Source organism: Lolium perenne, chromosome 3 (genome assembly GCF_019359855.2).
Source record: "Lolium perenne isolate Kyuss_39 chromosome 3, Kyuss_2.0, whole genome shotgun sequence".
NCBI lineage: Eukaryota > Viridiplantae > Streptophyta > Magnoliopsida > Poales > Poaceae > Lolium > Lolium perenne.
Genome location: NC_067246.2, coordinates 13,682,410 through 13,753,802, shown reverse-complemented (window position 1 = coordinate 13,753,802; position 71,393 = coordinate 13,682,410). Strand labels below are relative to the sequence as shown.

Below are 71,393 nucleotides of genomic sequence, written 5' to 3'. Positions count from 1 at the left end.
TGCGAAGGGGGAACACATCGGCTGTGTTATGTTTGCAGAGTATAGAATTGCTAGCTTATGCGCTCTCTCATCTTCTCTGATTAGACGGATGTTGTAGCGTGTCTCTATTGGTTATAGTTTTGCTGCCGCTAAACCTACCATATAGCCCCAGGCGATATATATTTATACTCGCCCGGCGAGCATAGCCATTTCTAGTCTCGCTAAGTACGTGCCGGAGTTCGTTCCTTGGTACTTACTCTCGCCTTTTCTTTTTCTCTTCTGTTCCCTCCCTTTTGTCGGCAACCGATGGCCCGATTTCGACAGGTACAAGATGACGACGTTAGCAAGGTTACCCTTCCTGCTTGGCCTGGGCAGGGTTATGGACGCCACTGGTTATCTTCAGGACTCTTAGTCCAATTTGTATCTTGTCCGTACTCGGACGTATTTGATCTTCTGTATGATTTGGATCTTTGTATGTATCTATTTGTATCTTGACTCGTTGGAGTCGTTGTTGTAATATCTGTTTCTTGTGGGCTCTATTGTAATCCTGTTGTAATGTTACCGCTCGTATTAATTCCTCTGGCATCACGTGTGTGATTCGTCGCGCACGTCGTGTCGGAGGGCGTCTCTGAATCGATATCGTGCGGATTTCGGCGGGATCGCTGGAATCCTCATGGTACCGGTTCGGGGGCGTCACACCTACCTCATTTAAATCATTTTCCCAAATGATGATGATAAATGGTTGACTTAGATCACCATTATTTTATGTATGATTGTTTGAGGAAATTAAATCTTAAGAAGATTCAATGAGAGGAAATTATTTCTCTAAACACTAAATAAGAAAACCCTAGATTTATTTTAGGTAGCCATATTAAGTGTTGATGTTAGATCTTTTGGAGTGAGCCATTAAGGCTAATTAAGGCTACTTAAGTGTTGTTTGGTGATTGTATCCTCGTGTTCGTGTATAGACGCTAGTACCGGAGAATACCAGGAAGAGGAAGGATTCTACCCAGAAGAAGAGGAGAACTTTGATCATCTCAACCATCAAGGCAAGCTAACACCAATGCAAGCTCTATTGTTGCAAGCTAATATTCTTGCAAGTGCAAGGCTCTCTTGAGCAAGGCACCCCTCCACTTTACCTTATGAGGATTGATCCCATCCCAAGTTTTATTCTTGCAAAGTTTTTACTTTATTTGTTTAAGCTTACTTTTATAGTTAACTTTGGTCTAAGTATAGAATAGTACAAGAGTGTCAAACTTAGCCTAAGAAGCTTAAGAGTTAAGTAGCACTCCTCAAGACTAGTTGCTAGTGCCAACAAATAAAGTTGACTACTCTAGTGGGGAACATGTGACTTGTTTTTGAATTTAAAACCTTGGAATGATGAGTCATTCCATTGAATGATTTTTGAAGGTGAATATGACCAAGAGAAGATGGTGATTTTTTTTGATAAAACTGATATTGGTTTGGATGCGATACCTTTCCAATTTTTGAGTACCCCCACAATACCTGATTATGGGTAGGGCTTAACTGGAAACTTATACGTCTTAGTATGGGTTCCCTCTGAACAAGCATCATAGGGGTTATGCCGAGGCTGCCTCCGTTGTTGAGAAATGATGTGAATTGAGGTGAATTATACGGCCAAGCCCTGTGCAGTTCCCAGGTTGACAGTTGGTCTTCACTGGGAGGCCAAGCTCATGGGGAGAGGTGCCTATACTAGGGTATGTAAGTGAAAGGTTATGGTTGATGATCCGCGTACTGAGTTACGATGATTCAGGGTTATCCTTGACGGATGTAATCAAATGTTGTGGCACAAGTGTGCAACCTCTGCAGAGTGTAAACCTATTCGAATAGCCGTGTCCACGGTTACGGACGGTTGGAAAGGCCATACAGTTCCCGGTATCAGATTCTTGAAAAATGTGGGTAAAGTAAATGGTGAACGGTGACTTGTTGTTGAATCACAATTGAGTTGTGGGAATGACACTAATGTTCCCACTTGGGTTAGTTAGCACTTGAATAAGTCTTCTCTCAAATACTTGTGAACTAAAATTGGCTTCTGCAAAATAAACTAGAGCTTAGCACCCCCTTACTAGACTTGATAGTACTTGTATTAACCTTAGTTTGCGAGTACTTTAAAGTACTCACGGCTGTGTCCCTGGCTATTCAAATGGCCAGACTATGAAGAGGAGCACTACTACCAGGAAGATGGACAGCAGGACGTCTATGATAACTAGGACTACTCCTGACGTCAACAGTTGCCTGTGGAGCAGATGGACCTCTACTACGTACTTCCGCTATTGTGTTATGTATTTGATCCTTAGATCAATGGTTGTAATGAGACTGGATCATGTGATCCTTTTGTTGTAAGATAATTATGAGTTGTGATGAATGATGTTCTGTGATATCAATCTATTATGTCTCGCACAAACAATATTCCTGGGATTGCGAGGTATGGCATAATAGGCATCTGGACTTAAAAATCCGGGTGTTGACATGTGTGCCATGGACCTTCTTCGTGTATGCCCTTGTTATGATCGCTTCGGCCGTAACCACGGAGCATCTTCATCATTTAACTTGATGCTTGGGTCAATGTTCACTGAGAAGGGCGGAATTTCATCAAACTTATTATAATCTTCTGACATGTCTGTCTTGTCCTCCACTCCCACGATGTTTCTTTTTCCAGAAAGAACTATGTGGCGCTTTGGCTCATCGTATGATGTATTTGTTTCCTTATTTTTCCTTTTTTCTTGGTTTGGTAGACATGTCCTTCACATAGAAAACCTGGGCCACATCCTTGGCTAGGACGAATGGTTCGTCTCTATACCGAAGATTGTTGAGATGCACTGTTGTCATTCCATACAACTTGTCTACCTGAACCCCGCCTCCTGTTATCTTGACCCATTTGCACCTAAACAAAGGGACCTTAAAAGAAGGTCCATAGTCAAGTTCCCATATCTCCTCTATGTAACCATAATAGGTGTCCTTTTGGCATTTGTTGTTTGTTGCATCAAAGCGGACACCACTGTTTTGGTTTGTGCTCTTTTTATCTTGGGCGAACGTGTAAAATGTATTCCCATTTATCTCGTACCCTTGAAAAGTCGATATAGTCGAAGATGGTTGCTTGGCCAACAAGTATAGCTGTTCTTCATCAGTGACATTCATGAGACGTGTTTGCAACCAACCGCCGAAAGTCTTCATGTTTTCTCCATCAATCCAATCTTCACGTTGCTCCGGGTATTCAGAGCGTAAGATATTCTTGTGTTCCACTATGTACGGAGCCACCAAGCTGGAATTATGTAGAACTGTGTAGTGTGCTTGAGTGAAAGAATGTCCGTCCATACACGTTGTTGCTTTCTTTCCTAGCGTGCCTTTTCCACGCAGTCTCCCCTCATAGCGCGATTCAGGAACACCGATCGGCTTAAGGTCAGGAATAAAGTCAACACAAAACTCAATGACCTACTCTGTTCCATAGCCCTTGGAGATGCTTCCTTCTGGCCTAGCACGGTTATGAACATATTTATTTAAGACTCCCATGAACCTCTCAAAGGGTAACATATTGTGTAGAAACACAGGACCGAGAATGAAAATCTCATCGACCAGGTGAACGAGGAGATGCGTCATAATATTGAAGAAGGATGGTGGGAACACCAGCTCAAAACTAACAAGACATTGGACCACATCATTCTGCAACCTCTGTAGACTTTCTGGATTGATTACCTTCTGAGAAATTGCATTGAGGAATGCACATAGCTTCACAATGGGCACTCGAACATTTTTCGGTAGAAGCCCCCTCAATGCAATCGGAAGCAACTGCGTCATTGTCAAGTGCCAGTCATGAGACTTCAGGTTCTGGAATTTTTTCTCTGCCATATTTATTATTCCGTTTATATTGGAGGAGAAGCCAGACGGGACCTTGATACTGTTCAGGCATTCAAAAAAGATTTCCTTCTCTACTTTTGTAAGAGCGTAGCTGGAGTAATGACGTCCTTTATCTGTCTCATGCAGTTTTTTTGGGTCTTTCATACGTTGCTGGTCCTCCCGTGCTTCCGGTGTATCTTTTGTCTTCCTGTACACGCCCAGGAAGCCTAGAAGGTTCACGCAAAGATTCTTCGTCACGTGCATCACATCGATTGAAGAGCGGACCTCTAGGACTTTCCAATAGGGTAGCTCCCAAAATATAAATTTCTTCTTCCACATGGCCGTGTGTCCGGCAGCGTCATTCGGAACAGACTGTCCACCAGGACCCTTTCCAAATATGCACCTGACGTCTCATCTAAACAGTGCGTGCATGCATTGTATCCCTTGTTTGACTGTCCTGAAATGTTACCAAGAGCAGGCCAATCATTGATGGTTACGAAAAGCAACGCTCGTAGGTCAAATTCCTCCTGCTTGTGCTCGTCCCATATACGTACACCTGTTATGGCCCACAGCTATAGAAGTTCTTCAACTAATGGCTTCAGGTACACATCAATGTTGTTGCCGGGTTGCTTCGGGCCTTGGATGAGCACTGGCATCATAATGAACTTTCGCTTCATGCACAACCAAGGAGGAAGGTTATAGATACAAAGACTCACAGGCCAGGTGCTATGACTGCAGCTCTGCTCTCCAAAAGGATTCATGCCATCTGTATTTAGACCAAACCTTAAGTTCCTTGCATCCTCTGCAAAGTACGGGAACTTTCTATCGATTTTTCTCCACTGGGACCCATCAGCGGGGTGTCTAATCATCTCGTCTTTCTTACGGTCTGCTTTGTGCCATCGCAACAACCTGGCGTGCTCTTTATTTCTGAACAAACGTTTCAGCCGTGGTATTATAGGAGCATACCACATAACCTTGGCAGGAACCCTCTTCCCGGGGCGCTCACCCTCAACATCACCCGGGTCATCTTGTCTAATCTTATACCGCAATGCAGTGCACATCGGGCATGCATCCAAATTCTCGTACTCACCGCGGTAGAGGATGCAGTCATTAATGCATGCATTTATCTTCTGCACATCTAATCCTAGAGGGCAGACAACCTTCTTCGCTTCGTACGTACTGGCGGGCAATTCGTTACCCCTTGGAGGCTGCTTCTTAATTGTTTTCATCAACTTTTCAAACCCCGAGTCAGTCACACCGTTCTCTGCCTTCCATTGCAACAATTCCAGTGTGCTACCTAGCTTTTTCTGGCCATCTTCGCAAGTTGGGTACAACAATTTGTTGTGATCCTCTAATATCTTGTCGAAGTACAACCTTTCCTTTTCAGTTCCACATTCTCTCCTTGCATCAGCAATGGCCCGACCAAGATCATCAGCAGGCTCATCTGATGCCTCTTGATCTTCTGCTTCATTGTCTTCATTATTGTCTTCTGATGGAAAACAATCCCCCTTTGCAGTATCACTGTATTCAGCGAACATGGGATAGTTGTCATCGTCCTCTTCTTCTTCGTTGTCTTCCATGATAACCCCTTTTTCTCCGTGCTTGGTCCAACAATTGTAGTGGGGCATGAAACCGGACCGCAGCAGGTGGGTGTGAATGGTCCACGAGGAAGAGTAATTTATGACATTCTGACAGTTAACACATGGACAATACATAAAACCACCCCGTTTGTTTTCCTCAGCCACATTGATAAAATTTTGCTGGCCCGAAGTGAACTCGTGAAGGCGTCGGTCACCGTACATCCATTGCCGATTCATCTGCATGATATAATTAAGCTATTAAAAAACTATTACAGAACATCATGATTATTGAAGCGATGTATATATATACACATGCATTTTATCAATGACAGATGAAATGATAAATTAAGTTGTTAACCTCGATGGAGAAGGAAAAAGACAGTTAAATGTGGCTTGTTTTGTGTGAACTCAAGTAGCAAAAGCTCTTAGGCATTTCATCAAACACCTCTTATGCATATGAAGAGGGCAAAGCAACATACACCTCTCTTGTGCTAAGAAGTGGAAAATGCTAAGTGTGGCTCAAACTTGGGCAGGGCAAGGGTATATATAGACAGATGGGCACTTGGTCCCGGTTGGTAAGAAAAACCGGGACCAAAGGGTAGACCTTTGGTCCCAGTTGGTGATACCAACCGGGACTAAAAGGGGTCGGGGCCTGGCACGGCCTGCAGCGCCCTGCTGCAACCCCTTTAGTCCCGGTTTGTATTACAAACCGGGACTAAAGGCCTCAAATGAACCGGGACCAGAGGGTGGTGTCGCGCCGCGCCAAACGAACCGGGACCAATGCCTCCCACTGGTCCCGGTTTGCTTTAAAACCGGGACTAAAGCTCCCAGGGGCTTTGGACGAAAGGCATGTTTTCTACTAGTGTGTGCCATGCTGGAAGCTTTGGGGTGTCGTATTCAACCTTATCTCGCACATAGGTAGCGTAACCGCCATGACCGCCGACGTTGGCGCCAGCAAGGTGGTATTTCCGAGCGGGATCGTGGTAGGCCTTGTGCCCGGCTTTCTCGACCGCGGCAGCTTGCGGCTCGTTGTGGTAGGCCGCCGGCGGCGCCCCTCTTCGCCCACGGTGGCGGGGCTCCTTGCGTGCAGGGCGCCGCTCGCCGCCGTAGTCTTCACGTCTGCCGCCGCCAAAGCAACCGAACTCGAAGCACATTCTTGGGGGTGATTGTGCGCTAGGCTATCTATGGGCTAGTTCTTTCTCCTTTTGTCTCCGCACTAGACTAGACAGACAATCTGGATAGGCGGAGCCCTGAGGAGGGTTAACTAGCGGCGTTGTGGATGGCCGTGCACGCAGACTTTGTCGTGCGCCCAAATACTTTGCTGTGCGCACCAGCTTTGCCGTGCGCCGCTGGCTTTGCCGTGCGCCCGCACTGTGTCGTGAGTGCAGGCTTTGCCGTGCGTCCTGCCCCCGAAGCGCACGGCAAAGGAACCTCCAGGCACGCCCACTGGCTTCCCAGGAGCACAGGCTTGCACCACGTGGCGCCTTTGCCGTGTGTATGCACACGGCAAAGTGACCAAATGTCCTTTACCGTGTGCATACACACGGCAAAGGCCCTGAGCTATTTTCAGTAATTGCTGTTTTTGATTATTCCCTGCATTTCAAAATAGAGCATATACATATATATTCATTTACAATCCATATAACATCACCAACACCACAAACACATCAACAACACCACAAATACATCAAAAACACATAGTCCATACATAAGGTCCATACATAGAGTCCACATAACAAGTGAAAGTAGCAATTCATGCCATATAATGGCTAAAGTTCACATAGTCCATACATAACAAGTGAAATGCATCTCATGGCATGCATCTCATGCCATCAACCTTATCCTCCTCCATTGCTTCCCATGGCACCTTCTCCATTGCTTTGTCCTTCTCCTACAAGGTGAAAAGGAAAAGCATGACATGAGATGCATTTTCAACAAGTATTAGCATGGCATGGCTACATTTTCAAGTCTAATGGCATGAAAAGAAAAGTCATGATTTTGGTACAATTTCTACAAGTCTAATGGCATGGCTACATTTTGAACAAGTGATGGCTAAAATTTGCATATTGACATGGAATTAAACATGGTGGCATGGAATGGCTAAATTTTCAAGTTGAAAGTTTACAAGTGGCATGACATGGCTAAAAATAAAGTTTGGGCACAAGTGTCATGGCATTCTACAACCTAGAAGCGCGTTGGGCACAAGTGTAGGACAACTCACCTGGGATCAGGTTCCGGATGATGTTCGTGTTGTTGACGGTGAAAGGTGTCACCGGGCTCTGAGTGGGCGGTGCCTGGATGAGCGGCATGTTCGGCATCATCTGCGAAGGCCCCTGCATCTGATGTCGTGATTAGTCAATAAGACAAGAGAAAATAAGATGGAGATATGGAGTTAACCACTTACCCACGAGAAGGCGAAAGGAGGAGTAGGAAGCTGACTCCCCTGTGGAGATAGAGCGGCTTGGCTCATCATCCAGCTCATCGTCTGCTGCTGCTACATCATCTGCTGTTGCTGCTGCTGGTAGTCCCTAAGCCGCTGCTCCAGCTGCGCCTGCCGCTCCTGGGCCTCCTATTCCCTTGCTGCCATCTCCACCTACGTTGTGTTGCTGCGATGTCGTTAACATTGCAATGGAAAGCATGTAAAGAAACATAGAGGACCGAGGAAGAACATACCCGTAACCGCTCGACAGCTAGATCCGAAGCCCGTGGCCAGGTCTCTGCCTGAGGCTGGCCGCTCTGACGACCACGACGGATCTGGCGGAGAGTTGGAACAGTCATTGGGTCGACGCACCCGTCACCAAGCCATAGGCGGCCATGCTTCATGCCTTCTCCCGCAAGCACCGGAACCTCAACGTCAAAGTCCTCGGCCTCTGGCTGGGAGGTCTCGCCGTGCTTCTGCTTGTACTTTGAGACATACGCCGTACAGTGGGTCTCGCATTGCTCGTTAACCCACATGGACCCCGTCTGAGGATGCGGCGTCTTCCTGGTCTTCATCTTTCGAATGAAGCTAAATACGTTCGGCTTCACTCCTGTCTTGGTTTCCTGCAAAAGAGAACATGTAATTAAGTGAAGTGGGACACCCCTGCGGAGTTAACAATATATAACGTGAAATCAAAGAATGAAGGAACCATTTGCTCATCTCGGCCTGCATGTGAAGAGAGAGGGGGATGCTGCCTAGGATATGTGATCCACCTCACATCTCTGCCCGCTTGCGCTTACCGTCCTCGTGCTTCTTGAGGTACTGGGGGCATGTCCACCACATGACCATCGCCAGAAAGCACTCGCTGTCGTTACCGACGTACTGAGGAGGGTTCTACATACACAAGATAGACCCATTATGGTAAAATAAACTACATGGCGATAAAGAAATCAATAACACAAATGCAAATACCTGCAGGTACTGCCACGGTGCCATGAGCGTGTCCCGAGCGTCCTCCTTAGACATCCAAACTTTGCGGTCGGCGTGCCAGTTGCGGACGCACTGAACACGTGCCTCGTAGTGCATGCCAGTCACCCTCCTCCTGCACATCTTGTGGACGATACAATCGCACACAAGTTCCTTACCCTCAGCCCTCGTGAAGTATTGCTGCAACCATGCACATAGGTAAAACAAGGGGCATTAGTGCAACTATTGTCAACCAAGGAGTGTTTAAATGCTAAGAAGTCAAAAGTCACGTACCTAGAATTTGTGTAGAACCACCTCCTGCATGTTGGCGTACTTCCCATGAGGATCTGGCGCGAGCATGTAGTGCGCCCATGTCCAAGCTACGTCGCGGCCACCAGTAGGGAGATTGTCAATCCCAGGGAAATACTTTCTAAGTAGGCCTCCAAGGATGTTCGCGTAGCCACGTGCCGGCTTCCTCGACAGGTCTTCATACGTGAACGAACTGCACAATGAAACGACAACATCAGTATGTATATGATAAAAATTTCTATAATGATAAAATTGTGATAACGAAATGTCAAAATTAGCATGTACCTCTTTCCAGCGGGCACTAGAACAACATCCCTGTAGGGCCACGTTCTTAGCTTGGGGAGCTGTGTTTTCCCACGCTGATACGGCTTCCTATCACGTGGCTGCAACCTCTCCTCAGCTGCAACGTACTGCTCCTCCACCGGCGATTCCCAAGCTAGGTTTTGGTCAGGCTCATACGGTAAGCCCCCCAACCCCTCATCCTCCGAGAGGTCCTCGTCCTCCTCGTCCGCCCCCCCCACCCTCCTCCTCCTCGTGCTCCTCGTCCTTCCCACCGCCGTGCTGCTTGTCCTACCCACCCCCGTGCTCCTCGTCCTCATCATCCTTGGCTGCGGGAGGGCTAGGAGGGGGGCTAGGAGTGAGTACCCGCGTCGCATTCTTCCTACGTCCACGCCTCGGGGGGCTAGGAGGGGGGATAGGAGCTCGGGGTGCCCGCCTCGAAGAACTCCCACGTACAACCTCAGTCAAGTCCGCGAGCTTCTTTCGAAGACCTCCCTTTTTTTGGCGGCATGTTTCAATCACCTGCAAACGCAATGAAGAGAGTGGTTTATTAGTACGCAATGTAAAAATATGAACATTACTGAAAGCAACAAAGAGATAAGTAGATGAATATTACTGAAAGCAACAATAATATGCAAATAGATGAACATTAGTGAAAGCAACAAAGAGATAAGTAGATGACTATTACTGAAAGCAACAATAATATGCAAATAGATGAACATTAGTGAAGGCAACAAATAGAGTTCTCACAAACATAGCACGGAGTTCTTACAAATAAACTAGCTCGACAATCACTATTACACAGAGTTATTACAAATAGGCTAGCCTCGGAATTACTACTACATAGATCAGTAGCCTGTGTCGCCATCCGTAATTGGACCACATGTTTCGTCATCGCCATCAGACTCGGCGAACCAATAATCATCAATGAAACCTGGAGGTGGTCCATCTGCATCGACGTCCATGCCTGCTTTGAACGCCTCGAGCAAACTCAGGTCTTCCGGGGCACAAACATCCTCAGCTTCATCTTCTGCATTGTCTTCATCCATGCCCGCATCTTCTTGTTCATCGTCTACGACCATGTTATCGACAGCCGGCAAGCCGATAGTGAAATGGCCGGAGAGCCCTTCTTCCTAATAAAACTCGACATTCTTTGTTGAGGGGTCTACGCGGCGGTAATCGTCCTTGTTTGGCGGGGGCGTCCTATTGCGTGAAGGTACCGTCATCACAACATCCCATCGATGTAGACGTTTTGCCGGGTTTTTGCACGCGTACGAGAGATAGAATACTTGAAAGGCCTGGCTAGCCAAAATGTACACATCCTCTCCCTTATAAACAGAGCTTCTTTCAACTTTCACCCCGCTATTTATTGTCTTCGCGTTGGGTCGGCTTATTGTGTATTTATGGGTCTGGAAGCGATACCCGTCCACGTCATAAGAGTTGAACGTGTCGACGGAATGGCTGAAGCCCCTAGCAATTTTTCTTAGCTCTGGCTTCATCTCTTTGTCAGTTCTTGCCTACAACTTTAGCACGAGAAGTTTAGAACGAGAAATGACCGATAAATGTCGGAAGTGCAAGCAAATTTGGATAGAATATTACCAAACCACAGAACCAGCTACTGAAACCAAAACCGCCGCCCTTCTCGAAAATTTCCTTGGATACTTCCAGCGTAGGCTCCCTGTGGGTATTCTTCCAATGTATAGCCATGAATTGTCTATACCGATGAAAAGAGGAAGAGTTAGCCACGAACATACGAGTGGTCAAGGCCGTGAATGTTTGCGAATAACTAAATGGTTAGCACTTACTTGATGTACGGCTTCACTTCCACCATGGTGTTCAAGACATACGAGTGGATCAAGGTCCGCTCATGTAGGTTCGTTCTGTACGGCTTCGAGCCACTTGACTTGCCACCAAGCCCTATGAAGATGCTAAGCTTGGGTACTTCTTCATTGTTGGCGGCATTGTAACGGAGGACCGGGTTGTGCTTTGTGGGAATGTTGGGATCATAGTGCTTCGTGGCGAAGTTTGCCACCTCCAGGTTAAGGACTACCTTGGCTATGGATGCTTCGATCTTGCATTTATTGCCTGTCATTTGACGAAGCTTTTGTATTTCTCTCTCGGACGGAAACTGCCAACGGCCCCAATTCGGCCCCCTTTTAAGCATTCGTCCGCGAGGTGCAAGATCATATGTTGCATCGGATTAAAGAACCCTGGAGGAAAGATCCTCTCTAGATCGCAAAGCAACACGGGTGCCTCTTTATCCAGCTTCTCAACCACTTTAGTGTCTAACTCCCTAGCACAAATCTGGCGGAAGAAAAAGCTCAACCTCGACAGCACTCGCCAAGTCTGCTCAGGGACATATCCTCGAATCATCATCGGCATTATCCGCTCAAGCCATATGTGGTGGTCATGACTCTTGAGTCCTTGTACTCGCAACGTTTCCACGTTCACATTCCTCATCCAGTTGGCTGCGAACCCATCAGGGAAAAACAAACAGTCCTTCATCCATTGGAAAACCTCCCTTTTATGGGCCTTTGTCAGGCAGAACGGAGCTTGTCGCTTAGTCCATGTTTTTTTGGCACCATGAGGTAGCTGCATGTTCAACTCTGGCCTATCGCACCACCTTTCTTGATCAATTCGAGCCTTTATGTTATCCTTCGTCTTTCTCAGTGTCCACAATGGTGCTTCAAATGGCTTCACTGATATTCTTCTTGGTGCGCATTACATCAATGTTATGCGGGAGCTCGAGAAACTCAAAGTAAGGGAGCTTCCATAAGCACGGCTTGTGAGTCCATTGGTGTGTCTCCCCATATCCCAAGAAACCATTCCCATCAGGGCTAGGCTGAAGAGCATCTAACTCGGCCTTGATTTCCGTTCCGGTCTTCAGAATTGGCTTCGGGTCATGGACAACACGGCCTTTCTTGAAACTCTTTACATCACTCCCGTTGACAAGGGATTAACTTGTCAATGCCTAGGGATTGTAGGCTAGGGTTTAGTTGGAAGTAGAGGGTAAGTAGATCTCGAAGGTTTCAGCCGAAAAGTACTCGACGATTATGAAAACTAGGGTTTGTAAACAATGATTCGATACTTTCTTTGTCCCTCGACTCCCCCTTATATAGGAGGTGGAGCCGAGGGATTCGTGTTGTACAAGTTACAGAATCCGGGACGGTTTCTAATTCATCCCGTAAGATTACAAATAACCCTTTCTATTACAACTCTAGCTTTCCTTAATAACACCTTGGGCTTCCGAATCTTCTTATTCCTCGGGTAGTGGGCCTTCAGTAAACCCCGGGTACTATCTTTGGCAGGCCCATTTGGGATGCCTATGTCAGTAGCCCCCGAGATTTTGCTTGAATCGTAGAGTCAGGGAAAATCTCCACTGTTTATGTTGACCCAACATCTTAAACCTTTCTATATTTCTTCATATAAATTTCTATATTGTACAGGGATAATGGTAGTTGGGGCTAGTTCATCTGACGGATCAGGTACTAGTTAACTGCTCTAGTGGCAATCCGCAAAAACCTACTTCAAAATCACGTCCCTGGACATGATCTCGGGATACTGGTGTAAACTTCGACAGGTGCCGCTTAAGGTCTTACCATTCTGTCGAGTCCCAGTCAAATTTATCGAGTACCTAACGCGTCCGTTAGGATTTTTCTTCGTATCTGTTGATACGGATAAAAGTAGCAGAGCGCAGTCTTCGGCGATGCCACGCCCAGCAGAACGTATCTGGGGTCTTACCTTCGCAAATTTGCGGCATTCAGAAATTGATCGCAACTTTGGCGTTCTGAGAATATATTGTCGAGTGCTTTTCCGGCTGTTGGAATGGCACATTTTATCGAGTCAAATATGACTTATATCACTCTCCCGATGGGAGTATATGTAGAGTTAATTATAACTCGAAATATACTCTCTTGCTTTTCTATCTTTTCTCTTTTTTAATTTCATCGGGCACGCGAACAGCGTTCCCGATGGGAGTAGCCCCCGAGGCTACAGCCAAGAACTTGTGCTTGGTTGTAGGCTCAACATTTTAGTCCATCTTGTCGCTATATTGTCATTATCTCCTGGTATAATCTTCTTTTTCCTCTCTCGGGTGCGCGAACAGCGCTCCCGATGGGAGTAGCCCCCGAGGCTATGAACAGATATTTGTATTTGATCATAGACTCACGCCATTTCTATTTTGTCTTTCCGGGCCTTTTTTCTTTTTTCCAAAGTAGCCCCCGAGCATTTGATCAGAAACTTGTATTTGATCAAAGGCTCAACATTATTTTTCCGTGTCGCCGTTTATGAAGCTTTTTAGTCGAATTTTTCCTTCCGCCAAGGTGACGTTATTGCTGACGATAGCCACGATTGCTAATCAGAATTTTGCGACAAGTCTGTTCTCGCTGCCATGCGGGCCCAATTGATCCACTTTCTTGACACGTCATGCAGGTGGGGGCACACGTCCTCCGCTTTTTCGGGCACACGCACCGTAACTTCCTCCATGTTAAGTTACTTTTTTTTTTTTTTTTTTTTTTTTTTTTTTTTTTTTTCTTTGCTGCTACGTGGCTATCATCTGTCACACACATTCTTTATCCAACGGTTCGTCGATTCGCCGCACCCTTATATAAGATCATCGTCTTCCTCCCTGAGCACTTCCGCTCGCGCCGTCCTCCTTTTCTCATTTGCAAATTTCCTCCTGCGATCCACAATCTCCTAAGCTCCTCGCTTCCAAGCTGCAAACCCTGCGCCATTCTTGATGCCACCGCGTCGATTGACAAGGCACAGCACGCCGGAATCCTCCATGGCCGCCGTGGATCTTGGAGCGGCGGAGTGGGAAAGATCCAAAATTTCCACTCAAGACGTCAATATGCTGAAGAAGCTGGGGATCAGCAAGAAACCCAAGGCGTTGTGCTTCCCTAGTGAGGAGAGCTACCCAACCCCTCCAATGGGGTACCGGGTAAGTTTTGTCGACCACCTCATCCGCGGTCTTTCCGCCCCTATTCATCCTTTTCTCCGCGGACTGCTCTTTGTCTATGGTTTGCAACTCCACCACCTCACGCCAAATTCAATCTTCCACATCTCCATTTTCATCACTTTATGCGAGGCCTTCCTTGGCGTCCAGCCTAACTGGGCGCTATGGAAGCGCATTTTCTTCTGCCGCCGTAATGGCTCGCCCAATGTCGCCTATAACATAGGCGGCGTTGTAATTTCTGTTCGGCCCACTGTCGACTACTTCGACGTCAAGCTTCCTGACTCAGTTCAAGGATGGCGCAAGAAGTGGTTGTACATTCAGGAGGAGAACCATGGATGTGCGGAGGACAACATCCCTCCTTTTGATGGTGCCGAGAAAATCTTTCGCCGCCGCTCATGGGACGCGGAGGCCACCGAAGAAGAAAAGGCGTCGACTGAAACCTTGATGGCTCGTATCCACGAGTTGCAAAATACTCGTGGTAAAGAATTATCGGGTATTCAAATCATTGCATACTTCCTTAGGACTAGGGTGCAACCGCTTCAGGCTCGCAAACATCCTCTCTGGAAATATGCCGGCGACAAGGACGTAGATCGGCTGTCGGAAAATTTGGAGGTCAAAGATTTAGAAAAACTTGTCCGAAAAATTTCATCTCTCAGCAAAAAAGATGCTGTCCCTTCTTCTTGTCGAGTGACGCCTTTCAGCGCCGCCAATCCACTTCCCGAGGTAATCTTTGTCTATTGTCTCGTTATTGCTTTGCTATCTTTTTTGTAACTGTATTTCTGATATTGCTGCCTGTTTTATTTTGCACAGAATCATCCAGACCTCGTCTCGCTTCCTCCTCTCCCTGAAGGTGGAGAAGTCGAAGAAAGGGCCATTGTCACTGATGACAATCAGGAAGCTCCATCTTCTGTGAATGATCCCGTGGATTCTCGAAAATCTGCGGGTTCTTCCGAAGGTACTGCGTCGGCACAATCTCCTCCTCCCGCTGTCTCTCCGAAAGGCAAAAGGAAGAGGAATGATGTCGAAGACTCCGGCACTTCCAAAGCCGAAGAAGCTGCTCCTTCACCGCGAAAAACAGCTTATGATCCTTATCTTGAATCTCTCGTCAGCTCGTAAGTTCCTTGCCTCTTTTTATTTTTCTATTCGAAGAATTTTATTTGCCTTGCTTTTTATGCTGCCACCCTTGTGTCACAGTGATGACGATGAAAAAACACCAACTTTAGATGTGGCTGCTCGAACGAGTACGTCACATACTCAAGTTATTTCGGAGCCGCCAGTTGAAGGAGAAGAATCCTCGCCTCCTCAACAAAACGCCGGCGCGTCTACTCCTCCTTCGAGCCCCCTTGTCCCTTCGCCAAAAAGGGCAAGGACTGATGCAATTCCGGAGCCGACTCTCCAATTGAGTAGTTCTACTAACCCTCTCTTGGATGATGTAAGTTTGCAATACTCTTGTCACTGTCTGTACTTCCTCTTGTTTTGCTTCTGAATGCCATTATATTTTTCTCATGCCGAAATTTTCTTGCTTTGTCCCCCTTTTTTTTTTTTTTTTTCTTGACAGCCCATGATTAAAGACCTTATCCGCATCGGTGCTCAATTCATTGGGTATCGTGAATATGCCAACAAAACTGAAGGTAATGCCTTGCTTCTTTCTTTTTGTACCATTACTCTGTTACTCCGTTGTTGTCGATATTTTAACGAAATTTTGTCTTGCATGGCAGAAAAATTGACGGCTATCAACGAACGTGCCAATGCACTTGCTCAAAAATTAGAGCAGAGTGAAGAGGCTCGTAAGAAGGCCGAATTAGACGCTGTTCAAGCTAGAGCAGAGGCCGACAAGGCCAAGGCTGAAGCTGCTAGTGTCGAAGATCTTAGAAAGAGGCTTCACACTGCCGAGACTTCGCTGAGCGAGCAGATAGCTGCACAATCTGCTCGCGAGGAAGCGATCCTTAAACGTATAAGGGCGCAAAGTCGCCGCTTCCTCAGTAAGTATCTGAACCACTGCATATCCTTTGTATTTTCTTCTCTGCATTCGTTTGTTGCTCAATAAGTTTCTTCTTTGACAGGTAGAACAGGTCAAGAGTTTGAACTCGAAGATCCTGACAATGACGATCTTCTTGACGCCCTTTCAGTCCTCGAGTTTCATGGGTCAGAGGCACGCGAAGGCATTGATCATGCCACGACAGGACTGTCGCGGCTCTTTCCCTATTTCTTCCCAAAGAAAGAGGAACCCGCAACTTTCCTTAACCTGGCCAAGTGCTTTAATCCACCAGAAGATCTTGGGCTGAAGGTGCGTCACGAGAATATGAAGGTCGCCGTTGAAAACACTGTTGCCTTGGTTGCTGATAGCCAGCAAACTGTCGACTGGGCGAAAGTTGGCGACACTGAGCAGATAGAACAATCAAGGTGGAAGTCGCTGATCAAGGCAGCTAAGCCCAACTCGAAGAAAATCCTGGCCTATCTCGGAATCAAGCCGTCTTCGACTCCTAGCTCATCAAGGCCGGAGGTCTAGTTGAATGCCTCTTTCTTTTTAGCATACCTCTTTCTTTTGGCATTGTCGCCGTAGTGTTCTTGGCGATAATTGCTTCAGTAGATCTGTAGAAGGTCCTTTTTTTGTAATAGACATGTATATACTATGGGAATGAATGGAAATCTATCTTTATTCAGTGATTGATGTCGAAATATTTCTTTGTTCCAGTTAATTTTTGACAATTATACGCCAGCTCCTGGTCCTGCCAATATTTCGCCTTCTCCTCGCTCAAGGAGAGATCTTGCTGATACTACATCTGTCGAAGATTCCTTGCCGCAAGAATTGGATGAACTTCGGCAGCAGCTTCAGTATGCGAAGAGACAGACACTTGTGATGTTGGGAAAATCTCATAAGTCATCTGAAGCCGAAAAAATTGCACTTCAACAAGCTCACGAGGCCACGGCTGCTAAGGAAATTGCTGTTTCCGAGGCTGAAAAGGCGACTACTCGAGAAAATTTCATGCTCGAATTAATGAATGAAGCCAGTGCAGATATGTCGGGTATGCTTGTTTCATCCTCAATATCTTCTGTCCATGCTGTGTCTCTTGAAGTTTGATGTTTCTTCATTTTCATAGGCTCCTTTACTGATGCTGTTGCCGAAGATGAGAGGGTAAATACCAGGACAAACCTTCTTGTTAACCTTTCCCTTGATCATGGTTCTCTATTTTGGGCCACCCCAGAGAGGACCCGCCAGATTGTCAGATTTCAGGATCGTGCCATTCAAACTCGCGACTTCCTTGACTTCTGTACCAAGACCCTGTCTATGGTTTATAACTCCATGTTCCCTCGGAACGTTCAACCAAAGACTCTTCCCGAGTTAATGGAGAGATTTAAGGATGCTCATAGAATCCATGACTTTGTCAAAGCTCAACTGGTGGCTGGCGCCAGATTTGCCCTTATCATGCTACAGATTTGCCACTCAAAGCTTGACCTGACCCAAGTTGTTGCGAAAGTTCACGCGAAGGTACGGCGCCGAAGAGTTGGTGTCGATCGTATAAACACGAATGTTTCGCCTATAGCTGAAGAGATGATCGAAGACCTTCTTCGGATGGACGCCGATTTTTTTGCGGATGGTCATTATGCTGATTTTCTTGGTGCTGCTCCTGAAGAAAACAGGGTTACCCTTGATGATATATTGAATCATGACTAATTGTTTTCCTTTGGTAGATAATTTTTCCTTGTAAATCATGGGTATGATTATATTGTGAAGCAAACATCATGTTTCTATGTTTATCTAGCCCCCGAGTGTTCTCGGTGACTATTCACTGTATTTGTATAATGCGAGGTTTTGAACCAAAGCAGTTATTCGATATGTAGTTTTGGCGAATATCAGCCCCCGAGCTTCTTCATTGAGTACTATTTTGCATTTTAACTGACCTGCGAGGTAGTTTTAGTACCAAGGCAAGGCTTTTGCTTTTTTCGAAGGAACTATACTGAAATTCGTCGGGTTGAGGGTTTTGAGCATGTCGATGGAGAAAAATTATATTGACACTATCTTTATTATATTGCAGCACCGCGAGCCCGCCTCATTAAAAACCTTTCCCGGCCCCACTCGGTGCCCCGAAAAAGGAAAAGAGTGCGTCTGAAAACTCGCGGGCGTTTCAGTACATTGAAGTTTTACAAGGACTATATTTTAGCTCTAGGCGTAGAACCGCCTGAGTTGCGCCACGTTCCAGGGGTTTTGCTCCTCTACCCCTGTCTTCTTGTCCTTTATCCTGTATGCTCCTCCTCCGATTACTTCCGTGACAATGTAAGGGCCGAGCCATGGTGACTCGAGTTTTTCATGACTTTTTTGCGTGAGCCGAAGAACTAGGTCTCCCACCTGAAAGGATCTTGGTCGCAAATGTCGACTGTGGTAATTCTTCAAGTCCTGTTGGTATTTGGTTACTCTTGATAATACTTCGTCTCGAGCTTCGTCGAGTGCGTCTACGTCGTCTTCCAATGCTATCTTGGAAGTTTCTTCATTATACTCTGTGACTCTAGGGGAGTCGTGCTCTATTTCTATTGGCAGTACTGCTTCTGCTCCATGGACAAGAAAAAACGGCGTCTCCTGTGTCGCTGTATTTGGTGTTGTTCGGATACTCCATAACACACTTGGTAGTTCTTCTGGCCAAGTATGTCGAGCTTTTTCCAGTGGTCCTAATAGGCGTTTCTTGATGCCATTGCAGATGATGCCATTGGCTTTCTCGACTTGACCATTGGTTTGAGGGTGTGCAACTGACGCGAACTGCAACTTGATGCCTACCTCTGCACAATATGCCTTGAACTCCTTTGACGTAAAGTTACTGCCATTGTCTGTGACAATGCTGTGAGGTACTCCAAATCGAAAAACGATGCCCTTTACGAATTTTATTGCAGATGCTGCATCTGGCGAATTTATCGGCTTTGCTTCTATCCATTTGGTGAATTTGTCGACAGCAACTAGCAAGTACTCATATCCTCCTGGCGAAGCTTTGTGCAACTTGCCCACCATATCAAGTCCCCATTGGGCAAAGGGCCATGACAATGGTATTGGTGTTAACTCCGCCGCTGGAGAATGCGGTTTGGCGGCGAATCTTTGACACGCGTCGCAAGTTCTTACTATTTCCTTGGCATCCTCAATTGCTGTCAACCAATAGAATCCTGCCCGAAAAACTTTGGCTGCAATAGCTCGACTGCTTGCATGATGACCACATATTCCTTCGTGCACATCCTTCAAGATTATCCTTCCTTCTTCAGGTGTGACGCACCTTTGTAGCACACCCGAAATACTTCGTTTGTATAACTCCCCTTTGACCACAGTAAAAGCTTTAGAACGCCTGATAACTCGCCTCGCCTCAACTGGATCATCTGGTATTTGTTTTCTTAGGATGTATGATATGAACGCTTGCATCCATGGAATTTGCACCATCATTACTAGGTCCTGTTCCTCTTCTTCTTCTTCTGGTGCTTCTTTTGCAGCCCCCGAGGGTTTCTTGTCCTTCTCCTTCTTTTTTGGTTTCTTCGACTTTGTAGATCTCTCGGTTATTTCCTCCCAGAATACGCCTGGTGGAACCGCAAGACATTGCGACCCGATATTTGCAAGAACGTCGGCTTCATCATTGCTCAGCCTGCTGATATGATTTACTTCGCATCCATCGAACAGCTTCTCTAGCTCGTTGTATACTTCTTTATATGCTATCATACTATCATTGACTGCATCACATTGATTCATGACTTGCTGAGCCACTAATTGCGAGTCACCGAATATTTTTAGTCGCGTTGCGCCACAAGCCTTTGCCATCTTCATCCCGTGTATGAGGGCTTCGTACTCTGCCTCATTGTTAGATGCGTTCGGGAACGTCATCCTCAAGATATACTTTAGCTTGTCGCCCTCGGGTGATATTAGTATCACGCCTGCTCCAGCTCCTTCTAATCTCTTGGACCCGTCGAAGTTCATGGTCCAAGTTCTCGATAAATCCGGTGGTCCTGTATTTTGTAACTCCATCCACTCTGCAATGAAATCTGGTAGAATTTGTGACTTTATTGCTTTTCTTTTTTCATACGTGATGTCCCGAGGGGAAAGCTCTATTCCCCAAAGGGAGACACGACCCGTAGCCTCTGGGTTGTTTAGTATATTTGACAAGGGCGCCTCGTTGACCACTATTATTGGGTGTGCCGAAAAATAGTGCCGCAATTTTCTTGCGGTTGTGAATACTCCATATGCTAGCTTTTGGTACTGAGGATACCGCTGTTTTGAAGGTGATAAAACTTCGCTGATGAAGTACACTGGCCTCTGTACTCCATGAATTTTGCCTTCTTCCTCTCTTTCGACAACAAGTGCTGTGCTTACCACCTGAGGTGTGGCCGCGATGTACAACAGCAAAGGTTCCTTTTCCTTAGGCGCCACCAAGATTGGCGGTGTCGAAATTGTGCGCTTGAGGTCCTCGAAAGCTCTGTCTGCCTCTTCGTTCCATTGGAACTTTTCTCCCTGCTTTATCAAGGCGTAGAACGGCAATGCTTTTTCTCCTAACCTGGCGACGAATCTGCTCAGAGCGGCGACTCGCCCAGTTAGTTGCTGTATTTCTTTTAGCTTTGTTGGCTTCCTCATTGTTATTATAGCTTGTATTTTTTCTGGATTAGCTTCAATCCCTCTTGCTGAAACTAGGAACCCGAGAAGTTCTCCTGCAGAGACGCCGAAAGAACACTTCGTCGGGTTCAGCTTGAGACAAAATTTGTCGAGGTTGTCAAAAGTTTCCTTGAGGTCCTCGATCAATGTTGCTCCCTTTTTTGATGTTATGACGACATCGTCGATGTAGACTTGCACGTTTTTCCCAATCTGTGTCGCCAAACACTTCTGCATCATCCTCTGATATGTTGCTCCCGCATTTTTTAGACCAAAGGGCATTGTTTTGTAGCAAAACACGCCGTAAGGTGTAATGAACGCTGTCTTTACTTCATCTTCTTCTTTCAATCTGATCTGGTTATAACCAGAATATGCGTCCAGGAAGGAGAGACGTTCACATCCAGCCGTGGAGTCGATAATTTGATCGATCCTCGGGAGGGGAAAGTGATCCTTTGGACAGTGTTTATTGAGACACGTAAAGTCGACGCACATGCGAAGGACTTTAGTGTTTTTCTTCGGCACCAACACTGGGTTAGCTACCCACGTGGCTTCTGTATGTAATTCTTTGATGAATCCAGCTTCTCTAAGTCGATCAATTTCTGACAACATAGCTTTGCGATTTGGTTCCGAGAAACGCCGCAAAGGTTGTCTGATTGGTCTCGCAATTGGATCCACATTTAGGTGGTGCTCGGCAAGTTCCCTGGGTACTCCTGGCATGTCAGCTGGACACCATGCGAAGATTTTCCAGTGCTCACGGAGGAACTCGACGAGCGCGCTTTCCTATGCGAGGTCCATGTTAGTGGCAATGGACGTTGTTTTCTTTGGATCTGTCGGGTGAATCTGCACCTCCTTGGAATCTTTGGTAGTGTTAAAGGTTGGCTCCCTGAGAGGTCTCCCTACATCTGGCAATACATCATAATCAGTCATGAGCCTTGACGCCATGTATTCAGCTTGCATCCCGAAAGTTTCTGATAGTCGATGAAAATCTTTGTCGCATTTATCAGCTAACGCGAAACTACCCTTGACCGTAATTGGTCCATTAGGTCCAGGCAACCTCCATAATAAGTACGTGTAATGTGGTACCGCCATAAACCTGGCATATGCCGGTCGTCCCAACAAGGCGTGGTATTGTGACGGGAAATCCACGACTTCGAACTCCAATTTTTCTATTCTGTAATTTTCTCGGGTCCCAAACTGAACGTCAAGATTTATTTTTCCCAGCGGATAACTCGGCTTCTCTGGCGTGATACCGTGGAACCTTGTGTCTGTTGGTTTCAAGTTTGCTAAGGATATGTTCATCTTCCTTAATGTATCTGCATACATAAGGTTTAAGCTGCTGCCGCCGTCTATGAATACTCGAGAAACATCAAATCCCGCGATAACTGCTGGTAAGATTAGTGCTGATTGTCCTGGTCGAGGAACTTGCTGCGGATGATCTGCTATGGTGAAGCCAATATCTTGCCCTGACCAATTAAGATACTCGACTGTTGGTGGGGGCATCTTTTCTGCCATAAACACCTGTCGTGAGATTACTTTCTGAGCTCTATTGGATGGCCTTCCTTTCTGAATCATCGACACCGCTCCGTTGGAGTTAGGATCAACATAAGGTGGTGGTGGAGGTGCTGCCGCTATTCTGAGCTGATGTCGATTGTCGTCTGTAATCGCGGGAGGGGGTGGTAAGTGAATCTCGCTCCTGGGTTCCCGAGGATTTCTCTGTGCTGCTTGAGCATTGGCTTGCCCTGCGAACCTTAACATTGCTTGAAAATTTCGACAGTCCTTCTGCAGGTGTCCCGACTGCCTTTTCCCATTATTGTCGAGATAGAAATGCATCTGACATGGTCCGTTCATCATATCCTCGGGAGATATATAAGGTCGCTGGAACCTTGGTCCACTATTTTGCTTGTTATATCGGGAATCATCTCTATTGTCGCCTCGTTGCTCATTGCTTCTTTGATGATCATCTCTATTGCTTCCTCCATTGTTTCCTCGAAAGCCAGCCGATATTTGGCCAGGAGCGTCGTAACTCGAGTACTGTCGAGGAAAGCGTCGTCTATTTTGAAAATTTCGACCACGGTCCTCCTCTGGTGACCTGTGTCGTTTATTGTGGACAGCATCTTCTCCATCTGCCCATTTGTTTGCTATTTCCATTAATGCGGATACTGTCTTTGGGTTGGTCCTTCCCAAGTCCTCGACGAAATCTCCGCGCCTGACTCCTGCGACAAACGCATCTATCGCTCTCTCGTCAGATATATTTTCTGCCGAGTTTTTGATGATGTTCCACCTTTGGATATATTTTCTCATTGATTCGTCATGTTTTTGTCGACACGACCTCAGCTCCTCCAGTGATGCAGGCTTCTTGCAGGTGGACCTGAAGTTCTTGATGAACACGTCCTCGAAGCTTTCCCAGCTGTCGATAGATCCTGGAGTAAGTTTCTTTATCCAAGATCGTGCGGCTCCACTCAAATGCACTTGGATGCTTTGCATAGCTGTTGCCCTGGTTCCTCCTGTAAGCTTCACTGTCTCGAGATAATCAACTAGCCAATCCTCTGGATCTTGAAGGCCGTCGAATTTCTTGAAGTTGTCAGGTAACTTAAATCCTGAAGGGACTCGAGTTTTTCGGACTCTCCTCGTGAAGCACGGCAAACCACACATATCCTCGTCGTTAAGCTCCGGGGATTGCCGATGTTCCCTTCTGCTTTGCCGCGCTCTATCGACCCTTGCTTGTGCTGCCGTGTCTCTTGCTCCACTTGGTCCTTCAGGGGCTGCCGCTGTTGCTGCTGCAGGTCGTGGACTATTTTGCCTTGCTGCTCCTTCGGGAGGCGTGGATGCAAATGCTGCTCCCATAGCTCCAACTCCTGCCATAGCCATATTGTACAATGCCTCTCTTGGATCTCCGGCAGGTGGTTTGGACGCGAGGATAAAAGCTTGCGTCGCCATATACCCCGCTTCTGGTGTCTTAGGAATAATGTTCCCCCTTGTGTCTATCGACATAAAGGACATGTCGAGGTTTTGGACCAAATGCTCCCTCTCAGCTTCGGGTATGTTGTTTAAACGAGATCTTGCCCTGTTGCGAGCTCCTCTTTGATTGCTTTCCGAAGTTCCTGATTGTCGACTCTGTTCCGCTCTTCGCCTACTTGACGCTGATGCTGCTTCTTGCCTCCTGTCTAGCGCGATCTTCTGTTTTTCAAGTTCTCGCCTAGTACGCGCGAGCCTATATTGATATGCCTGTAGTTCCTCTGGCGTCGCTGTTACGGTCATCGGCTCTGTGCCATTAATAGCTCTCTCCACTCGATCCCACACTGCCTGCGGAAATCGCACCATCTCTCGTGTTGTCGTGCCGATATATTTTGTCCCTAGGCCTCGCGTGAGATCCGCGGGGTCGACGAACGGATTTCCCGCCTCGTCGAAGTTTTCTGATGTCTCTTCTTGAGGACGACTTGTTTCTCCGATCACGTAGATCTGATGATATTTTGTTTTTTCTATTTTGTCGAGATTGGTGACGCCGTCGCGTAGACTGGCGAAGACCTTTCCCATAGCAATGGATTTGTCGATGAAATCGAGACTGTCGACACTGTCAGAATCGCTGCTTATATTGGAGTCCGCAGACGATTCGAAGGACATGTCGCTAAAGATCTTGGCGAGTTTCTCTCTTGCCTTAGTGCTGATGTAGCGTGTCGACGAAGTTTCTTCTTCTCCTGATTCGGTTGACGATGTATAGCTTGACAAATCAGAACCGACCGCCGACGATTCCGACGAAATCGGAATTTCGACACGATACGATCCTTCCTTCTCGACGCGAAAGCGAAATCTTCCGAACGTCATCTCCATAGGCTCCGCCAGATACGCATATGCATCCAAACGGGAGGGTGGGTGAGGAATAAAATCGACAGGACCAGCAGCGATCTGTTTACCTCGATCCATCGTGTTGCTTGCAGTTGATGATGCCGAAGATCTTGAACGTGCCATCGAAATCAGATCCTTACGCCTCTAATTCCCACAGACGGCGCCAATTGACAAGGGATTAACTTGTCAATGCCTAGGGATTGTAGGCTAGGGTTTAGTTGGAAGTAGAGGGTAAGTAGATCTCGAAGGTTTCAGCCGAAAAGTACTCGACGATTATGAAAACTAGGGTTTGTAAACAATGATTCGATACTTTCTTTGTCCCTCGACTCCCCCTTATATAGGAGGTGGAGCCGAGGGATTCGTGTTGTACAAGTTACAGAATCCGGGACGGTTTCTAATTCATCCCGTAAGATTACAAATAACCCTTTCTATTACAACTCTAGCTTTCCTTAATAACACCTTGGGCTTCCGAATCTTCTTATTCCTCGGGTAGTGGGCCTTCAGTAAACCCCGGGTACTATCTTTGGCAGGCCCATTTGGGATGCCTATGTCACCCGTATTCATGACTCTGCTCAAGGAACTGTCGAGCTTCATCCAAGCAGGAATACTTGCCTCCCTTGTTTAGCCAGAAGAAAGTCACGGCCTGCCTGCACTGTGGGCAAGGCCACTTCCCATGTGTACACCAACCGCAGAACAAAGCACGTGCTGGCAGGTCATGCAGTTACATGTGGTACCAGACATACATATCGAAGTACTCCTTCTTTGATGCGTCATATGTTCGGATCGCGCGACCTTCCCAGCCACGAACCAAGTCATCCACCAGCGGTTCCAGGTACACATTCATGTTCCTACCCGGGTATCTCGGCCTTGGGATTATCATCGACACAAACATGTTCTCTGATCTCATGCAGACGCCAGGGGGGAGGTTCATGCGAATAACAAACACTGGCCAACAACTATATACTGCAGCCGACATACCATATGGATTGAACCCATCGGTTGATATCGCAACTGCTACGCTCCTCAGGTCACCAGCTTTCAGTGGAAATTTCTTGACAAAGTTCTTCCATGCACTACCATCCGACGGATGTATCATCTTGTCGGTGTATATGTTTCCTTCTACGGCCCACCTCATCTGCTGGGCAGTATCCTCGGTCATGAAGAGCCGCTGGATCCTCGGTAGGACTGGAAGATAGCGGAGGATATTCTTGGCAATCGTGGTCTGCCTCTTCTGACCATCACCATTGCGGTCTACCTAAAAGTACCTAGAGGATTTGCATCTGATGCAATAATTTGTGCCAGCATGCTCCTCTCTGAATAGCATGCATCCCTTTGGACAAGCGTGTATCTGCTGAGATGACATCTTAAGGTCACTGAGCAATTTGGTCGAATAGTAGAAGTTTTGCGGCAAGAGGTGCCCTTTCGGCAGAATGCTGCCAACGACGACCAGAAGTTCATCGAACCCATCTCTGCACAAGTTCCAGTGGCACTTAAAGGCCATAAGGCGAGCGATGGCATCTAGTTGGGTAACCTCTGTATTTTCATGTAGGGGTTTCTGCGAAGCAAACAGAGCCTCATAATACTCCTTTGTGTTTTCCTCCGGCTCCTCACTTGTCTCCGCATCCTGAGGTGTCTCCGCCTCTACATGAGGGCTTTCAGGCACATTACCATTAGCCAAGTTTTCGAAGCACCTATCAAACCCAGTGTCATATTCTCCCCTAGGTTGAATCTGCCGCACCTCCTTCCTAGCACGTTTCTTTTCCTTTTCTCCATGGAAAGTCCAAGTCTTGTAGGACGGTGTGAACCCAAACTTGAGCAGGTGATTACTCATAGTTTCCTTGTCCAGTGGCTTTTGGTTAGCGCACTTACTACAAGGGCACCAAACTGTTCTAGGTCTGCTAGGGATGTCAAACGCCCTGTCCACAAACTGCTCGGTCTTTTGCCCCCATTCATCAGTATAGTTCCACTGACTGATTCTGCCATCGTACATCCAGCCACGATTATCCATCCTCTAATCAGCACCAAAATAGACAAACATAGCATTTATATCAAATAGGAATTAAATGCATCATATTTTTATTTTTTTTACGCATGCATCAACCTGAATCTCTACTAGGTGGGCTCCTAGCAGCCGCTAGATCCGTAGATTGAGTACGTTCTCCCTGCTCTACCTCGATCCGAGACAGAATTTCGGCAGCACCTCCCCGCTGCTCTCCCGATACACGTCTTGGCAAAAAGCCGAGACGGGTGTGCATCCGGAGAACAACGGGGAGGCGCTACCGAAATCCTGTCTCGGATCGGGGTAGAGCAGGGAGAACGTACCCAACTACGCATCCGCCGGCTATCCCGATAAATGCCGTAAGAGTTACGGTTCATAATATGCGAGAACACTAATGCATATTTATCCACGTAACCCTTACGGTCGGGAAGAGACGCCTTGGTGTCGCGACATACTTGGTGATCTAGACACACAAAAAACCTAGGTACATGTAAAGGTGGGAGGGAGATTTATACCCTAGACGCGTGAGAGAATCGTCGAAGAAGATCCGGGACGCCCCGTCAAACACCCCCGCGAAGCCACCCCTGTGTCCACCATGAAGCATCGCCTGCATAGCGAGAAAATAAATTAGTCATGCAAGTGAACACGACTTTTTTTACAATAGTGGTATAACAATATTACTTCACCATAAATAATTAAAGTGCAAAAAAATAATTTATTTGACCACTTTTACTTAAAATTTCGTGCCCCTGCTGTACGCCCGTCGGCCCGTGTGGCACAACTTGAACTGTGCCCTTGATACGCCACCACTAGGCCACCGATCCGTCACGATTCACACTCCGTGCCGCCATCGCTTTTCTGCTCCCCGTCCATGCCCCACTTCGTCGCCCACATGTAGGTGTCCACTGGAACGCCGCGGGCGCTGCAGCCTGGATGCTCTGGTCGCACTCCATTGACTAGCCGCCACCCTGTGCCTCTCCACGCACTACGCACGCGAACTGTGATGCCCCGACTAAAGTCGTCCTTTCTATTTGATTCTTGCATTGTGTACGAGAGGAAATCAATTGCAATTGTGCTTGTGCTTAATACTTAGTACCTTACCTGCAGGTGGCGGTGGACGGAGCTGAGGCGGGTGGTGGCGGCCGGAGCTGAGGTGGGTGGTGGCGGCCGGGGGCGAGCAGCAGGGGTAGGGGCAGCAGGGGCAGCAGCCCCGGGTGGTGGTGGCTCAGCGGGGCAGCATCAGGGACAGGGGCAGCATCAGGGAACGGGGCAGAAGGGACCAGAGGCAACGGCCCCTAGCTACCGAGCTCGGGCGCGCGGCGGCAGCCCCCTAGTGGTGGAGGTGGGAGGATGGGGCCGGATGCGGCGGGCGCTCGCGAGGGCGGTGGCGTGGGCGGGGCAGCGGACGGCGGAGGCGTGGGCGGTGCTGGAGCTCGCGAGGGCGGAGGCATGGGTGGGGCAGCGGACGGCGGCGGCGACGCTCGTGGGAGGAGGAGAGGTGGGATCGAGCCGTTAGCACCTGGTCGGGTCGAGCCATTAGGGTTGCGTGCGGCTCGTCTTTGCCGTGCGGCAAGACTTTGCCGTGCGCCAAAGGGTTGTTGTCGTGCGGCAAGACTTTGCCGTGCGCCAAAGGCTCTTTGTCGTGCGCTTTACACCTTTGCCGTGCGCAAGTTCACGGCAAAGTTACATTTCTTGTAACTTTTACCATTTTAATTGCCGTGACCATTTAGTTTTATTTCAAAATAAATTAAACCTGTTTTTCGAACATGAGTATTATTTAATAATGTTCTTATCATGCTTTTTAAAAACTATAGGGGTGGAAACTCGATCGCAAAAATCTAGGGGGGTAGACCCGGCGGGTCACACATACCGCCGTTTTCGGGGGGTGCTGGAGCACCGAAATCCCACCAAATCTTGCATGTCATCCCTAACCCTAACCCTAACCCTAAAACTTAACCATAACCCTAAATCCTAACCCTAACCCTAACCCTAAACCTAACCCTAAACCCTAACCCTAACCCTAACCCTAAACCCTAACCCTAACCCTAACCCTAACCCTAACCCTAAATCCTAACCCTAACCCTAACCCTAACCCTAAACCCTAACCCTAACCAGTAGATCAAGGCAGTTCTTCTTGGAATAATGTGCCTAAGTGGTGCCGTCAGCGCATGTGGACTACCTTGTTGAAGACAACGCGATGGATGATATCTGCTTCTCACCGGCATTGGATGGGAACCTTGGTATGCCCACTTTTGAAGATTGTCTTGATGAAGAACAAGTTACCGAGAAGGGTGGCTCATGTGATAATGGCCCTAACCCTAACCCTAAACCCTAGCCCTAACCCTAACCAGTAGATCAAGGCATTTCTTCTTCGAATAATGTGCCTAAGTGGTGCCGTCAGCGCATGTGGACTACCTTGTTGAAGACAACGCGATGGATGATATCTGCTTATCACCAGAATTGGATGGGAACCTTGGTATGCCCACTTTTGAAGATTGTCTTGATGAAGAACAAGTTACCGAGAAGGGTGGCTCATGTGATAATGGCTCTAACCCTAACCCTAAACCCTAACCCTAACCCTAACCAGTAGATCAAGGCATTTCTTCTTCGAATAATGTGCCTAAGTGGTGCCGTCAGCGCATGTGGACTACCTTGTTGAAGACAACGCGATGGATGATATCTGCTTATCACCAGAATTGGATGGGAACCTTGGTATGCCCACTTTTGAAGATTGTCTTCATGAAGAACAAGTTACCGAGAAGGGTGGCTCATGTGATAATGGCCCTAAGCCTAAACCCTAACCCTAACCCTAACCCGCCGGAGCACCGGAATCCCACCAAAACTTGCATGTGGACCTATGATATGTGTGAAAGTGTGGTGGAAGGTGTAATGGTGCAAAAAATAGCTCCCCGGTGTGACCTTCCTCACATTCGGGCGATAACACTTAGCAGATTCTCCGAAGCGCGAATTGCTCCGAAACCCTGATATATGTGGGGGGATGAAGATGGAGAGTACTTTTGTATTGCAAATAGTATGGGTATATACACATTGTCTTAAGTAACACTAATAAATAGTCAACAAAAAGTAAAACTAATTGAAAAAATAAATATAAGTACTAGATGAAATAAAATAGAAAGGAAAAACAAAGGAAAATGCCATATGGCGTCCGGCAAAGGAAAGAACGCACGGCAAAGGCGACGTTGCCGTGCGTCCCAGCTGCGCGCACGGCAAAGGGTGAGGCACGGCAATGCCCAGCGCCTTTGCCGTGCATCGAATCTTTGCCGTGCGCTGTGTTGGTCCATTGCCGTGCTGCTTTTTTTGTCGTGCGCTCTCTTCCGCCGTTGCCGTGAATCGTATCTTTGCCATGCGCCTGTGTCTGTCTTTGCCGTGACCAAGCTCTTTGCCGTGCGTTCTGCTCCGTGCGCACGGCAAAGATTGGCTGCACGGCAGCGCCTATTTTTCCCCTAGTGAATGACAGTGTGGTGGGCAGGGTATATATGCCTAGACGAGCTCGTGCTGGACGCAACGTGTAGCAAGGGGATACAGAGGGTCCGGTTCACACGAGCAAACACATGTCTTCTTCCCCAGCTCCCCTCCCCTTTCTCTAGTGGTAGTTGTTTAGGTCCCGATCGACCAGGTTCGTCCAATTCCTCCAGACGCGCGTGTCCGGGTCGTGCTCTGCCGGGTCAAGTCGAGTGCGGCGCATCGGGGCAGGCGGTGCCGCGGCAGCATCGATTCTCCAGAGGCGAGAGGAAGGATGCGGCAAGGTGCTGGTTCGGAAATGCTTCTTGTTGGGGTCTGTGTCCTAGACCTGTTGCCTTGCGGACAGCAGGACCGACTGTGTGGGATGTCCCTTCCATGTTCATTGATACTCACTGCATGCATAAACACAACTTCTACTTTGTCGAGGCAAAGTAATGAACCGGAATGGATGTTTCTTGCTCGAAATTTTGGCAGCTCAAACTTGGTTGGTTGTGCGTAATTAATCGAGCTAACCCAGGTAATAATAGACCACGTAGAACATTCTCTTCTACCGGATGTTAACTGCTGCAATCATCATATAGCGGACAGCCAGGGCGTCGGCCTGACAGATCCCGGGGAGAAATCGGCACACACTCACAACGTCAGGTCTCATTAAAACTCGAAATCTCGGCTTCCTGCCCTTGCACCATCAAAAACATCGCAATCATTTAACAAAATACTGATGTATCAAAAAGAATACGAGTTTGAGACAGATCCGAGGAAAAGCCAAAACGTGCATGCTACTGAAGGATCAACTGTTGGGGAGGAGGGAGCGATGGCGGAGGTGCAATGAACAAATCTCGGAGGCGCCGAGCGAAAGACATGTTATCCCACGCGGGAGTCAGAGGATAAACCCAATCGATCAAGACCCATGACTGGCCGGATGATCTGTTTCATTTCCTAATCATATTGTATTTTCCATGGGGAGATACAGGGGCAGAGCCAGGAATTGAGAATAGGGGGGGCGAAAATAAATTGCACAATAAATGTAACACTGGTATATCTCAAGTCCTAAGTATGATATTCGTTGGTTGATCAATTGATGATATAGGCTTTGCCTTAGAAAAAACCTACATTCTACTAGTATTAGTTTGTAGCTATAGATCCACGACACCTATGGAAAAATCAAAAATCTCATCAACCGTGAAATCTTTGCTGCTGTTATTCCCAATCTATACAGTATTTTACTACCCAAACTATACAGTATTTTCTTTAGAAAAACAGATAAATTGGACCGTCGATTAAACTTTTGCCTTGTGCACTTTTACATTAGGAGATTGGGGGCAGTATGGAATTTATCATGGATCTACAAAATACAACTAGTAATAATACACGATTTACCTAAGGCATGACGCCTCCGGCGAATGGAGCAGCCGCGCCCCGCGCCATCACACATCACGGTGGCCGAAGTTCGGCGAGGCATCTGATCTTTTTTGAGAGGCGGCTGCTGGCTATGCCCTAACATTGACGTACGACGGCGATTGGAACCAGAATCTCGGTAAGGAAGGCTTACGGCTGTACTGGTTCATCTGTGGCCTCGAGGCCATAGTTTTATTTAGCGAAGCCTCTAGGCCGAAGGCAGCTCTGTACCGAATAATGATCGTAATGGGATGGTGTTGGTCAATTGGGCTTGGCCTCGCGTGGGTACAGGAAGTTACGCATGTATTTCCCACTTATTTCTTTGCGTAATGGCCGAAAATTAATCACAATTAGCTCTTACATACCATACTTAGAGCTGAGATTTGTTGAGGGGGCCGCACGTTGGGGGGGTCTAGCCCCTGCTCGCCCTCCCTGTCTCCGCCCCTGGGCAGATATTTCAGTCGTCGGAATAATATCTTTCAGTCAGTGGTCTAGGTCTCGACTCATGGAGTCCAAAAAATGAACTGTCTACACGGCTACACCTCATTTATTTGAACATGCTTTATATGTAAGAAAGTTTGATCATTGACCTGTGACTAGCTCCCTTTCCTTAATTTACACTATAATAATTAAATTAACCATCACAATCCTTCTCAGAACTTGCATCATTTTAATCTAACCTCATGGGGATAGTGACGTCATTAATCTTCCAGAGAAATTACAATTTTGACGTCATAAACATATTGGTCACTTTGCAGTAGATAGAAAAGAAAGCGCATCCGTTCCAAAGATAAATCTTTACTATTAAACGCCGATCGGTGGTGTCCGTACATCAATAAACCTTGGTACGTCAAAAAAGACCGCTATTCGTTCGATCTGCATCGATCCCACGACTGAAAAAACCAGGAAAACCGGAGTCCAGCGAACGAACCGTTCAGACATGGTCATCCCGCGAGCGCTACCTCTTTTCGTCTTAGCGAGGTGGTACTATTCTGATCGATTAGTGCCTATGGGCTGACACACGTCAAACGACACAAATTGGCCCAGATGTCAACCCAACGGCCCAACCCAGCCCAACGTATTACATACCTTACCGTCTCCTGCTCGAACACAGCTAGTGGTAGTACATAGCTGACCGTCTCCTGATCGAACACAGCCGGCCGTGTTCAACCACGAGCACATCGAATCATCAGCTTCTCCTATATAAACATACAAGCGACCCACCGAGTTTTCAGAGAAGCAACACGCCAACTTCTGCCTACTAGAGACTGTGCTCGACGTTGGTGCCAAATCTGTCCGACATCTGTCCAAAGGTACTGTGACATCTGTTCAGAGCATATATATGACATCTAGGCCAAAACAAAACAAAAATCTTTTCATAGTAAAGTCGTAGCAGTATTCAACACAAAAATTCATATCGTCAAGGAGCAAACTACTTTGCAAACTATTGTGCCAATGCAATCCTGCAAAGAATTCTTTGGTATTAAAGGACCCGGCTAGCCAGCATCCGGTGCTGGTTTGTCCATCCCAGCATCCGGATGCTAATTTGTCCAACCCAGCATCCGGATGCTGGTTTGACCGATTCAGCACCCAACCAAGAAAAGGGAGGTTACACGTAAGGTATAAAACAACACAGTGCAGGGCGTGAGATGTGCTTGGCAAACTACTCCATCTCTTCTTCCTTTCTGCAAGACAAACTACTATTCTAGGTCTTCTTCTTCCTCTAGAACTCCATGGATATCTCGATTTGACTGAAAATTGCGAGTGGATCACAAAAAAACACATGCTCTCTTCCTAAAAGAAAACAACCTAGCATCAATGATAAGGAAACTTCAATATTACCTAGAAAGCAACTTAGCATCAATGTTTAGAAAAGTTAAACATTATTAGAAATCGACTTAACAAGGGAGAAGTAAGTTAATTAAATGGATAATCAACTTACCTTAGCCAGCAACCACGGCAGGCTTCCGCTCGCGCTAGGCATCGTGGGCGCCGCCAGGCGCCATGGCCTCCTCTGCTACCTCGCTCGAGATGGTACTAGGTACGCTGTCCAGGATCCACCACTTCCTGGTACATCTTAGTAATATCACAAGTAAACACCTTAAACATGTTGACAAAGCAACTTAATTAGACCAGTAACCAACTTATGCATGTTGCTCGAAAATGAAAACCAAGATAGATTGTAGATACCCATACAACTTAAGCATACTGAAAATAAAACTTAATTAATTTTCCGTTTCAACTTAAGCATGTTGACAAGGCAACTAACTAAACCAGTGAACAACTTATGCTTGTTGCTCAAAAGGAACACCTACAGAGATTGCGTCAATACCCACAAACTTAAGCATGCTGGAGGAATCAACTTGATTAATTTCAGTATACTCAACTTAAGCATGTTGACAAAGCAAGAAATAAAATCAGTAGACAACTTATGCATGTTGCTCAAAAGGAACACCTAAATAGATTATACCGATACCCAACAACTTGAGCATGCTCTAGGAATCAACTTAATTTATTTCAGTATACTCAACTTGAGCATAGTGATAAAATAACTTAATTAAATCTCTAGACAACTTATGCATGTTGCTTAAAAGAAACAGCTAGATAAATTGTACGGATACCCAACAACTTAAGCATGCTCGAGGAATCAACTTAACTTACTTGAGTACACAACTTAAGCATAGATATAAAACAATTTAATTAAATCGCTAGACAACTTATCCATATAGCTTAAAAGAAATCAAAAGAACTAAAACTACCCCCATAGAAGTATCTGTGTATTGTCCAGTTTGTGTGTTACACTCAGAACTATTAGGTGGTTGTGAGTAATATCCGGAACTGATCCACTCGGTAGTTCATACTCTTGATTCATAAATTCAATGGCTACATTTTTCCATCTCGCAATAGTTGAGAGTTTCATGTATGTGTCTCTCATCCTTAAACACATACATGCTGGCAAGTTTTCGGACGAGGCCATGGAAGGCTCCCTGCTACGCCTCAGCTTCTGGTAAACGCAAGCGAGAAAGCTTGTTCGTCTCTTTTGTCATTTTTGCGTTACCAGATTTCAAGTTTGTTTGCTAGAAAAGCAAGTTTCAAATTAAATTCATTATTAAGCTAAGGAACACCATTGGTTGTTTAACCAAAAATTAAATGCATGGTGGAAATAAAGTTAGTTAGGTTTTGGAAAACAACTTATCTAGTCTAAGAAAGCAACTTAGCCGGATGACTAGAAAGAACTCAATTAAATCGGTATACTACTTACGGGCATGTCAATTAATTCATTATACTACTTGTGGGTTTCTAGTAGTAATTCGAAAGTAAACCAAGTTGAAAAGAACAAAAACAACTCAATGAAACCAATATACAACATAACTATCTTGCTACAAAAGAAGTAGTTGATGTGGGTTGCATTTTGCTAATGTTTGTCAGTACACAACTTAAGCATGATAAGAAAACAACTAACCCATGATCAGTACACAACTTAGATGCAGAAACAAACATCTCCATGGTCATTACTAGAATATTAAAAATAAATTCTAGTGAACTTTCTCATTTTTAAATGTCAGGATTGGATCTCAATGCTCCCTCAACTGAAGATTTTGGCATGAACGGCATGGAGCCGCAGTTTTGCACTCAAGCTGCCGCACAAGAGATGGTTGGCAAATCTCCAAAGCCAAATATACATGACCAAGGAGCAGTGGTTGGTGGTTACGATGAACAGTGGCAGGGGGCACGGCACCATGGGCCACCACACACTACAGTCAACCAAAGCAATCCCAGAACTACATTGCACACAAAATCTACAACATACCCTAACTTGAAAGAAGGAGCTCCTGAGGAAGCTAGCATGAATGAGGAAGTTGCATCCAGTACACATGAATCGTTTGTTGGGATGCAGTTTGACACTGTTAAAAGTGCAAGAGCACATTATAATGCTTATGCTGAAAAAAATGGTTTCTCTATCAAGTCGCATACATCAAAAAGAAAAGCTCATAAAAATGAACTCGAGAAATTGGGAGGGAAGTAAAACAATTTAATAACGGAGAGAAAGCAACAAAATATTCATGACATGGGCAACTCAGTTAACCACAGTATTCAACTACCTACAATGTGAAGCACCAACTCAAAAAAAAACATGACTAACAGGAAAACCAAGTTAATAACTCTCTGTTGTCAACTTGAGCATCTGACAAAACCAACTAACTTAAAAACATGGGCCAACTTTTTTGGTTGGCTGAGGGAAAGAAAATCCTAGATATAATGTAAATCACAACTTTTTTGGGGTAAGAATCAACTTAACTAAATTCAGTACCAACTTAACAGTAATAGTAAAAACAATTTACTTAAAACCTTGAGCAAACTTATGCATGTTGATGACAAAGAAAAAGCGCGAAAAGTTACAGGTGGGTTTATACCTCATAGGAAAAACCACATGGCAACTTCGAAGATACAAATTCTTCGGTCCTTTTCATTCCAACAAAAAGACCATCTCTTATGGTGGCGCCAACACCTTCTTTCAACTATTTTTTGCCAAATCATACCCATGTTAGACAAAAATACGTGGCAACATGCATAATAAAATTTGAATCAAAAATGTGTGGCAACATGTTGGTGTTGTATATTCTTGAGGTAATGACACAACATCTTGTACTCCGCCCCTCTTTCGAGGAGGTAGTCGAATCGCTCTAGCATCATTTCCTGAGTGTTGTTGCAAAGCAGGGATTACGTGTGTGGCTATCTTGTTCGCACCATACCCGATGCTCATCAAGAACTCCAGTATGACGTTCACAAGCTGCACATTCTTTTCCAATGTGCACCACTCAACTAATTCAGCCAGGGGGAAACTGCTAACGCAAGATGAAATCATACACATCATGGGCACCACGAACATTTACACGAGATCTACTTCCCTATGGTTTGAATCGGCGCTAGGGGCCATGGACACACAAAAACGAACGGGGCATAATTACCACCACTAGTGGAAAACGGGGCTATAGGCCCGGTCCATTTGGGCCTTTAGTCCCGGTTTCCAAACCGGGACCAATTAGGCGGGACTAAAGGGTCCCCCCTTTAGTCCCGGTTCAAAGTTGCACCGGGCCTAAAGGCCGCGCCACGTGGTGCGGCCAGGGCGCTCGCGGTGGAAGGCCTTTGGTCCCGGTTCGTGGTACGAACCGGGCCTAGGTTTCTCTGCCGCGGCAGAGAATTGCTATTTCTCTGCCGCGGCACAGGTTTAGGGTGGAGCAGCGTTTCTCTGCCGCGGCAGAGAAACAGGGCGTTTCTCTGCCGCGGCAGAGTTTCAGCAATGCATATATATCATTCAAGAAACCACAAAAAATCGTCATGAATATATATAGACATCGTCAACGGTACATGTAATGTATGCATATTTATAATATAAAGTCGGACCTCTTTACTAAATCTATTCCCACAATAATGCGTGACCACTACGTCGTTCAAGATCTACGAACTGCCGATAGTACTCTCCATTTGGGGCAAGGGCCTCGTTAAGAAAGAATCCCGCGAGTTCCTCTTGAATTGCTCGTATGCGATCCTCCGTTATGAGAGAGTCCCGCAGGCGTATCATCTATATTAAAAAAAAGAAGATCAATATATATGAATGGAACTCAATACAATTGATGGTAATAAGATTAATTGTGAAATATTGTTCACGTACACGAGTGTGGTGTATAGCGTCCTCCGCATCCCTGTGACTTGCCATCTCACGAATGAAGTCGCAGACGTAGTATCCACATAAGTTATTCCCGGATTCCTGCCTCATACACTTTACGAAAAAATAGTTCGATCAAACGAATAATCAAGCATCGTATTGAAAGAAAATATCAAAGAGATTCACGGACATAGCTATATATATAGTACTACTTACAGGGTAATCTTTAAATGTAAGCTCCGGTTTCCATTTACCCGGAACAGTATTGATGAACTGTTTCCAAGCCCTGCCCGGCAAAGAAAAAATGAGTAAATGAGTTATTGATTAGTTGATGATATCGTCGAATTAGAACAGATGAAGATGCCGATACGAAATTGATTGAAATTACCTCTGGAGGATGGCAGCCATGTCCGCCCATTCCGCATGTTCTTTACGTTTCGAGTCCATGACATTTACGACTCCTTTCTTAAGATCAATGATTAGGAGAATAAAGTGGAAGCTGCACAAGCATAGCTCAATGATTACGAGAATAAAGTGGAAGCTGCACAAGCATAATGTATGTTATAACACTCACTTGAAGTTGTAGGGAAAGTATATATCCTCTTTGTTTGCTTGCTTCTGTAAAAACAGTAGCATGTTGTCCTCTGTGTCCTTGGGGTACTGTCGAACCGTGACTTCATGAACTGTGTTTGGGTCAATGAACCCGATGTCATGGAGCTTACCTCTTTTGCATTCGAGCTTCTTCATTCTGCATAATTAATATATAGCGTACACAAAGAATATAGTGAGGATAATTGTTAGTGCAAATGAATGAGCTGAGCTACAGACTTAATTACATAAATAAATCACTTACAGGCAGTAGCAACTGATGACAGCTTTGTCGAGGGCGTCTTGATTGAATAACTGAAACAGTTCTTCTAACTCAAGGTTTATCTCCTCCCGCCCCCGGAAGTAATGCTCATCTCTAAGATACACCGTGAGGTAGCGATCACCTCTTCGACAGGCTTTCAGGTACCATTCATGCAACCTTCGCATCTGAGTCCCTAGACGCGCGAGCTCGCCAGGTTTGACGAGATCATGTCCGTATCTATACTTGTTTACGACTTCAGCCGTTGGATAGTAATCTTCGTACTGAACATCTGCTCCCTGACGTCTAGCCTCCCGTTCGATCATCGATGCCGTCTCTGGATCATCATAGGACTGCACGACGAAGTGGGGTATGGACTGATTTCCCTGTTGTCCAAGCTGGGCGACTTTTTTCGCTTTGCTCGCTCTAGAGGACTGTCCAAGAGAGCGGTCATAATCACTTCTCGGCTCAGCTCTCTTTATTCTCGTCTCGGCAAAGTGCTTCATTGTATGTGGTGCAATAAACGTCTTCTTCGGCGCAAGAAACGCCTTTTGCTCATCAGTCTGCTCATGTGGTAACAACTCTGGAGTCTGTGCCCTCATCGGAGTTGATGATCTCTTCGGAGCTGTAGGAGGTGCCGCGGTTAGCTTCCTCTTTTGCTTAGGTGGAGGCGGCGGAGTCTCCTGAGGAGGAGGAGGAGGAGGCGGCGGAGTATTGTCACGCGGAGGAGACTGCTCATGCACAGGGGAATCATCATCGCGCATAGGAGAATCATCACGCGGAGGAGACTGCGTAGGTGGCGGAGGAGGCGGACGAGGTGGCCTGCTTGGTGGCTTCTCACCTGGAAACACAATGTTCTCCTTCCGCCATTGCACGGTGGTTCTGCGGGCTTCTCCAGCTTCTTTGATTTCCCCATCTTCACCTGCAGGGTGCTCAAGCACCAACTCCTCATAATCTCTCAACACTTCATCCACCATCACAACAGCGAAGTCGTCTTGGACCGGACGGCAATGGTAAGTCCTTGTAGGTAAGAGGATGCCGACCGCCGCCTTGAACGATAGGTTGAAAACTTTAACATGCAGCTCACAAGGACGGCTCTCAGTGAGATCATCCACGGGGGGGTAGCGAGGAGGCTCGACCACCTGGTCATCATCATCATTAACCACCTGCTGAGTGGAAGCCACGCTGCTTTTCCGGTGTTGAGATTGCCGCGGGACGATAGCAGTGAGCAATGCAGGAGCTACAGCCTGCCCCCGAGCCATCCGGGGATGTAAGTACTTGGGTTACTATGGTTAATTGGGCTTTCATGGTGCTCATAGAATCCTCTAAGGACGCTAGGCGGTCTGTTTCCCTTGCCTTTCTCCTCTCATGGCTTTTATCAGGAAATCTCTTCCTTTCCGCAGGAAAGCCATACTTCCACGGAACGGAGCCTTCTGTGCCCCGTGTTCGTCCGCCGTGTTCTTTGTTCCCAAGGGCGCGTGTCAGCTCATCGTTCTCTCTTTCGGGCTGGAACCTCCCCTCCTCCACATCCTTATGTGCTTGTTCCAGGGCTTCAATGGGATGCTTCAGATGAGCTTTCTTATAGATGCACTTCCCTGTTTCTGGATCCAACTTTCCCCCAATCCCGTAGAACCACTCCTTCGACCGTTCGGTCCAACCGTGTGTCCCTAATCTGATCCCTTTCCTGGTCAGTTCCGCCTCAGCTGCCTGCCACTTAGGACGGTTAGCCCTGTATCCACCTGGACCCATAACTTGGTGATATTTCTTCAACGCAGCATTTGCCTTATTTGTTTCCGACCTTTTCTTAAATTCTTCTGACTCCGTGCTGTACTTCACGAATTCATCCCAGTGATTTTTTACCTTCTCACTGTCCGGAGTCTTGTCTTTCTTGATAAGGCCGCGCAATCTTTTCTTGTGGTTCTTGAATAGTTCGGCCATCTTCTTCTTGGCAAAGTCGCGGACTGCCTTCTCCATCTTTGCCTTTTCATCGGCATCCCCCTCTGGAGGTACTATGTTGAAATGTGCCATGAGCTTGGTCAGAATGCTGTCTTTGGCTACATCATCGATATAAAGACCTTGAGCTTCTTCCTCTGCAGACAGCACTAGTCCCTTCGGCTTGTTCCACTCTCGAACGGTGATCGGGACGTGGTCCCTAACAAGCACTCCGCATTGAGCTATAAATGACTTTGCATGGTTCTCGGGAGCAATCGGTTTACCATCCTTAGCGATATGGGTGATGTCGTGCCTAACACCGTCGTCCAACTTTTTGGCCGGGCCTCGCTTCTTCGACTTTACAGAAGAAGTGCTCGATCCGGAGGGCTAAAAAAGAAATAATTCATCGTCAGTACAATTTAATTAGTTAATGCATCTAGTCGATCAGCAGCGGCTTAATTTATATACCTGGGTGATAACTATGGTTCCGGAGCCATCTTCTGTTCGCTCAATATTCTCCGCTCCCTCACCGGAGTCATTCAAAAAAGTTGCGGTGACATCGTCACCGCCATCATCTGGAATAACGCCGTCGTCGCGATCATCCAGAGTACCGTTGGCTATGAGGTCAGCCATGAATTTTTCTGTGGCTTCGTCTCTGTATCCGTCCATGCTTTCTACAACGACTTGCAAGTTATATATAGGAACCATCATATGATCAAATTAAGGATAATGCAGAAAACTGAAAATGGAGTTACATATGTAGTTCTTAACTAAGGATCGATAATATAGTGCTGAAAGCAGATAGTGCAGTTACATGCATACATAGATCGGGTTCATGTTTATTTAACCCTAATACATCAATCACTACGTACTACAACCTCTCAACCGCGTCGACCGGGTCCTATACCGCGCCGACCGGGTCCTGAGCCGCGCTGGGTGAACCCCCAAAGCCACGGAACAACAACGGGAGCATAGCTAACATGAGATCCCTGCATAACCCGCCATCCGGTCCTATACATGGTGTCTAACGCATACATGTAACGGCGAACGTGCTCGTCCTCCGCTGCAATGCGCTGAGCTACCTCCTCCGGCGGGGCCGGCTCCCTCTGAAACGACCGTGTCCCATAAGACCTCCACCACAAAATATCCGGGTCGACGACGGGACCCGGATTCCGCACCAAGGTGCGCGCCCCGGAAGCTAAGACCTCCCAGTGCCACCCCGGCGGAGCCCAATCCCGGACCTCCCCCATCTGCTGCATCTCCTCTAGAATAGTCCGACCACGGCGGGGCGGCTGTCGCGGCATCGTAGCTACGAAAACAAATCATATATATATGTACCAACGTTAACATAAATAAAAAAATAGCTTCACTACTTTTATGTTAGTCGGCGCCGGCACTACATACTCTATTTTGGGGGCGCCGGCAGGGGCGTCGGCACTACCGTATTTTGGGGGCGCCATCGCGAGCGTAGCGGTTAACGGCGCGGCGGCCCTCATAACTATTTTTGTAACACTAACACTAACTAACTAATTTTTCACTAACACTAACTAACTATTTTACTAACTAATTTTACTAACTAATTTTCTAACTATTGTTTTAACTAAATTTCTAACTATTTTACTAACTAATTTTACTAACTAATTTTTCTAACTATTTTCACTAACACTAACTAACTACTATTTTACTAACTAATTTTACTAACTAATTTTCTAACTATTTTTCTAACTAATTTTACTAACTAATTTTTCTAACTATTTTCACTAACACTAACTAACTACTATGTCGCGGCGGCACCGGCAGGGGCGCCGGCACTACCGGAGATGGTGGCGGTCGGCCGGTGGTGGCACTAACATAGGGGTATGGTGGCGGCACTAATTAACATATAGGGGTGCCGGCACTACGGGAGTATGGTGGCGGCACTAACATATGGTGGTGGCGGCACTAACATGCTAACAAAATTATTTACTAATTAACTAGCCTAACTAACAAATTATATATCTAATTATCTAATATAACAAATTATATATCTAATACATACACTATGTATTACAAGGATGTAAAATTGTCAATATTTTTGAATTTCTTGGTAATACATACACTATCTAATACATACACTATGTAAGAATTTCTTGGTTTATCAAATGATGATACATAGTGCAATATGGTTAGAACAGGGTATTTTTGAATTGATCCATAGATAAAATTGTCAATTGATGTCAAATTTGATAATTAAGAAACAAAAAAAATAAAAAAGGGTGGCCGGCCGGGGCTCTCACCTTGCTTGCCGGCGGAGAGGAGGCGCGCGGCGGTGGAGGAGGACGCGGCCGACGCGGGCGGAGAGAGGAGGCGGCGGCGGGCGTGGAGGAAGCGGCCGGCGGTGGAGGAGTCGGCGGCGGCGGGCGGAGCGCGGCGGCGCGGAGACGGCCGGCAGCCGCGCGCCGTCGGAGAGAGGAGAGAGGGCGGCGCACGGCGGCGGCGGTGGCGGCGGTGCGCGAGGCGAGGGCGGTGGCGGTGGTGCGCGGCGGTGGCGATTCGCGGCGGAGGCGGTGGCGGGCGGGGCAGCCTGGCGGCGCTGTGGTCTCCTCCTCGCGCGATTGATTTGCGCGAGGAAGGAGACGAGCAGTTATACTGGCCCCCTTTGGTCCCGGTTTGTATTACAAACCGGGTCCAAAAACCCCTTTGGACCCGGTTTGTAATACATACTGGGACTAAAGGCCTATTTTTGCTCCGATCTTCGCTGCGCGCGCAAAATAGGCCTTTAGTCCCGGTTTGTAATACAAACCGGGACCAAAGGCCAATTTTTTTAAAAAAATTCGTTCCCGCCTTATTTCAAATCAAAAAAATGCCACGTACTGGCCACCGCCGCCGCCGTGCCACCGCCACCGCCATGTACTGGCCACCGCCACCGCCGTGCCACACGTGTCCACCGCCACCACCGCCATGTACTGGCCACCGCCGCCGCCGTGCCACACGTGTCCCTTCCCGTGCCACGTGTCGCCGCCGCTTCACGTGCCTCGCCTGCCGCCGCCAGCGTGCGACGTGTAGATGCCGCTTCCACGTGCCACGCCCCGCCGCTTCCCCGCGCCACCTGTCGCCAAACTTGCCGCGCGTCGCTTCGTGTGCTATAAAGCGCCGCGTGCGCGCGCAACCACACGTCGCCGTCGCCTCCGCTCATTCGTCGCCGGGATGCCGCCGCGCCGTCGAGGCTCGTCCGGCTTCCGTGGCGTCCGAGCGCGTCCGAACGGTAGGTTCTACGCCGAGATGCGCGCCGGTGGCTTCCGGCTCACCCTCGGCACGTACAACACCCCGGAGCTGGCGGCGCGCGCTTACGACGCGGCCGCGTGGCGATTTCGGCGGCCACGGCGCGACATGAACTTCACAGACGTCGAATCGCTAGAGGAGGCGGAGTTCCTCGCGCCGACGCCGTGCCTCGTCGACGACGAGGACCGTCGCCGCCACCGCCAGGTGCAGCGCCGGATCGCCATCGCCGAGCACGACGAGGAGTTGATGCGCCAGTGGAGGGCGCAGTTCCCCAACGACGTCGACAACACCGACGCGTTCTTCGCTGACCTCCGGGCACATCGCAGGTCCAACAGGCGCCACCGTCGGGCCGTCGCCGAGTTCGAGCTCGACAACCCGAATACAACTTGGGCCGACAACGACCCTCGGTGGGACGACATTTGGACCGAGACAACCTCCGACGACGAGTAGATCGACTAGACTAGTTGTTTATCTATTTTAATTGTATTTTCAATAAAGTCGTTGTGGCAGACGCTGATGATGAGAAAAGTTTCCCGCCACGACGGCGCACGTGAGGAAAAGGGCGGGAAACAATGGGCGGGAATAAAAAAATTATTACGATTGAACTGGAATTAAAGTACAGAGCTCAACTGAAAATTAAGATACATGGCCAGATTCGACTGTTCGAGTCATTCAGTCATACTCGTGCCTAGCCCTATAGTAGTCGCCACTATAGTCATCGTAGTCGCCGTCATCATCGTCGCTGGCATCGGGGTCGCGGTAGTCGAACCTCGGCGGGAGAGCACGCGTGGGCTGGGACTGAGGGTAGCGCAGGCGGGGGCCACGGTAGGCCATGACGCCCTGGAGAGTCCGGCCGCGCCACCACAGCCGACGGCCGGCCTCGTTGAAGTTCGAAGGAGGCGGGCCGCCCTCCTCGTGCCTGGCAAGCGCCCTCTCACGCCGATTGATGAAGAAGCTTTCCCAAGTCGGGCTGTAGTCGGGATGCCACTGGGGATTCCTCCGCTGCTCTGGCGTGAGCTCGAAGTAGTAGTGGTTCGTGATGGCCATCTCGCGCGCCACACCTAGAGGGACAGGAGGGACCGGTACGCCTCCGATGCTCAGCAACCAGCCGGTCGGGACGCGGTAGCCCGGCGGGCAGGGGTAGTTCGAGGCGCAAAGCGCCTCCGCCTCCCGGAGGGTTAGAGATACGATGGAAGCCATGGGACAGAGTGATGAGGTTTGCAGATATGAGTCTAGATGTGATATGTAAATGGAGGCCAAGCCTACATATATATAGTGAAAAAATGGCGGGAGGACGGAGGCGGGAAGCAGTGGAAAGCGCGGGAAGAAAAATAGGCGGGAACGCAGTGGCGCCGGAAACTTATCTGGGGGAGGCTTATCTGGTTTCTGCATTATCTGGGGAGGATTAGTCAGGCAAACATTAGTCCCGGCTGGTGGGTACAACCGGGACTAAAGATCCTTTTTTTTGTCATCTAACAAAACTGTCGGTGGGATAAGGACGTGTGGGTAACCTTTAGTCCCGGCTGGTGGGTACAACCGGGACTAAAGATCCTTTTTTTGTCATCTAACAAAACTGTCGGTGGGATAAGGACGTGTGGGTAACCTTTAGTCCCGGCTGGTGGGTGCAACCGGGACTAAAGATGTCGGCAGGATAAGAACGCATGGGTGGACGCACTGCTCGATGAGATAAAGCATGTAGCGCACGACGCCCTGTCGAAGGAACAAGACAAAGTAGAAGCGGTGTCGTGCCTATAAAAGGAGCATCGATATGCCTTGCCAAGCAGATCAACAAGCCAAGCAGAGTTTCATCCCCATGGATGAAGGAAAGGGTTGGGAAATCTCCCGTGGCACAGTTTCTCGAAGATGTCGTTGGTGCACACGCCCTACGGCATCTTCGGAAGCTGCGCCTCGGAATTTTTTCCCTGCAAGCCCGTGAACGACTACATCTCCTCTAACAGTGTTGGGGAAAGGGTTGGGAAATCTCCCGTGGCGCAGCTTCTCGAAGATGTCGTTGGTGCACACGCCCTACGACATCTTCGGAAGCTGCGCCTCGGAATTTTTTCCCTGCAAGCCCGTGAACGACTACATCTCCTCTAACAGTGTTGGGGAAAGGGTTGGGAAATCTCCCGTGGCGCAGCTTCTCGAAGATGTCGTTGGTGCACACGCCCTACGGCATCTTCGGAAGCTGCGCCTCGGAATTTTTTCCCTGCAAGCCCGTGAACGACTACATCTCCTCTATATATATGGTACAAAAAGCCAACCACATCTCCACTTTTAATATCTTACATACAGTTACATGATTACACAAAAATAAATGGGAAATTGATTGCCATGTTGATGATTACATACAGTTACATGATTACATACAGTTACATTCTTCAATTAACTTGATGATGGAGCATCTTCATCATTTAACCTTCTTCGGCCGTAACCATGGAGCATCTTCATCATTTAACTTGATGCTTGGATCAATGTTCACTCTGAAGGGTGGAATTTCATCAAACTTATTATAATCTTCTGACATGTCTGTCTTGTCCTCCACTCCCACGATGTTTCTTTTTCCAGAAAGAACTATGTGGCGCTTTGGCTCATCGTTTGATGTATTCGTTTCCTTATGTTTCCTTTTTCTTGGTTTGGTAGACATATCCTTCACATAGAAAACCTGGGCCACATCCTTGGCTAGGACGAATGGTTCGTCTCTATACCCAAGATTGTTGAGATCCACTGTTGTCATTCCATACAACTTGTCTACCTGAACCCCGCCTCCTGTTTTGTTGACCCATTTGCACCTAAACAAAGGGACCTTAAAAGAAGGTCCATAGTCAAGTTCCCATATATCCTCTATGTAACCATAATATGTGTCATTTGGGCCTTCATTGATTATTGCATCAAATCGGACACCACTGTTTTGGTTGGTGCTCTTTTTATCTTGGGCGATCGTGTAAAATGTATTCCCATTTATCTCGTACCCTTGGAAAGTCACTACAGTCGAAGATGGTGTCTGGGCCAACAAGTACAGCTGATCTTCAATATCGATGTTATTCAGGAGATGTTTTTGCAACCAACCGCCGAAAGTCGACATGTGTTCACGTCTAATCCAATCGTTCGACTGCCCCGGGTTCTGGGAGCGTACAAAGTTCTTGTGGTCACCGATATACGGAGCCACCAAGGTGGAACTTTGTAGAACTGTGTAGTGTGCTTGAGTCAAAGAAATCCCGTCCCTACATATCATTGATTTCCTTCCTAGCGTGCCTTTTCCACTTAGTCTTCCCTCATGCCGCGATTCAGGAACACCAATCGGCTTAAGGCCAGGAATAAAGTCAACACAGAACTCAATGACCTCCTCTGTTCCATAGCCCTTGGAGATGCTTCCTTCTGGCCTAGCACGGTTATGAACATATTTCTTTAAGACTCCCATGAACCTCTCGAAGGGGAACATATTGTGTAGAAACACAGGACCGAGAATGGAAATCTCATCGACCAGGTGAACGAGGAGATGTGTCATAATATTGAAGAAGGATGGTGGGAACACCAGCTCAAAACTAACGAGACATTGGACCACATCATTCTGCAACCTCGGTAGAATTTCTGGATTTATTACCTTCTCGTAAATTGCATTGAGGAATGCACATAGCTTCACAATGGGCAATCGAACATTTTCCGGTAGAAGCCCCTCAATGCAATCGGAAGCAATCGTGTCATTATCACGTGATGTCATGAGACTTCAGGTTCTGGAATGTTTTCTTCTCCATATTTATTATTCCCTTTATATTGGAGGAGAAGCCAGACGGGACCTTGATACTGCTAAGACATTCAAAAAATATTTCCTTCTCTGCTTTTGTAAGAGCGTAGCTGGATAAATGACGTCCTTTAACTCTCTCATGCAGCTTTTTGGGGTCTTTCCAACGTTGCTGGTCCTCCCGTGCTTCTGGTGTATCTTTTGTCTTCCCGTACACACCCAGAAAGCCTAGCAGGTTCACGCAAAGATTCTTCGTCACGTGCATCACATCGATTGAAGAGCGGACCTCTAAGACTTCCCAATAGGGTAGATCCCAAAATATAGATTTCTTCTTCCACATGGGCGCGTGTCCGGCATCGTCATTCGGAACAGACCGTCCGCCAGGACCCTTTCCAAATATTACATCTAGATCCTTGACCATACCAAATATATCAACACCATCACGATGGGGAGGCTTCCTCCGGTGATCAGCCTCACCGTTGTAATGCTTGCCTTTCTTTCTTACGGGATGGGTAATCCTAAGAAATCGACGATGCCCCAGGTACACGACCTTCTGACCTTTTTCCAAATAATCACCTTCGAGCTCATGTAAACAGTGTGTGCATGCATTGTATCCCTTGTTTGACTGTCCTGAAATGTTACCAAGAGCAGGCCAGTCATTGATGGTTACGAAAAGCAGCGCTCGTAGGTCAAATTCCTCCTGCTTGTGCTCGTCCCACACACGTACACCTGCTAGGGTCCACAGCTGTAGAAGTTCTTGGACTAATGGCTTCAGGTACACATCAATGTCGTTCCCGGGTTGCTTCGGGCCTTGTATGAGCACTGGCATCATAATGAACTTCCGCTTCATGCACAACCAAGGAGGAAGATTATATATACAAAGAGTCACAGGCCAGGTGCTATGGCTGCAGCTCTGCTCTCCAAAAGGATTCATGCCATCTGTACTTAGACCAAACCGTAAGTTCCTTGCATCCTGTGCAAAGTTTGGGAACTCTCTATCGATTTTTCTCCATTGGGAGCCATCAGCAGGGTGCCTCAACATCACGTCTTTCTTACGGTCTTCTTTGTGCCATCGCAACAACCTAGCATGCTCTTTATTTCTGAACAAGCGTTTCAGCCGTGGTATTATAGGAGCATACCACATAACCTTGGCAGGAACCCTCTTCCTGGGGCGCTCGCCCTCAACATCACCAGGGTCATCTCGTCTGATCTTATACCGCAATGCAGTGCACACCGGACATGCATCCAAATTCTCGTACTCATCGCGGTAGAGGATGCAGTCATTAATGCATGCATGTATCTTTTGCACATCTAATCCTAGAGGGCAGACAATCTTCTTCGCTTCGTACGTACTGGCGGGCAATTCGTTACCCCTTGGAAGCTTCCTCTTAATTATTGTCAGCAACTTTCCAAATCCTGAGTCAGTGACACCGTTCTTCGCTTCCATTGCAACAATTCCAGCAGTGTCAGCCTAGCTTTTATGGCCATCTTCGCAAGTTGGGTATAACAATTTGTTGTGATCTTCTATCATCTTGTCGAAGGCCAACCTTTCCTTTTCAGTTTCACATTCTCTCCTTGCATCAGCAATGGCCCGGCCAAGATCATCATCAGCAGGCTCATCTGGTGCCTCTTGATCTTCTACTTCATTGTCTTCATTGCCTTCTGCAGTATCATCGTATTCAGGGAAATTGGGATAACCGTCATCATCCTCTTCCTCTTCGTCATTGTCTTCCATCATAACCCCTCTTTCTCCGTGCTTGGTCCAACAATAGTAACTGGGCATGAAACCGGATCGCAGAAGGTGGCTGTGAATGAGACTCGAGTGAGCGTAATTTACGGTATTCTTGCAGTCCACACATGGACAATACATGAAGCCACCATGTTTGTTTGCCTCCGCCACGGCCATAAAATTATCCAGGCCCGCAGTGAACTCGTCAAACCGTCGGTCAATGTACATCCATTGCCGATTCATCTGCATGATATAATTAAGCTGATCAAAACCATTACAGAACATCACGATGTATATATACACATGCATTTTATCAATTGCAGATGAAAAGGATAAAGTTGTTAACCTCGATGAAGAAGAAAAAAGCAAGTTAAGTGTGGCTTGATTTGTGTAAACTCAAGTGGCAAATCCTCTTAAGCATTTCATCGAACACCTCTTGTGCATGTGAAGAAGAGAGGAGAGCAATACACCCCTCTTTTGAAGAAAGTGAAAAAATGGCCAAGTGTTTGGACCCTTGGGCAGGGGCAAGGTTATATAGCCAGAGGGGGGGGCCTTTGGACCCGGTTTGTATTACAAACCGGGACTAAAGGGTTCCCCACGACTGAACCAAGCACTCCTTTCACCGTGGCCCATAAGACCTCCACCACAAAATATCCGGGTCGACGACGGGACCCGGATTCCGCACCAAGGTGCGCGCCCCGGAAGCTAAGACCTCCCAGTGCCACCCCGGCGGAGCCCAATCCCGGACCTCCCCCATCTGCTGCATCTCCTCTAGAATAGTCCGACCACGGCGGGGCGGCTGTCGCGGCATCGTAGCTACGAAAACAAATCATATATATATGTACCAACGTTAACATAAATAAAAAAATAGCTTCACTACTTTTATGTTAGTCGGCGCCGGCACTACATACTCTATTTTGGGGGCGCCGGCAGGGGCGTCGGCACTACCGTATTTTGGGGGCGCCATCGCGAGCGTAGCGGTTAACGGCGCGGCGGCCCTCATAACTATTTTTGTAACACTAACACTAACTAACTAATTTTTCACTAACACTAACTAACTATTTTACTAACTAATTTTACTAACTAATTTTCTAACTATTGTTTTAACTAAATTTCTAACTATTTTACTAACTAATTTTACTAACTAATTTTCTAACTATTTTTTTAACTAATTTTACTAACTAATTTTTCTAACTATTTTCACTAACACTAACTAACTACTATTTTACTAACTAATTTTACTAACTAATTTTCTAACTATTTTTCTAACTAATTTTACTAACTAATTTTTCTAACTATTTTCACTAACACTAACTAACTACTATGTCGCGGCGGCACCGGCAGGGGCGCCGGCACTACCGGAGATGGTGGCGGTCGGCCGGTGGTGGCACTAACATAGGGGTATGGTGGCGGCACTAATTAACATATAGGGGTGCCGGCACTACGGGAGTATGGTGGCGGCACTAACATATGGTGGTGGCGGCACTAACATGCTAACAAAATTATTTACTAATTAACTAGCCTAACTAACAAATTATATATCTAATTATCTAATATAACAAATTATATATCTAATACATACACTATGTATTACAAGGATGTAAAATTGTCAATATTTTTGAATTTCTTGGTAATACATACACTATCTAATACATACACTATGTAAGAATTTCTTGGTTTATCAAATGATGATACATAGTGCAATAAGGTTAGAACAGGGTATTTTTGAATTGATCCATAGATAAAATTGTCAATTGATGTCAAATTTGATAATTAAGAAACAAAAAAAATAAAAAAGGGTGGCCGGCCGGGGCTCTCACCTTGCTTGCCGGCGGAGAGGAGGCGCGCGGCGGTGGAGGAGGACGCGGCCGACGCGGGCGGAGAGAGGAGGCGGCGGCGGGCATGGAGGAAGCGGCCGGCGGTGGAGGAGTCGGGCGGCGGCGGCGAGCGCGGGCGGCGGGCGGAGACGGCCGGCACGCGCGCGCGGCGTCGGGAGAGAGGAGAGAGGGAGCGGCGCACGGCGGCGGCGGTGGCGGTGCGCGAGGCGGAGGGCGGTGGCGGTGGTGCGCGCGGCGGTGGCGATTCGCGGCGGAGGCGGTGGCGGGCGGGGCAGCCTGGCGGCGCTGTGGTCTCCTCCTCGCGCGATTGATTTGCGCGAGGAAGGAGACGAGCAGTTATACTGGCCCCCCCCTTTGGTCCCGGTTTGTATTACAAACCGGGTCCAAAGGCCCCCCTTTGGACCCGGTTTGTAATACAAACCGGGACTAAAGGCCTATTTTGCTGCGATTTTCGCTGCGCGCGCAAAATAGGCCTTTAGTCCCGGTTTGTAATACAAACCGGGACCAAAGGCCAATTTTTTTTAAAAAATTCGTTCCCGCCTTATTTCAAATCAAAAAAAGGCCACGTACTGGCCACCGCCGCCGCCGTGCCACCGCCACCGCCATGTACTGGCCACCGCCACCGCCGTGCCACACGTGTCCACCGCCGCCACCGCCATGTACTGGCCACCGCCGCCGCCGTGCCACACGTGTCCCTTCCCCGTGCCACGTGTCGCCGCCGCTTCACGTGCCTCGCCCTGCCGCCGCCGGCGTGCGACGTGTAGATGCCGCTTCCACGTGCCACGCCCCGCCGCTTCCCCGCGCCACCTGTCGCCAAACTTGCCGCGCGTCGCTTCGTGTGCTATAAAGCGCCGCGTGCGCGCGCAACCACACGTCGCCGTCGCCTCCGCTCATTCGTCGCCGGGATGCCGCCGCGCCGTCGAGGCTCGTCCGGCTTCCGTGGCGTCCGAGCGCGTCCGAACGGTAGGTTCTACGCCGAGATGCGCGCCGGTGGCTTCCGGCTCACCCTCGGCACGTACAACACCCCGGAGCTGGCGGCGCGCGCTTACGACGCGGCCGCGTGGCGATTTCGGCGGCCACGGCGCGACATGAACTTCACAGACGTCGAATCGCTAGAGGAGGCGGAGTTCCTCGCGCCGACGCCGTGCCTCGTCGACGACGAGGACCGTCGCCGCCACCGCCAGGTGCAGCGCCGGATCGCCATCGCCGAGCACGACGAGGAGTTGATGCGCCAGTGGAGGGCGCAGTTCCCCAACGACGTCGACAACACCGACGCGTTCTTCGCTGACCTCCGGGCACATCGCAGGTCCAACAGGCGCCACCGTCGGGCCGTCGCCGAGTTCGAGCTCGACAACCCGAATACAACTTGGGCCGACAACGACCCTCGGTGGGACGACATTTGGACCGAGACAACCTCCGACGACGAGTAGATCGACTAGACTAGTTGTTTATCTATTTTAATTGTATTTTCAATAAAGTCGTTGTGGCAGACGCTGATGATGAGAAAAGTTTCCCGCCACGACGGCGCACGTGAGGAAAAGGGCGGGAAACAATGGGCGGGAATAAAAAAATTATTACGATTGAACTGGAATTAAAGTACAGAGCTCAACTGAAAATTAAGATACATGGCCAGATTCGACTGTTCGAGTCATTCAGTCATACTCGTGCCTAGCCCTATAGTAGTCGCCACTATAGTCATCGTAGTCGCCGTCATCATCGTCGCTGGCATCGGGGTCGCGGTAGTCGAACCTCGGCGGGAGAGCACGCGTGGGCTGGGACTGAGGGTAGCGCAGGCGGGGGCCACGGTAGGCCATGACGCCCTGGAGAGTCCGGCCGCGCCACCACAGCCGACGGCCGGCCTCGTTGAAGTTCGAAGGAGGCGGGCCGCCCTCCTCGTGCCTGGCAAGCGCCCTCTCACGCCGATTGATGAAGAAGCTTTCCCAAGTCGGGCTGTAGTCGGGATGCCACTGGGGATTCCTCCGCTGCTCTGGCGTGAGCTCGAAGTAGTAGTGGTTCGTGATGGCCATCTCGCGCGCCACACCTAGAGGGACAGGAGGGACCGGTACGCCTCCGATGCTCAGCAACCAGCCGGTCGGGACGCGGTAGCCCGGCGGGCAGGGGTAGTTCGAGGCGCAAAGCGCCTCCGCCTCCCGGAGGGTTAGAGATACGATGGAAGCCATGGGACAGAGTGATGAGGTTTGCAGATATGAGTCTAGATGTGATATGTAAATGGAGGCCAAGCCTACATATATATAGTGAAAAAATGGCGGGAGGACGGAGGCGGGAAGCAGTGGAAAGCGCGGGAAGAAAAATAGGCGGGAACGCAGTGGCGCCGGAAACTTATCTGGGGGAGGCTTATCTGGTTTCTGCATTATCTGGGGAGGATTAGTCAGGCAAACATTAGTCCCGGCTGGTGGGTACAACCGGGACTAAAGATCCTTTTTTTTTGTCATCTAACAAAACTGTCGGTGGGATAAGGACGTGTGGGTAACCTTTAGTCCCGGCTGGTGGGTACAACCGGGACTAAAGATCCTTTTTTTTGTCATCTAACAAAACTGTCGGTGGGATAAGGACGTGTGGGTAACCTTTAGTCCCGGCTGGTGGGTGCAACCGGGACTAAAGATGTCGGCAGGATAAGAACGCATGGGTGGACGCACTGCTCGATGAGATAAAGCATGTAGCGCACGACGCCCTGTCGAAGGAACAAGACAAAGTAGAAGCGGTGTCGTGCCTATAAAAGGAGCATCGATATGTCTTGCCAAGCAGATCAACAAGCCAAGCAGAGTTTCATCCCCATGGATGAAGGAAAGGGTTGGGAAATCTCCCGTGGCGCAGTTTCTCGAAGATGTCGTTGGTGCACACGCCCTACGGCATCTTCGGAAGCTGCGCCTCGGAATTTTTTCCCTGCAAGCCCGTGAACGACTACATCTCCTCTAACAGTGTTGGGGAAAGGGTTGGGAAATCTCCCGTGGCGCAGCTTCTCGAAGATGTCGTTGGTGCACACGCCCTACGACATCTTCGGAAGCTGCGCCTCGGAATTTTTTCCCTGCAATCCCGTGAACGACTACATCTCCTCTAACAGTGTTGGGGAAAGGGTTGGGAAATCTCCCGTGGCGCAGCTTCTCGAAGATGTCGTTGGTGCACACGCCCTACGGCATCTTCGGAAGCTGCGCCTCGGAATTTTTTCCCTGCAAGCCCGTGAACGACTACATCTCCTCTATATATATGGTACAAAAAGCCAACCACATCTCCACTTTTAATATCTTACATACAGTTACATGATTACACAAAAATAAATGGGAAATTGATTGCCATGTTGATGATTACATACGATTACATGATTACATACGATTACATTCTTCAATTAACTTGATGATGGAGCATCTTCATCATTTAACCTTCTTCGGCCGTAACCATGGAGCATCTTCATCATTTAACTTGATGCTTGGATCAATGTTCACTCTGAAGGGTGGAATTTCATCAAACTTATTATAATCTTCTGACATGTCTGTCTTGTCCTCCACTCCCACGATGTTTCTTTTTCCCGTAAAGAACTATGTGGCGCTTTGGCTCATCGTTTGATGTATTCGTTTCCTTATGTTTCCTTTTTCTTGGTTTGGTAGACATATCCTTCACATAGAAAACCTGGGCCACATCCTTGGCTAGGACGAATGGTTCGTCTCTATACCCAAGATTGTTGAGATCCACTGTTGTCATTCCATACAACTTGTCTACCTGAACCCCGCCTCCTGTTTTGTTGACCCATTTGCACCTAAACAAAGGGACCTTAAAAGAAGGTCCATAGTCAAGTTCCCATATATCCTCTATGTAACCATAATATGTGTCATTTGGGCCTTCATTGATTATTGCATCAAATCGGACACCACTGTTTTGGTTGGTGCTCTTTTAATCTTGGGCGATCGTGTAAAATGTATTCCCATTTATCTCGTACCCTTGGAAAGTCACTACAGTCGAAGATGGTGTCTGGGCCAACAAGTACAGCTGATCTTCAATATCGATGTTATTCAGGAGATGTTTTTGCAACCAACCGCCGAAAGTCGACATGTGTTCACGTCTAATCCAATCGTTCGACTGCCCCGGGTTCTGGGAGCGTACAAAGTTCTTGTGGTCACCGATATACGGAGCCACCAAGGTGGAACTTTGTAGAACTGTGTAGTGTGCTTGAGTCAAAGAAATCCCGTCCCTACATATCATTGATTTCCTTCCTAGCGTGCCTTTTCCACTTAGTCTTCCCTCATGCCGCGATTCAGGAACACCAATCGGCTTAAGGCCAGGAATAAAGTCAACACGTAACTCAATGACCTCCTCTGTTCCATAGCCCTTGGAGATGCTTCCTTCTGGCCTAGCACGGTTATGAACATATTTCTTTAAGACTCCCATGAACCTCTCGAAGGGGAACATATTGTGTAGAAACACAGGACCGAGAATGGAAATCTCATCGACCAGGTGAACGAGGAGATGTGTCATAATATTGAAGAAGGATGGTGGGAACACCAGCTCAAAACTAACGAGACATTGGACCACATCATTCTGCAACCTCGGTAGAATTTCTGGATTTATTACCTTCTGAGAAATTGCATTGAGGAATGCACATAGCTTCACAATGGGCAGTCGAACATTTTCCGGTAGAAGCCCCCTCAATGCAATCGGAAGCAACTGTGTCATTATCACGTGACAGTCATGAGACTTCGTGTTGGAATGTTTTCTTCTCCATATTTATTATTCCCTTTATATTGGAGGAGAAGCCGACGGGACCTTGATACCGCTAAGACATTCAAAAAATATTTCCTTCTCTGCTTTTGTAAGAGCGTAGCTGGATAAATGACGTCCTTTAACTCTCTCATGCAGCTTTTTGGGGTCTTTCCAACGTTGCTGGTCCTCCCGTGCTTCTGGTGTATCTTTTGTCTTCCCGTACACACCCAGAAAGCCTAGCAGGTTCACGCAAAGATTCTTCGTCACGTGCATCACATCGATTGAAGAGCGGACCTCTAAGACTTCCCAATAGGGTAGATCCCAAAATATAGATTTCTTCTTCCACATGGGCGCGTGTCCGGCATCGTCATTCGGAACAGACCGTCCGCCAGGACCCTTTCCAAATATTACATCTAGATCCTTGACCATACCAAATATATCAACACCATCACGATGGGAGTCTTCCTCCGGTGATCAGCCTCACCGTTGTAATGCTTGCCTTTCTTTCTTACGGGATGGGTAATCCTAAGAAATCGACGATGCCCCAGGTACACGACCTTCTGACCTTTTTCCAAATAATCACCTTCGAGCTCATGTAAACAGTGTGTGCATGCATTGTATCCCTTGTTTGACTGTCCTGAAATGTTACCAAGAGCAGGCCAGTCATTGATGGTTACGAAAAGCAGCGCTCGTAGGTCAAATTCCTCCTGCTTGTGCTCGTCCCACACACGTACACCTGCTAGGGTCCACAGCTGTAGAAGTTCTTGGACTAATGGCTTCAGGTACACATCAATGTCGTTCCCGGGTTGCTTCGGGCCTTGTATGAGCACTGGCATCATAATGAACTTCCGCTTCATGCACAACCAAGGAGGAAGATTATATATACAAAGAGTCACAGGCCAGGTGCTATGGCTGCAGCTCTGCTCTCCAAAAGGATTCATGCCATCTGTACTGAGACCAAACCGTAAGTTCCTTGCATCCCGTGCAAAGTTTGGGAACTCTCTATCGATTTTTCTCCATTGGGAGCCATCAGCAGGGTGCCTCAACATCACGTCTTTCTTACGGTCTTCTTTGTGCCATCGCAACAACCTAGCATGCTCTTTATTTCTGAACAAGCGTTTCAGCCGTGGTATTATAGGAGCATACCACATAACCTTGGCAGAACCCTCTTCTGGGCGCTCGCCCTCAACATCACCAGGGTCATCTCGTCTGATCTTATACCGCAATGCAAGTGCACACCGGACATGCATCCAAATTCTCGTACTCATCGCGGTAGAGGATGCAGTCATTAATGCATGCATGTATCTTTTGCACATCTAATCCTAGAGGGCAGACAATCTTCTTCGCTTCGTACGTACTGGCGGGCAATTCGTTACCCCTTGGAAGCTTCCTCTTAATTATTGTCAGCAACTTTCCAAATCCTGAGTCAGTGACACCGTTCTCTGCCTTCCATTGCAACAATTCCAGTGTGCTGCCTAGCTTTTTATGGCCATCTTCGCAAGTTGGGTATAACAATTTGTTGTGATCTTCTATCATCTTGTCGAAGGCCAACCTTTCCTTTTCAGTTTCACATTCTCTCCTTGCATCAGCAATGGCCCGGCCAAGATCATCATCAGCAGGCTCATCTGGTGCCTCTTGATCTTCTACTTCATTGTCTTCATTGCCTTCTGCAGTATCATCGTATTCAGGGAAATTGGGATAACCGTCATCATCCTCTTCCTCTTCGTCATTGTCTTCCATCATAACCCCTCTTTCTCCGTGCTTGGTCCAACAATAGTAACTGGGCATGAAACCGAATCGCAGAAGGTGGCTGTGAATGAGACTCGAGTGAGCGTAATTTACGGTATTCTTGCAGTCCACACATGGACAATACATGAAGCCACCATGTTTGTTTGCCTCCGCCACGGCCATAAAATTATCCAGGCCCGCAGTGAACTCGTCAAACCGTCGGTCAATGTACATCCATTGCCGATTCATCTGCATGATATAATTAAGCTGATCAAAACCATTACAGAACATCACGATGTATATATACACATGCATTTTATCAATTGCAGATGAAAAGGATAAAGTTGTTAACCTCGATGAAGAAGAAAAAAGCAAGTTAAGTGTGGCTTGATTTGTGTAAACTCAAGTGGCAAATCCTCTTAAGCATTTCATCGAACACCTCTTGTGCATGTGAAGAAGAGAGGAGAGCAATACACCCCTCTTTTGAAGAAAGTGAAAAAATGGCCAAGTGTTTGGACCCTTGGGCAGGGGCAAGGTTATATAGCCAGAGGGGGGGGCCTTTGGACCCGGTTTGTATTACAAACCGGGACTAAAGGGTTCCCCACGACTGACACGGCCTGCGGCGCCCTGCGGTGGACCCTTTAGTCCCGGTTTGTAATACAAACCGGGTCCAAAGACCACTACAGGACAGGCGCCAGCGGGTGGGGTCGTCCTGGGCAGAAACGAACCGGGACCAATGCCCCCATTGGACCCGGTTTGGTTCAGCACTGGGACATTTGCTTGGGACCAAAGGCCTCTTCTCCACTAGTGCACCAGATAAATCCCCACGGAATTCGTGCGTATATGGGCGTGACTTGCATCTCAGCACGGGAATAACACGTGATTGAGGAAGATTCGCACTGGGGAATACCTTTGTAACTTGACGTCGGCAAAATCCTTCGCAGACCTTCGTCACCTCGCACCCTGTCCTCGCGCACGACTATATCTCCGCCCATCTCGCTCCCCGCCGTCGCGCGCTTCTGGCTCTCCGCCGCCGACGAGCGAGCCTTCCTCCCCCGCGCTCTCTCCCTCCACCGACGAGCAGAACGCGTCGTCGCGCGCTCGCACCCTCTGCCAACGAAATCGCCGAGATGAAACCCTAGCGGGGTGGAGAAATGGGGAATGGCTTCCACGGGAGAGAGAAGGTGCGCTAGCCGCTAGGGTTCTCAGCAAAACAGAGGAAAACTGACCCGGTATCATCACAAGAAGACACAGCCGTGATAAGGAGCGACAACGCTAGCATAGAACCATCACAACACCCAGAAGTTATGATTACCGATAATATTTTAAATTTCATACAGTACCGATACATTCAAAAAAAAATGTGTCGTTTATAAAACTAACAAACTTTCATGGACAGGCATATAGTATTCATTGTGTCCACCCAACAAAGACAAAGATGACCCAGCAAAACCAGTCAGCGGTGATGATGAACAAGGCAAAACTATCGATCTCATAATATCCATGATGAAAAAGGGCAACGGTGATATACAAACTCCAAAGGAGCCAGAAGTCATGTTTAAGGGTAATACTCTATTTTATTTAAAATATTCGTACATTTGAAAAAACAATATACAGTATGATCGAACAACTAACCATCAACCAATTGAAAACATATTTCAGAGTTTATAAATCAAGCAAGACGTGATAATGACAGAGCTCGGCGAAATAGTTTGACAGCTAATAGAAAGAAGGAGATTAATGCACGTAGAAGAGCAGCCGAGCAAAACAAATCTCTCGATGAGAGGAACATACGGAAAAGAGCTAGCAGGCAAAATAAATCCACGGAAGAACGGAAGGAATTGAATGCAAGACGACGCACATCTAGACAAAGCAAAACTGAAGAGGAGAGGGTGGCATTGCTAGCTCAGCGCAGAGCAACTGCTGAAGCTAGAAGGAACACCCCGTGCGCTGAATCAATCGTGACGCCATGCCCAAATGCAGCAAGTTTGCCTACAATAAAAATGTCTGCGAGCACACAAAAATTACGTGCTAGAGAGGGAAATACTTCAGCTCCCGCCTCCCCTTCAACGAGCACGCCGGCGTATACCATTGGGACCGAAGGTAACATACCCATATTTACTACATTTCTTTATTACATTTATTATTTACATATTGGCGCATTAAAGCGTCATACTTACAAAATCCATAATGTTGTAGGAGACATGGAGACCTTCCTAAGCGGTATCATGGACGAGGATGCCATCTCCATTGACCTCATGGACGAGGAGTGCTATATCCGTGAAGGTATTTATGCCAACCTTTCCATCAGCCCTCTCTGTTATACGAGTTAATATGAACATATTGATATGACATTCTATGCATATGTAGATTACGACGCTGATGACATGGACATTGATACACCGACACACTCATCCGGCGAGGAATCTATCGATCCTTTTGACTTTGTGTACTCAAACCTCCCAAACAGCACACACATCCTAAAGCAAGAACCAAACTGCGAACACTGCCATGCCAAGAAGTTTGAGCGTGAGACCGATGGTTTCTGTTGTCGAAACGGAAATATCAAGCTGGCTGAACCAGAGCCTATCCCGGAGCTAATGAGGTTATGGTCTAGCGCGGATGCGGACTCTCGACATTTTCGGGAGAGCTTACGATTCTTCAACGGCCACTTCTCATTCACAACTCTTGGCGTCAGCCTAGACAACGACTGCACGAACATGAGGTCCGGGGTGTACACATTCCGAGCTCAAGGCAAGTTGTACCACAACATGCATTCATTTGGGCCAAACTCTCGCTCGGAACATCTACAGCTCTACTTGTACGACGACGATCCAAGTCTGGTACATCGCAAGGAAGCCACCAAAGACCTGGACCAAGAGGTCGTGCGGAAGGAAGTCCACATACTAAAAGGAAACCCCTACTCTGAGAAGTTCAGGAGTTTGGGGGCCCACAAGGACAACCTACAGGACTACCGTATAGAACTGAACACCGACAAGAAGCTAGACCAACGGAGATACAATTTACCGGTGTCGTCCGAGGTGGCTGCGATCTGGGTCGAGGGCAGCGACCTGGCAAATAGATTCAAGTGTAGCATTACCCTATACGGAAATAACAACGAGAGGCATAGTATACATGCCACACAAGGATGCTATGACCCGCTCTCGTACCCCCTCTTCTTCCCCAAGGGGGAGCTCGGTTGGCATCCAAATCTCCCTAAACGTGATAAGCCTTGGCACGTTGCGCAGCTATCAAGAGAGAACCGCGGGGACGAAGGTTCGATTGTTCAAGATAGTTCTGCATTTTTTGTCTATCCTTTTTTTACTTCACCTAACCTTCTTTCAATTGTCATTCACGCAGATGGAGGTGCCAATATATGCGTCTCCGCAAGGGACTACTACTGTTACCGACTACAGACGCGTCAGGCTATATTCAACCCCATACTACATGGAGGGCGGCTCTTCCAACAGTTTGCGGTCGACATGTACATAAAGATTGATGGTTGCAGGTTGAGTTGGGTCAGGGAGCACCAGCTAGAGATACGTGCCGATATATATAAAGGCATTGTGGATAGCATCACGGCTGGAGAGACTCGGGCAAGCGCTGTTGGGACAAGGATTGTTCTCCCGTGGAAGTTCCAGGGGGGCTTCCGAGACATGAAGTGCAGGCATATGAACGCCATGGCGTTGGTGCAGACGTACGGCAAGCCTGACATCTTCCCGACGATGACCTGCAACCCAAATTGGCAGGAGATACAGGATGCACTACTTCCAGGACAAACCCCGCAAGACCGACCAGACATTGTGGTCCGAGTGTTTAGGTCCAAGCTGGAGACGATGAAAGAGATGCTGACCAAGAAGCATATCCTGAGCGTTGTGAAGGCCTATGTCTATGTGGTCGAGTTCCAGAAGAGGGGCCTCCCACACGCCCATTTTCTGTTGATCATGGATTCAAAATATAAGCTCATTGTGCCAGAGTAGTACGATCGCGTCATATCCGCCGAGCTCCCCGACAAGAATAAGTACTCGGAGCTATACGCCATAGTCGTGAAGCATATGATGCACGGCCCATGTGGTGTCCTCAAGCCAAACAACGTGTGCATGCAAGATAGGTCGTGCAAGTGTAGGTACCCGCGGGCGTTCAACAAGACCACCTTACAGGGGACTCATACCCCATTTATCGAAGACGGAAGGACGGCCGTTGTGCGAAGGTCCGAGGCCAGATGCTAGACAGTAGATGGGTTGTGCCTTACAACCCGTACCTCTTGCGGATGTTTGACTGCCACATCAACGTGGAGGTGTGCTCCAGCATAAAGGCCGTCAAGTACCTATATACGTACGTATACAAGGGCCACGATCAAACTTCATTCAATATCGAGAAGCCCGATGCTGATGGTAACATAGACGAGATTAAGAGATTCGTTGATGCAAGGTGGGTTACTCCACCAGAGGCCATGTGGAGGATATTCGGCTTTAAGCTATGTGAGAACCACCCGTCGGTCCTACCGTTGCCGCTTCATCTCGAAAATATGCAAATGGTCACGTTCAAAGCGGGAGACAACCTAAACGACGTCGCTGCCCGAGAGAACCCATCCATGCTGATGGAGTATTTCGTGGCTAACGAGAAGCACGCGTGGGCTCGAGATATTCTTTACAAAGATTTTCCGGGAAGTTTCACATGGCAAACAACAAAGTACTGGAAGAAAAGGGACAAGGGCCAACAAGTAGGCCGAATCATATCAGCCCATCCTGCCGAGGGGGAGAGATACTTCCTATGGGTGCTTCTAAATCACGTACCAGGCTCAAGGTCCTTCGAAGATCTCAAAACAGTGAACGGTGTGCTATGTGATAACTTTCGTGAAGCCGCCGAGAGGAGGGGTCTCATCGAGGCCGACAACACGCTCGACCAGTGTCTTACCGAGTCAGAGCAGTTCGCCATGCCAGCCACACTCAGGACGCTCTTCGCAACGATCTTGGTATTCTGCGAGCCTGGAGATGTGCGCGGCCTTTGGGATAGGCACCTTGAGGCGATGTCTGACGACTACCGGCGCAAACACACATGCCCAAAAGAAGTGGAGCAGAAGGTGTTGCTTGATATCAGGGGCATGCTGCAGTCCATGGGAAAAGACATAAAATCGTTCCCTCTACCAGACATCGACGAAACCTATGACAACACAGATGGCGAGGCCAGGGAGGTCATCGAGGAAACCAATATCCAAGTAGACAAGGAAGACGCTTCTCTAGCGACCTCACTAAACCATGAGCAGAGGCTTGCCTACGACGAAATGCTAGCGGCAGTTGATGGCGGAAATGGGGGCGTATTCTTCGTGGATGGCCCAGGAGGCACAGGGAAGACCTACCTTTACAGGGCACTGCCCGCTAGGGTTCGAGGAGAGAGAAAATTGCGTTGGCCACAACGACGTCAGGAGTCGCCGCATCCATCATGCCAGGAGGCAGGACAGCACACTCAAGGTTCAAGATCCCACTAAACCTTGAAGAAGGAAAATCATGCAGCTTCACTAAGCAGAGTGGGATAGCCAAGCTCCTGAGGATGGCTTCGCTCATTTTATGGGACGAGGCAACCATGACAAAACGGCAGGCAATTGAGGCATTAGACAGAAGCATGCGAGACATCATGGAATGCCCATACCGGCCTTTTGGGGGCAAGACTATCGTGTTCGGTGGGGACTTCAGGCAGGTGCTTCCGGTAGTGAGGAAAGGATCACGAGGTCAGATAATAGACGCAAGTCTGCGGAGCTCGAAACACTGGAAGGGCATGCGCCAGCTAAGGCTCGTCAAGAACATGAGGGCGCAAAACGATCGATGGTTCGCGGATTACCTCCTGAGGGTAGGTAACGGCACCGAGGAAACTGACGAGGACGGAAACATCCAGCTTCCCGAAGATATATGTGTGTCATCTACAGGCAATGACACGGCTGATATAAAGAAGCCGATCGACCACGTGTTTCCTGCCCTAGACCACAACATGGAAAATCCGGATTACATGACTTCTCGAGCGATCCTCTCCACAAGGAACAACAGCGTCGACGGAATAAACATGCACATGATTGAGCGTTTTCAGGGCGAGGAGACGATCTACTATAGCTTCGATAGCGCGGAGAACGATCCACACGGCTACCATCCTCAAGAGTTCCTGAATGACCTAACTCCTAATGGGCTTCCCCCGCACGCGCTTAAACTGAAGATAAATTGCCCAGTTATATTGTTGAGGAATATCGACCCAGCTAACGGGCTATGTAATGGCACGAGGCTTGTGGTCCGTGGGTTCCAGAGTAACGCCATTGCCGCAGAGATTGTCGTGGGACAGCACGCAGGGGAGAGGGTGTTTCTTCCTCGGATACCTCTATGCCCATCCGACGATGACATGTTCCCGTTTAGATTCTAGAGGAAGCAGTTCCCGATCAGGCTCAGTTTTGCCATGACGATCAACAAGGCGCAAGGGCAGACCATCCCGACTGTGGGCGTTTACTTACCGGAGCTGGTATTCTCTCATGGCCAGCTCTATGTCGCGTTGTCCAGTGCCACCGCGAAAAGTAACATCAAGATCCTGGCCATCAAGGACAATGGAAAGGACAAGACCAATAATTCAAAGAAAAGAAAAAGAACCGAGTCCTTGGTAACGACCACGCTGAACATAGTCTACAAGGAAGTCCTTAGCACTTGAACTCGCCGGACAGATTCGAGCAAATTCCTTGATGGCTATTATTCTTCCAAATGTAATGGAGGCAAACATATTTTAATTTTGTATTAAATGAAAATTTATGTGCATTTTATGTTTACAAGTGAAATATTTGTGATGACAGAAAAATATTAAATGGTGGAGCATTTAACTAACATGTACCATTTTAGAATCACTAGCTATTTCTTTCTTGATGGCAGGAAGCGACAAGAAGCACAGCAATATCAAATTAAACTGCCATTCAACTAGTTAGTGGATAAATCTCCCGTTCTTTGCCATATGTTGCTGCCTTTATTCCCCTTCAAGCTTGGTGGAATATCTTGCTTTCTCTCCTCACTGGTATGGACAAATGATTGATCAGCCACACCTCACTATGCTTAAACAAGAAGAAACCAAAGGTAGAGAACATTCCTTCGGCAGAAAAGATGGGCATGGATATGCACATTTTTTTAAATTAGATCCATGGAGGTAACTGTCCACCGAAAGTTCTAATTATTGTAGATTGATGCCATAGTTACAGATTATGTAATGTTGGCGGTTAGTATTAGGTTTACTTCCGCAAGATCATGATCGTTAAAAATATTATCATTTTTCAGCGAGAACGAACAATTGGATCTCTCGTGATAGAGATGTCTTTTGTACATTCTGCGCACGAGGAATTGGATCGAGCTGCATGCAATGGTCACCTGGGTTAAACTAGAAGAAAGTGTAATATTCCGAAAAGGACAAGTTTCCCATTTTTAAAAAAGTTAGTACTTTTCCGGATATTCACTTTGGCTCGTAGGTGCATATAAACCTATTGCATAAAAATTATATTTTAAAATGTTCAAAAATTCCGAAAAAATTATCTGCAGGTTCATCTAGACATTCTATATTCGCATACAAAATTTTGTAGAGAAATGATATTTTTTCTGACCCGTGTAAAAAAGACATTTTTTGTGCTTCAAAAAGGTTTTCATGAAACATTTTATTGCTTTTTTCATGTAGAACACACAAAATGTATCTAAATTTTGTGAGCGAACATAGAATGTTCAGATGTACACCCGGGATTATTTTCTAACTTTTTAAAAATTTACATGAATTTAAAATATAAATTTCCTACTAGGTGCATCTAGACATATGATCCAAAACACCATATCCATAAATTATGCTACTCCCGGCCATGATATGATAGTTAGTGATCTGAAATAAAGTGTACAGTACCAGACATCCTCCAGCACGCGTGATAAAAGGAATACATCTTCTACACAAGCACTCATCTAAGCACTTGAGCGCGTACAATAAAAATTGCCTATGTCTAAGTGCTTAGAAAGAGAGAGACAGAGGCATTATTGAGCACATGTCTATACTTCTTATAAAGCAAAATCTCACTAATACTTGTTAATTATGATAATCTATCTAAACATGTAGCCCGACCACATCATCAAATAAAAGCTATTTCTCTGTCCATTGCTATTGTACGTAGGCTTTATTCTATGACTGTTAAAAAGAGACATGATTTATTTTTGCATTTATAAAGGTAGCTTCTGCTTCCAGAGAACCACAAGCCCCAAAACAGTGTAAACCAAAAGGGTATCCTTTTATCGTTTAGTCTCAGCCATCCTACCCCTAATTTTGGATAGGTATCGTTTAATCTCAGTCATTCTTGTGTTTCACTACAAAAAACGTTTCAGCCTTAAGGGTCTATGGAAGCACAAACCACTACACATTCTTGCTGCAATGTGTGGGACATTCTTCTAGTATAAATTATAAGTCCTCCGATGAAAGGACCACTTTGCAGGGGCTTAAATAATTTATTATGTATTTTCTATTTCTGTTTAAATACATAAGCATCTCCTAAGCATACGCATGCGTAATAAAGGACTCATGCCTCAAAAAGTAAGCAACAACAATTCCTGCCTAATTAAATAACAAATTATTCGCCTACCTCTAAGAACTTGCATTGTACGTGCTCTTAGATTAGTTATTATCAGCAAAAGCGTGCATATGACATACTTTTTTCTCTGAAAATCCTCTGTTTACACGATTATAACTACTTTGACAACCTAAACTTGGTTAGTTTTGTCTAACTGAGCTAGCCCAAAGAGTGATAGACAGTGTAGTGCTGGTCTTCTATTTGATGTTAAGTGTTGCACTAATCATTGTATTGCGCGTGGGAATATATTCCGGTCCTCTGAATTACTTTTCGGTTCACTTGACTCAGTCATGACTCGTGGAGTCCAAAATGTTATGTGTCTACACTTCATTAATTTGAACATTCTATTTAGGTAAGACTGTTTGACCATTGACCTGTGACTAGTTTCTTTTCCTTACTTCACACCATAGTTAACCAGCACAACCTTATTAACTTCCACCAATCTAACATCCAAGAGATAATGCGTCATCAATCTTATAGAAAATTTACAAAATTGAGGTAATAAACATATGATCCACTGGGCACGGAATAGAAAAGAAAGTACATCATTAGGCATGAGGACATAGATATGATATGCAAGAACAAATTAATGGATAAATCGCCGTCATTTGCCATGTGTTGCTGCCTTTATTCCCCTACAAGCTTGGTCGAAAAGGCATATGCTGCTTTCTCTTCTCATTGGTATAGACAAATGATAATTCAACCATACCACAATATACTTGAACAAGAAGAAACCAAAGGCAGGGAACATTCTCGGCTGAAAGGGGGAACTAGTACTGGATTGGAGACAAATTGCAGGCCACAAACAAAGATGGGCATGGCTATGCACCAGAAAGTTTAACTAGATCTCAATCTGTGGATCTGATAGTTCGCCGAAAGTCCTAATTAATAGATATTGATGCCACCATCATATGTTATGTGATATCTGCGGTTAATATGTTTGGTTTAATTGCGCTAGATCTTGATCGTGAAATCTAATGAAAATAAGATCATCTAGGGGGAGATCAAACAACTGAATTGCTCATGATGGAGATTTCTCTTGTATATTCCGTGCATGAGGATTGGATGGAACTGCATGCATGTCGTGATCACCCAAAGCTAAGCGAAAAAAAATTAATATCCCAAAAAAGATAAGTTATCCCTTCCTTTAAATAGTTAGTTCTTTTCAAGCTATTATATAGTTTTTTTCTGATAAAGAGCTATTCTCTAGTTAATCGGTTATATATACATATGCTAGCAGCTATTCTCGAAAAGAACTTTTCATCGCAGAATAGTCGTCACTTTTGATAAATATATCACCTAATTAAGAGTAGTAAATAAAAGATGGTGTAATATTTAGATTTTCTTCGCTTTTACGATCGTCCCTACTATAAAGACATATATTTGTACTATAAAAAACATATGGAAATATTAGTTAGATAGATGATCTCTGTTCTGATGGAGTATCTACGTTCCACTATCATGAAGTGATATTTAATGATTCGAAAATTAAGTTATATCACTAGTGGAAAACAGGCCTTTAGTCCCGGTTTATTCGGGCCTTTAGTCCCGGTTTTGCAACCGGGACTACGGCTTCGGGGCTAAAGCCCCCCCCCCCTTTAGTCCCGGTTCAAAAATAAACCGGGACTAAAGGGTCCTCCACGTGGTGCGGCCAGAGGGCTCGTGGTGGAGGCCCTTTGGTCCCGGTTCGTCATACGAACCGGGATTAAAGGGTCTCTGCCACGGCAGAGAAATGGCCGTTTCTCTGCCGCGGCAGAGGTTTAGGGTGGAGCAGCGTTTCTCTGCCGTGGCAGAGAAACGGCCAGTTTCTCTGCCGCAGCAGAGTTTCAGGGTTTTATGTTATTCATTCAAATCTGCAATGCATACATCATTCAAGAAACCACAACATCGTCATGAATATATAGACATCGTCATGAAATATGTACAGTACACGTAACGCATGTTTACAATATAAATTAAGTCGATCCTCTTTACCATATCTCTATTTTTTATCTCTAATGTCATATATGATCTCCCGATGGTTTGCTCCAGTTGGAGCTATGACATCCCTAACTAAGAATCCCGCAATTTCATCTTGAATTGCTCGTATGCGATCCTCCGTTAGGAGAGAGTCCCGCGCGTGTTCCATCTAATTTGAAAAAAAGGAGATCAATATATATATGAATGGAGCTCAATACTGGTGGTAATAAAATAAGATTGTGAAAAATTGTTCACGTACATGAAGGGCATGTAAAATCTTTTCCGGCTCCCGGTGAACGGCCATCTCGCGAATGAACTCGCAGACGTAGTATCCACATAGGTTATTCCCGGGTTCCTGCTTCAAACACTTTACGAAAAATAGTTCGATCAAACTAATAATCAAGCATGATAATGCATGGTAATGAAACAAAAAAACAAAGAGATTCGCGGACAGAGCTATATATAGTACTACTTACAGGATAATCTTTAAATGTAAGTTCCGGTTTCCATTCACCCCTAGCAGTCTTGATGAACCGTTTCCAAGCCCTGCCCGGCAAAGGAAAAAATGAGTAAATGATCGAGTTATTAATTAGTTGATATCATGAAATGAGAACAGAAGATGCCGAACAGAAGATACCTCTGGAGCATGGCACCCAGGTTCGCCCATTGCCCATGCTCTCTACGTTTCGAGTCCATGACAAGTACTACTCCTTTGTCAAGCTGAATGATTAGGAGAATATAGTGGAAGCTGCACATGCATAACTTGCCGGATTAGTTAGACTTCACATCGAGTAAGCGAAATCGAATGTATGTAAGACAGTTATAACACTCACTCGAAGTTGTAAGGAAAGAATATTTCCGATTTGTTTTCTTGCTTCTGTAAAAACATTAGCAAGTTTTCCTCTGTGTCCTTGGGGTAATCTCGAACCGTAACTTCATGAACGGTGTTTGGGTCAATGAACCCAATGTCATATAGTCCGCCTCTTCTGCATTCGAGCATCTTCATTCTGCACAATATATAGCGTATAAAAGAATATTGTGGGGATAATTGTTAGTGCATTGAACGAGCTGAGCTAGGGACTTAATTACATAAATAAATCACTTATAGACAATAGCAACTCATGAGACTTTTGTTGAGGGTGTCTTGATTGAATAACTGAAATAGTTCTTCAAACTCATTGTTTATCTCCTCTTTTCCCCGGAAGTAATGCTCATCTTTAATTCCCACTACGAGGTAGCCCTCTGAGTTATGAGAGGCTTGCATGTACCAGTCATGCAATTTTCGGATTTGAGTTTGTAGAAGCGGGAGCTTGTCGTTACTAACGAGTGGCATACCATATTTGTATTTGTATACGGGTTCAGCCATGGGGAAGTAGTCATCGTACTCAACGGTTGCTCCAAGTTGTCTAGCCGACCGTTCGATCAATTCTCTAGTCTCCGGATCATCATAGGAGTGCACGACCAAGGGGGCTAGAGATTGGTTTTCCTGCTATCCGAGCTGGGGAATTGTTCTCCCTATTAAGGGTCTACTTCCATACTCAGCTTTCTTTGCTCTAGAGGACTGTCCAAAAGAGCGGTCATAATCACTTGCCAACTCAGGTTTCTTTGCTCTCGTATCGGCAAAGTGCCTCACTGTATGAGGTGCTATAAACAGCTTTGGCGGGGGCGGCTTCGGTGCAAAATGCTCCTTCAACTGGGCATCTGCGATTGCATCGCTCTGCTAATCAGTCATCTCGTACGGTAACAACCCAGGAGTCTTAGACCTCTTCGGAGCTGATAGTCTCTTCTTCAGAGATGTAGTACTTGTCGAGGCAGTCTTCCTCTTTTGTCGATTCTGCTTAGGCAGCACAGCTGGCGGAGTCTCCTGACGAGGAGGAGGCGGCGGAGTATGCTCACGCCGAGGAGACTGCGGAGGTGGTGGAGACGGCGGAGGCGGCGGAGAATGAGCTGGAGGTGGCCTGCTTTTCTTTGAACCTGGAAGCACAATGTATTCCTTTCGCCATAGAACGGTGGTTCTAATGGCTTCTCCCAGTTCATTGATTTCCCGATCTTCTCCTGCAGGGTGGTCAAGCAACACCGGCTCATATCCTCCCGTCACTTCATCCACCAACGCAATAGCATAACCATCTGGAATCAGACCGCAATGATAAGTTGTTGCAGGTACGACATAGCCGACAGCCGCCTTCATGGATATGTTCACAACTTTTACGTGCAGCTCACAAGGACAACTCTCTATGATATCATCCACGGGGTAGCGAGGAGCCAACATCTCCTGATCATCACCTGCTTTGAGCTGGAGCTGCGTGGAAGCCACGCTGCTTTTTCGGGGTGAGATTGCTGTGGGTCGATAACAAGATCTTCATGCTACCCCTGAGATCGATGGGCGGTAAGAACTTCATGAATTTCGGCTCTAAGGGTGCTCACAGATTCCTCTAAGGACGATATGCGGTCTGCTTCCCTTGCCTTTCTCCTCTCATGGCTTTTATCAGGAAATCTCTTCCTTTCCTCGGAAAAGGCATACTTCCACAGAACGGAGCCAATCGTGCCTCGTGTTCGTCCGCCGTGTTCTTTGTTCCCAAGGGCCCGTGTCAGCTCGTCATTCTCTCTTTCGGGATGGAACCTCCCCTCCAGCATGTCCCTATGTGCTTCTATAAGGGCTTCACAAGGGTTTTTGAGATGTTCTTTATTATAAATACACTTCCCTGTTTTCTGGGTCCAACTGATAAGGGGTGGCCCGATCTTCTCAGTAAGCAACGGTGGTGGTGATGATCACGGGGTGATGGCAGCGGAGAAACATGACGATGTAGTGGATGATAACTTGTATGACGCAACGAGATCTCTCGATTGGTCCCTGTCGCCAATGCAACAGCTCTCAACCCTGCAAGATATTCGCAACTCCACACACTTGCGCACGTAGCCGCCGACCACGAAGCGGTAAGTTGCAACCGTCTAATTCCCAATGGAACAGCAGATCACACAAGACTTTTTCAGGATCTACACAATATCAAACAATATCTACACAATAGGGTTTATCTTAAACGTGGTCTAAAGCAGCTAGGGGGGCGTCCTGGTGACTTATATAGGAGTTCAGGACGACCTCAGGTCGAAAAAGTACGAAAATAACCGACCCAGAACAGATCTGGTCGAGACAGACTCGGACTGGTCCGGTCTGGAATCCGGTCAACCGGGTCAGGGACCGGATCGGCCGGTCTGGGGTCCGGTCAACCGGGCGGCAACCGGGTGGGCCGGTCTGGGGTCCGGTCAACCGGGCGGCAACCGGATATTTGCGAGGATTTCCGGTTTTAATCCGGTACGATAAACCGCGTCCGGTTTGGCGCCCGGTCGACCGGGTCAGTGACCGGGTTGGCCGGTCTGGGGCCGGTCGGACCGGGTGCTGGACCGGCCTGGACGTCTTCTTCTCCTCTCGCGCATGCCTCCCGCTCCTCCCTCGCGCGCCCATGAGATATCTTCATGTCCAGCTCCATGTCCAGCTTCACGTCCATCTTGACGTCCGTCTTCATGTCCAGCTGCTCCTCTCCTCCTCGTGCGATGCTCGTCTCCTCTTGATACCTGATGATACATAAGTAATAGGACTTAGGCAGTATAAAGTTCTCATCAATTAAAGTACCGTTTAGAAACAAGTTCACCTGTTGTTTGAGTAGTTTCGCACGAGCCCTTGTAATGGGTCCAA

General features: G+C 47.2%; 4 protein-coding genes and 1 long non-coding RNA gene across 7 annotated transcripts; 3 read left to right on the top strand and 2 right to left on the bottom strand.

Moving 5' to 3' along the window:
- Positions 1 to 33,128: 33,128 nt before the first annotated feature.
- Positions 33,129 to 58,250, bottom strand: LOC127321124 (uncharacterized). Of its 3 annotated transcripts, none has more exons than XR_011754589.1 (4): positions 58,040 to 58,250; positions 36,090 to 36,194; positions 33,617 to 33,741; positions 33,129 to 33,483 (listed from the first exon to the last, which is right to left on the bottom strand). It is a non-coding gene; the product is annotated as an uncharacterized lncRNA (long non-coding RNA). The 3 variants fall into 3 exon arrangements; XR_011754588.1 differs by having other exon boundaries at positions 33,133 to 33,468; positions 33,617 to 33,750; positions 58,040 to 58,249; XR_007863884.2 differs by having other exon boundaries at positions 33,135 to 33,468; positions 58,040 to 58,246.
- Positions 36,654 to 38,906, bottom strand: LOC127321133 (uncharacterized). The gene is made up of 6 exons (XM_051350158.2): positions 38,196 to 38,906; positions 37,917 to 38,090; positions 37,731 to 37,841; positions 37,559 to 37,628; positions 37,349 to 37,456; positions 36,654 to 37,258 (listed from the first exon to the last, which is right to left on the bottom strand). Exons 1-6 carry the CDS (start codon positions 38,789 to 38,791, stop codon positions 37,094 to 37,096), a joined length of 1,224 nt encoding a protein of 407 aa, XP_051206118.2. The 5' UTR covers positions 38,792 to 38,906; the 3' UTR covers positions 36,654 to 37,093.
- Positions 58,251 to 59,333: 1,083 nt separating the features above from the next.
- LOC127321132 (uncharacterized) lies at positions 59,334 to 61,109 on the top strand. Its single transcript, XM_051350157.1, has 3 exons — positions 59,334 to 59,415; positions 59,500 to 60,405; positions 60,490 to 61,109. The coding sequence occupies exons 1-3, from the start codon at positions 59,334 to 59,336 to the stop codon at positions 61,107 to 61,109; spliced, it is 1,608 nt and encodes a 535-aa protein (XP_051206117.1).
- A 242-nt stretch (positions 61,110 to 61,351) lies between these two features.
- Positions 61,352 to 62,617, top strand: LOC127321131 (uncharacterized). The gene has a single exon (XM_051350156.1). It carries the CDS (start codon positions 61,352 to 61,354, stop codon positions 62,615 to 62,617), a length of 1,266 nt encoding a protein of 421 aa, XP_051206116.1.
- A 62-nt stretch (positions 62,618 to 62,679) lies between these two features.
- On the top strand, positions 62,680 to 63,534 carry LOC127321130 (uncharacterized). Its single transcript, XM_051350155.1, has one exon. It carries the CDS (start codon positions 62,680 to 62,682, stop codon positions 63,532 to 63,534), a length of 855 nt encoding a protein of 284 aa, XP_051206115.1.
- The last annotated feature ends 7,859 nt before the right edge of the window (positions 63,535 to 71,393 follow it).

Bases quoted from the DNA above. Each gene is read 5' to 3' on its own strand.
- LOC127321133 (XM_051350158.2), bottom strand. From the start codon at position 38,791: ATGAGGGCACAGACTCCAGAGTTGTTACCACATGAGCAGACTGATGAG. The intron at 38,091-38,195 runs GTAAGTGATTTA...TTAATTATGCAG, and splicing joins GTCATCAGTTGCTACTGCCT to AATGAAGAAGCTCGAATGCA. The intron at 37,629-37,730 runs GTAATTTCAATC...TTTGCCGGGCAG, and splicing joins ATGGCTGCCATCCTCCAGAG to GGCTTGGAAACAGTTCATCA.
- LOC127321132 (XM_051350157.1), top strand. From the start codon at position 59,334: ATGGAGACCTTCCTAAGCGGTATCATGGACGAGGATGCCATCTCCATT. The intron at 59,416-59,499 runs GTATTTATGCCA...ATGCATATGTAG, and splicing joins GGAGTGCTATATCCGTGAAG to ATTACGACGCTGATGACATG. The intron at 60,406-60,489 runs GTTCGATTGTTC...TCATTCACGCAG, and splicing joins AGAGAACCGCGGGGACGAAG to ATGGAGGTGCCAATATATGC.
- LOC127321131 (XM_051350156.1), top strand. From the start codon at position 61,352: ATGCTAGACAGTAGATGGGTTGTGCCTTACAACCCGTACCTCTTGCGG.
- LOC127321130 (XM_051350155.1), top strand. From the start codon at position 62,680: ATGGCTTCGCTCATTTTATGGGACGAGGCAACCATGACAAAACGGCAG.